This window comes from Neolamprologus brichardi, chromosome 9, assembly GCF_056152115.1.
Source record: "Neolamprologus brichardi isolate AB-2024 chromosome 9, ASM5615211v1, whole genome shotgun sequence".
Classification (NCBI taxonomy): domain Eukaryota; kingdom Metazoa; phylum Chordata; class Actinopteri; order Cichliformes; family Cichlidae; genus Neolamprologus; species Neolamprologus brichardi.
In genome coordinates this window covers 17,514,655-17,565,400 of record NC_142112.1, presented here as the reverse complement: position 1 = coordinate 17,565,400, position 50,746 = coordinate 17,514,655, and the positions used below count along the sequence as shown (strand labels likewise).

Here is a 50,746-nt window from a genome sequence, read left to right as displayed (position 1 = left end):
CTGCTAGAGGGTGTGGGGGGCCACAGCCCCGTCCTCCAGGGCATGAAGCAGGTATGGAGGAAATCAAAACACCAGACATCCAGAGGCCCCCAGAACACAAGAGACCAAGGAAGACCAACAGAGGGGCAGCCGTGCCACTGTCCCAGAAAGAGCTGAGGAGAGTCCCAGATGAGGGGTCACCCAGCAGCCACGGAGCAGAAGCCAGGGGGGGGTTGCAGTGACGTGCCCGTGAGCCCCGCCGGCAGCCAGCTGTGCCAGAGTGACCGAGCCCCAGGCCGAAAGGCCGGGGGCACCCCACCTCCGAAGTGGCCCAAGCGAGCCCCAGGCTCCAGGCCCCGATAAGCGGCCGCCAAGGAGTGAGCCGGTGTGTACCCGGACGCCCACCCCCGGACACAAAGAACCACCAACGCACCGATGTCTGAGGGAGTCCGCCCCCGGCAGGGGAAGTGGTGGGGGGAGATAGGCCTCCAAACCTTGGAAGGCCTGAGATGTCCTCAGAGAGATGGCGTCTGATACCCAACCTGACATATATACACAGACATACAGGCACACACAGATACAAACATCCATTCTCACCCTCATGCTCTCATATGCACTTACTCCACACTCAACCAACGTGGAGACAGACATAAAGAGACACTGTACACACAATCACACTCCCTAAGCGTACTCTACGAACCAGGTCTAGGTACCCTTGCCCCTGGAGGGGGGAACTGCACCCAGACCCAGGTTGTGTTACCCTTTTCCCTGCAGTGGGGAGAAGCAGACCGCCCCGACTCCGCAGCAGCAGGGAGGCCCCACATTCCGGACCCCAGTCGGACGGCCAACTCCACCTCCTAGCCCCCCTGCTCCAGCAGGCCGCAGAGAACGAGGGTGAGAGAAGACTCCTAACCTCCCTCCACCCGCTCATTGTAGTGTTGATGAATGTGTGTTCTAAGGTGCCTTTAAAACCCAGGAGGGCATGGAGCTACCTGCCAGAGGGCAGCAGGTAAGCGCATAGTCCCTCCTGCTAGCCCTCAATGTCTACGTGTATTTAAAATTGAGAGGTGGGCAACAACGCCAGGGGTGAGGTGTATACCCTGATGGTAATTGGGATTCCGTGTAACGTGCCCACCCCCAAGATCCTATATGTATGTGTAATGAGAGTGTGAGTAATGTGAATGTCTAAGTTGTGGGATAAAATTGAGGCAGAGGCAGCCAGAAGGGGACAGAGGGGGGGGGGGTTACCTCCTCTGCACCCTGGTGACACACCCCTACTCCAAGGCCCTGCATGTGTGGGTGGTTGTGGTGGAGCGGGAAGAGGGAGGCAGCTGGAGATGGGGAGGGAAGGAAGGGAGGGGCAAGTGACCCCTCCCTGGGGCCAGCTCCCCCGCTGACCCCAGTAGGCACCCCCATACCCCGCGGTCCGCCAGGGAAGGGGGGCCCAGGCCCATCCGAACCGGGGCCCAGTGCAGCGGCGCCGCCCGGCCCCACAGAGCCCAGGGCAGTCCACCCAACCCCACCACAGAGAAAACTGCGCCCACCCCATCATCCACTCATCTTCCAGACTACATAAGACAATAGACGCCCAGGCTGAGATCTTCCTCCACCTCTCCTGTATCTCCCCCTCTTGCAGAGAGAGTTCCTGAGAGAGGAAAGCTCCTGCAAGATGTGACAACCCCCCCCCCCCCCCCCCCCCCCCCCACCAGTTGAAGAGCCCTCCAGGTGGCTCGATGCACCGGTGGCACCCCGCGCCAGGGCCGGGCCCCCATACACCCACCCGCCCGCAACCCCGGCAACACACCAACCAGGACCCAGGCCCCCGAGGCCCGGCCAGGGCCCCAGGCCAGAGCCGGAGCGCCCCCAGAACCTCACGCCCGTCCCGGACCCACCCAGGGGCAGCCAGGCTACCAGGTCAGTAACCCCCGTCCGTCAGCACAGACCCTTCCCTAGCCCCGCTGCACGTAGCCACGAGGAAACCGCCACCTAAGAGCCAACAGAGCCCCTAATTGGCCATGGCCGCTACCCCGGGTTGAGCCCCCCAAGGAAGATGCTCCCGGGGAACCCCCTGACGCCCCAAGCCTGACCCTACCCCCACACCAATCACAACAGTGAAGGCGAGACCAAAATATGACCCCCCACCCCCACTAGGTGATGGAGCTGATCAGAGGAGCCCAGAGCGATTGATCTGATGTGGTGGCAGAGGCTGTATCAAGACTAATGTAATCTAATAGATAATTTCTATATTGGTTAGAATTAAGATTGTTTTTATTTTTCCAGTTCATGAGGACTGTTTTCTTGGCTATGCATAGGGCAGTGAAAACCATATGGGCTATATTCTTTTCTGAAGTGACATTATCTAAGCTGCCCAACAAACACACCAAGGGGGAAGTTGGAATGTTACATTTCAGACACTTTGATAAGTCTTCACATATCTCACGCCAAAACTTCTGAACTGGTGGACAGAACCAAAGAGCGTGGATATAATTGTCCGGTGAATTGGTTTGGCAGTGTGAGCAGTTGTTGGTAGATGCAAAGCCCATCTTGAACATCCGATGACCTGTATAGTGCACTCTATGTAGTATTTTGTATTGAATTAATTGAAGACTGGGATTTCTGATTAGATGAAAGGTTTTTAAGCAAATCTGAGACCAGAAGTTTTGGTCTAAGTTAACTGATAAATCCGCTTCCCATTTTGCAATAGGAAGTGATATTGATTCATCTGTTTTAGAAAGCATTCTGTATATTTTGGATAGTAATTTGGGGGTTTTAAGAGTAAGAAATTGAACCACACTTGGTGGTGTTTGTAGTTCAACTTGACCCGGTTTAAATTTCTTTTTTATTATGGATTTAATTTGTTGATATTCTAAAAAATTTTTTCTTGTTGATCCCATATTGTGTAACTAGTCTGTCAAATGAAATAAATTCTGTTCCTTCTAGTATATGTTCTACATATTTGATTCCTTTACCATTCCAATCTGAAAAGTTTATCATATTATTGTTTTGTAATATGTCAGGGTTGTTCCAGATAGGTGTACGTTTGCATGGGATTAATGAAGACTCTGTCAATTTCAGAAACTCCCACCATGCTGTCAGAGAAGAGCTGATGTTGATGCTTTTGAAGCATTCATGTCGTTGGATGTTTGAGCTGATAAATGGTAGATCTGAAATCTCTAGATTATTGCAAAGTGCTTGTTCTGCATCTAGCCAAGGTTCATCTAAGAGGGTATGTTTTAGCCATCCTGAGATAAACTGAAGCCTGTTGGCTAAGAAGCAGTGCTGAAAGTTAGGTAGTTCTAATCCTCCTTTATCCTTGGTCTTTTGTAGTGTTTTTAAGCTTATACGTGGGGGCTTATTTTTCCAAAGGAATTTGGACATATATGAATCTAGAGATCTGAACCAATCTTGCGGCGGTTTAGTTGGGATCATTGAGAATAAATAATTTATTTTTTTTAGGTAATACCATCATTTTTATAGCAGCAACCCTTCCCATGAGTGATATGGGTAGACATTTCCATCTAGCCAGATCACCTTCTACTTTCTTTAAAAGTGGGGTATGGTTTAATTTAGTTAGATCTGCAAGCTTGGGAGAAATATTAATACCTAAATATTTTATATTTCCCGATTGCAGTGGAGTAGAAGAGGAATTATGGAAGCAGCAATTAATAGGAAGGACTGTAGATTTTGACCAGTTAATTGAGTAATCTGATATTCTTGCAAAAGAGTTTATCAATTCAATCACCCCAGAGATATTGGTTTGTGAATTTTGGAGAAAGAGTAACACATCATCAGCATAAAGGCTGATTTTATGTTCCACGTTCTTGCATTTTATGCCCTTAATTGCTGAATTCTGTCTAATTGCTGCTGCTAGTGGTTCGATAAAAATTGCAAACAGTGAAGGGGAGAGTGGGCATCCCTGCCTGGTGCCCCTCAGGAGACATAAGCTGGAGGATATCTGGTCATTTGTTCTGACACAAGCTGTTGGGGAATTATATAATATTTTTAACCAGTTGATGAAAGAAGATCCAAAACCAAATTTGTGTAAAGTCGCAAATAGAAATTTCCAGTTAACTCTGTCAAACGCTTTTTCTGCATCTAAGGAAAATATTGTAGTTTCAAGGTTTTTACTGTATGAGTAATCTATCAAATTAAGTAATCCACGTGTATTTGTTGATGAGTGCCTACCTTTTATGAAACCAGTTTGGTCAGGATGAATTAAGAGGGGGGTTATTTTCTCTAGTCTCTTCGAGAGAGCTTTGCAGATTATTTTGAGGTCTACATTAATAAGGGATATTGGACGATAGCTTGAGGGATATACAGGGTCTTTGCCTGGTTTTAGCAGGAGATTAATGTTTGCAGAATTCATATTTGATGGAAGTCTGCCCTTTTCTTTGATTTCTAACAACGTTCTGTAAAAAACTGGTGCTAGAATCGTCCAGAATTCTTTGTAGAATTCTGCAGGAAAGCCGTCTGGACCTGGAGCCTTATTATTGGACATACTTATCAGGGCTTCCTGGAGTTCACCTGATGTCAGTGGCGAATCCAGTGCCATTGCTTGAGAGTCTAATAATTTTGGGAGAGTTATGTTGTCTAAAAATTGATCAATTTCCTTTTTAGATGGGTTTATTTGTGGTGAATACAACGTTTTATAGAAATCCCTGAAAATGTTGTTTATTTGTTTCTGTTCATATATTGTGTTCCCAGATGAATCTTGAACAGCACATATAGTTGTTTTTTCTTTATTTATTTTTAGCTGGTTTGCTAGAAATTGACCGGATTTATTACTATGTTCATAATTTTGTAAGCGTAGTCTTTGTACTAAGAATTTTGTTTTTTTATCAATTATCTCATTTAATTCTAGTTTTGTTTTGCGTATTTTGTTCAATGTTTCCTGATCTTGGTGGGACGCGTAGGCTTCTTCTAGTGATTTGATGGTTTTTTCTAATTCCTGAATATTTTTGTTTCCTTTTTTCTTTTTATGTGATGAGAAAGAAATTATTTTACCTCTCATCACAGCTTTCCCTGCTTCCCATAAAACAGAAGCTGATGTTCCGGGAGTGTCATTAAAGTCTAAATATGAAGTCCACTCTTTTTTAAAATATTTAATAAAGTCTTCATCTTTAAGCAGTGATGTATTAAATCTCCAGTTTTTACTTGGCATAGTATTATTCTTGTGCATTAGTGTTAAAGATACAGGAGCATGATCGCTGACAGCTATAGGGTGAATCTCAGTGTCTGAAACGTCACTCAGCAGTGAGCTGCTGACCAAAAAATAATCCAGACGAGAGTAGGAGTGATAAACATGTGAAAAAAAAGTATATTCCTTACTGGTGGGGTGAAGGGAGCGCCATGCATCGCAAAGACCAAAGTCGCTCATATACTGTTTGATTATATTTGTGGACTGCCAATTACGCCGAGTTCCTGCTGTATTGAGCATATCCATTTCTTCATTCAGTCCAAGGTTGAGGTCACCTCCAAGCACAAGTGTGCCATCTAAGTGTTCAGAGAGTGCACTGAAAAAACCGTGAAAGAATGAGGGATCATCAACATTTGGACCATATACACTTACAATACATAGCTTTTTATCAAGTATAGATAGTTTAATGATTAAGAATCTGCCCTCTGGATCTATAACTGTATCGAGTACTGTGAAATTAATTTTTTTATGGATTAAAATTGCTACTCCCCTTTGTCTAGAATTATAACAAGCTGAGAACACATTAGGAAACTCAGGTGTTTTAAGTTCATTCGAACCTCTAAGAGGTCTGTGGGTCTCTTGTAAAAGGACAACATCTGCCTGTAGTTTTTTGAGTTGGTTAAATATTTTTAACCTCTTTTCTCTGGAGCCAGCTCCATTTACATTCCATGTAACGAATCTTAGTGCACCCATAGATGTCTGTACATAACTAGGGGTGTACTCTGTGTGTGTCGCTTAGACAGGTGGAGAGAATACATCACTTGTTCATAAATAAGGAGAGGGAGAGAGAGAAAAAATGTGTGGCGAGATGCTCCCTGAGTCTGACTATGTGTTTGCATATTTACTAATATGAGTATGCTTGGCTTAAGTGTGTGTATCCTGTAGGTCTGTGTGCACTGTCTGACTGATGTAAATGTGCTGCCGTTGAGCGCATGACTGTGCGTGATCGTGCGGTGAGTAAGTGTCGAAATAAATGATGTTGTTTGTGGATGAGTGTGGAAGCAGGTGATCGAAGCAGTGAAAGAAATAAAGAAAGAAACCAAGGACGAGGGTGAGCAGCATAAAAACAAGAGGGGGAAAAGAGAGAAAAAAAAACGAGAAGAGAGAAAAGAAAACGTAAACATTCCAATTAAATCACTGACGGAGAGTGACGGTGTTAATACTGCTATGAAATCACACTTAAGATGCGATTTGATACCGGTAAGTTAAACAGATGTTAATGCAAGTTGGTGTGAGTGGGGAAAGGGTGTAGCGGATTCTTATCTGGTCTGAAGTTAATACAGCCACGGAGTGATGTTGGGGTCGCGGTGGAGCTGTCCGTCCACGTACAGCCGGTCCACAGCGATGACAGCGCGGGAGCCTTTCTGGATGAAGCCGCGTCGAATTGGGAAGAGGACCCTGCGTCGTTCCAAGATCTCTTTGGGGAACTGATCGTTCACGCTGAAGTCCGTTCCTTTTAATTCCCTGCCGCGGCTTTTCACATGTTGCTTTTGTTTGAAGTGGCCGACTTTGGCCACGATAGGACGTGGTCTCCCGGCCGCAGCCCGCATGGGGCCGAGGCGATGTACCCTATCGAAGACGATGTTCTTCACCGTGTCCTCCGGCAGCTTCAGGTGGGTTTTGATGAAGCTTTTTACCGTGGTCTCCGCGTCCTCTCCAGCGGCTTCTGGAATACCAGAAAATACTAGATTATCACGCATGCTACGAGCTTGTAGATCAATAACCGTTTCTTTTATTTTTTTTATTTTCTCTATTGAGCTGGGTAACATTTTCTGTGAGAGATTTCACCGACTCCCTTAGCGTGGCATTTTCAGCAGCGAGCGTTTCCACTTGCTGCTGGCTGAACTCCAGGGATTCTCGCAAGCATTTAAATTCCCGGTGAAGAATCTCCACCAGGGACAGCCTTGCGTCGAAACTGGACAATCGCTTGTCGATTGACTCCAGTATGTCGGCAATATCTTTGCCGGCTGGCGATGTTGTGCCGGGGGAATCTGCCGGGCGTTGTCTTTTCGATGACGGCGTCTCAGATTTGGCCGGGGAAGCTGCACTCTGGGCCTTCTTCATCACGAGATCCTGAAAGCACTGATCAATATAATCTTGGAGAGCCTCTAAACTCTCCCCGTTGTTCTCCAGGGTGTTGGAGATTATTTAGATAAATATTGTTAGTTATGAGACAATTGATAAGTGTATTTGGTAATACTGAAGCTTAAAGAAATTTGTTCAAATCTAAACTACCATTTGCTTTAATTTTCCGCCAAAATCTCCGGCGTCTGACGTCAGTTACAACATGAGTCGCTTACCTTCTCTGATTCTGATTCCGACTGTGCTGCATTCACTTACCCTCGGATCTCCCTCACTCACCTGAGACATCCCCTCACTCACCTGAGACATACCATCTTGATTTCTTCCGTCATTTTCGCCAGTTGCCCATAGCCTCATGATTATCACCACCTACCATGGCTAACTAGCTGCATCAGAGCCACTTCCGTCAACAACCTCCATTTTAGACACAGCTACAGACACGTAACTGGATAGATGCCACATGCAGTAAATTTGGGCCCTGTGGGGTTTGGCCTTGCAACTTCTAATTGGTTAAAGTGATGTGAACCTGGCATTATTACTGTGATCCTATTGGCTCAAACGATTAAAAGGAGGTGTCAATCATGCAAATTGGCCAAAAGAAACCAAAGTTACAGCCCCTCAGAGTTTAAAGGGCCAGAGGCCAGTTAATTGCTCTATGTGCACGGCACAAAAGGCCCATTGCCAAGTGAATGTGTAGTTGTTGGAGTGATTTCGTTAAAAGTTGTGATTGTTGTGTTTACAATTTGTAAACCTTGTCTTGAACTGCACTATTAGATATTTTTCGGTTAATCCCTACATGTAGGATGTTGGGGGAAGCTATTATCTTTAGTGTTTAACTGCAGGAACATTGCATGAAATATTCTGGTTTCCTTATTTAGTAAGAAATGTTTACTTCCTGCCATTTATGGGCTCACCTGTGCTTGTATATGGTGGACTGTTAAATGGGTTAAGCCATATATTGGGTGAGGGCAGATGACCCTTTTATGACTAGAAATGTTGTTAAAATGGTTGTAACCAGGAAGTCACGCACATAGACACACATGCACACACGCATGCACTCACATGCTCGCACATGCATGCACACACACACAGTGGCTTAGCTTTTACAACACACTATATTTGTTTTACAATGGGGTGTTTGTGTAACTGTTGTCACTGAATAAAAGTTGGAGGGGAGTGGGCTGATTTTTGAAGTTGGCTTGGATCAGGTGGGGAGCTTGTAGCTCCAAGATCTTGAAAATAAACTTAAATAATTTCTGTTCTTTAATACCTGAAAAATTCAACTGACATGTTGTCCATTGTGTGCCGTAATTGGACTTTTTTGTACAAATTTTGGGTATTTATGTATTGACAGTGCTGTCATTTTTCACTGTTTCACTTCAGAAACATAAATTCTTGAACAGATGATGTTTATATGTCAGTTACTGAATTTCTGGACTATGTAATGTAAAGTGAAGAATATTTTTAAAAGGGTTATGCTAAAATAAATAAATAAATAAATTGGGCGAGGAAAAACTTGATTTACTTTTTCTGTGTTCCAGTGTTAGTAACTTTGACACACTAACATCTGCTGCAATATTTACACCTCTGGTGGAATTTCACAAGTGTTAGCTTTTTTTTTGATACCAAGATTATAGACACAGGGATTTTAATTGCAGAGAAATAATCAATTAATTTTGGGTGTTTCATTTTTGAGCAGGAAGCTCAGAAAAACCCTTGAGGGCTTAAGAGGTTAAGACAAAGACCATTACATTCACTGAGATCTGATTTTGAGGAATAAACCAATTCTGTTTTAGATTCTATTAAATAAGTCTACTAGATGAACTAATTACAGGTTTATAATCGTTTTGCATTTAGACCAGTTAAATTAGAAATGATTTCTCATTGAGTGTATCTAGAAAAACTTTGTTATATTAGATGGTGGGGTTTAATAGCTTAAATTTCTTATGTCATATTCATTATTATTTTAGCATCTATATTTGAATTCATGACTTAATTAAAAATGGCTGAACATTTATTGAGCTCAGATCAAAAATTCTTTTTGTCCACAACTAAACTCATGTGTCAAAAGACAAATGCCTGGTGTTGCTGCTCAACAACCAAATTGTAGTGTTACTGTGCCATTTCTCACACTTTGTGATTTATTTTAGTTCTGATGCAGTCGCTGCAGATGTGCTACAAGATAAATGTAAATGTAAGTGCTTGTGGCAGAGGGACTTCACTGTGACCGGATTTTGAGGAAGTTGGTCAACAAAGTCTTTTGTGTCAATTGATGAGAGTAAATATCAGCTAAAAATTTCCACCAAATGAATATAGGAAATGTATTTAATAACATAAACATGTATTTTTAATGAAACAAGGAAAGTGAATAAAAAAAATCACTTTTCAGGAAATTGGTATCTTACTTATTCTTTCAGCATCATTTGTGTTTTCTCCATACATGTGTATATAATTCCTGGTAATCATGAATTATTTCATGTTGATTAATATATTCCGTAAAAGTTTGCAAGCTTGAAAAAAACTAAAGTGAATAAAGAGGTCTTTTAGGGTGTGTAGGTAATGTCTGCCTTCCTCTATCACAGTATGCAACAGAACTGAAGACTTTTTTTTTTCACAGATGCATCAGGTGACGCCTACAACAGCTTTGTGACTTTAATGCACTTAAACAGCATGTTCTCTTTCTGTACTTCCTTCTTTCTAACATTGGTTGGGCAACACAGTTCACTGTAATTCTTCTAAAACTGTAAAGTGATAAGACTACACTTGGGCTTGTTTGGTAAGGAAACATTTTATTGCTTTTATTCAGTAACTTTTTATATTTCTTTTACTACACTGACAGGTACATGTAAAGTAATTTTATTTACTGATGTTTTAGTTTTACTGATTTGTGTTACATTTTTCTTTATTTCAACATAGCACTAAAAGAAAAGAAAACAAGAGATGTACAAATCAAAAACACTTAAAAAAAATATTAAGTACAGTGTTAGAGCTTCATACGTGAAATTGTCTTTTTTTTTTTAATCCAGGCAGAGTAGTCTGTGTGTGAACATGGAGACAGTCAACATGTTACTGACTGTCCTCTTTGTTTCAGGTGAGTATTTTAGTTATTTTAAAGGCATTATTAGAGTAATTTTACATCATAAACTTCATGTAGTAACACAGAAAACATGGAGCTACGGTTTGTGCTGACTTTAAATTAAAATGTTTTAAGTGGAAAATATTAACAAAGGGCTGGCACTTTCAAGCATTACAATAGACAAGTGTTGAAACTCTGATTATGAATATTTTCATCTTACATCCAAACAGCAGATGGTGGCTGAAATGTTCCTGTTATCGCTGGATTATCAGTTAAATGTTTAATTTTACAAGAAAATATTCACATACAAAAATATTAACTCACTAAATAAATTGTTTGTAAAGTTGTGTTTGGGCATAAAGAAATGTGTAGTCAACTAAGATTAATTTGTGAATTGATTAATAATTAAATTGTATTTACAGGTGCTTTGGCTGATTGTCCTGGTGGAGCAGACCTCTCCATAAATGCTTCAAAGAAGCTGGAGGCACTGAGTGGATCTTGTTTGCAAATCCCATGTAGCTTCAGACCCAAAGAAGAACAGAAATTTATCAGCACAGAAAAAATCTTTGGAGTGTGGATTAAAAATCAATCCCAATTTAACAAATATCCAAACAATGTGATCTTCAACAGTAGTGGAGCAGTTAGCATCTATCCAATCAGTATTACTGGGAACCTGAGTCAGAGAGACTGCACCACTCTGTTTTCTAATTTAAACACCACATACCCAGACACATACTTCTTCAGAGTAGAGAGTGAACCATTCAAGGCAACAGCTGCTTGTGATCCACTTCAAATAACAGTCAGAGGTAATGGTGTTTTGTTTTTGTTTTTCCAGTATTTTGTTTTGCCTATTAATAAACCTTCATTCAGGACTTTGATGTATTGTTTGATTGTAATCAACATCTGTTGAGCAAATTTTGTGTTACAGTCGTAATGATTGTCCCAGCATGACACTCAGAAGATTGCTTGTTTTTTATAAATTCTGCTCTGCCTTTATTTTAAGGACTTGATAACATTTATAAATCAAAGTATGAATTTAGAACAAGTTTGCAGATTTGAATCAGTGGTACAAATGTCAGTGTGATTTTATAATGAATATGTATGTGAAACCACAGATTCTCCTTGGAGGCCCAATATTACAATCCAAGGTGATCTGAAGGAGAAGGAGTCTGTCACTATAACCTGCTCAGCTCTCACTCCCTGTCCACACTCCCCTCCTCAACTCACCTGGAATCTCCAACAAGACTCTCACAACAAAACAGAGGAAAACACAGATGGAAGCTTTACAACTAAAATCCAGCAGAACATCACTCTGTCAGACACACATGATGGAAAGAAGATCAGCTGCTCTGCCAGATATCCTGTGAACCAAGGAAACGACCCCAAGAAAGCAGAGACAGAAGAGACTCTCAGTGTTTCATGTAAGACAATCAGAGTTTGTTGTTGTTGAACTGAATTCCATCGGACAACATGATTTATGGGATATTCTTTTTTCTCCAGATGCTCCTAAAAACACCTCAGCATCCATCAGTACATCAGGTTTGGTGTCAGCAGGCAGCTGGGTGAACCTGACCTGCTCCAGCAGAGCCAAACCTCCAGTCAGCAACTTCACCTGGTTCAAGAAGAGCAGAGATGGAGCTGTGAAAGTATCTGAAGGAGAGGTTTACAGCTTCAATGTAACAAATGGAGGAGTTTATTACTGTGTGGCCACTAATGATCTGGGTAATCAGACATCAGCAGAGATTCGTGTGAATACTGAAGGTAATGTTAACCAGTATTCATTCTGTTGGAGGTAAAATTATTCACCAGTTATTTTAAAAAATAATTTCATTTATTTATTTAGGATAGTGCATGTTAATGAAGATACATGTAAAAAAAAAATACATGAATGTAAACATACCAGATTATAGCCAAGGGTTAATTTCCATCTGTTGTCCATAAAACATAAAAAAATAGACATAATAATTCATAAAAAATTCATAATTCATTTATAATAAAAACTCCATCACCAAACTCACACATACACACCCTTCTATTCCCAAATAAAACATTAAACATATACATATACAACTTGTACATGATCACACACCTGATTTGTCCATAACCAGTTTTAAACCTGTGTCTTAAACAAGTTGAATGTCGAGCATTCTCTAATGGGTTGAGGAAGACTGTTCCACAGATGGCCACCCTGGACAGAAAGGACGTTCTGCCCAAATAATATCCGTCTGTGGGGTATAAACAAGTCTCCTCAGGTTGTAGCTCAAGTGGTCCTGTCTGAGCTTTCTTTATGCCTAATGAACTGCTTTAGTGGTGGTGGAGCAAGGGAGTGTAAGACTTTATATATTAAACACACTCTTTTAAGTTTCACTAAGTTATTGAAGTTCAGTAATTTATGTTTTTTTAACACATGACAGTGGTGGTGGGAAGTCGTTTTTTTGTCAAGTAGTTTCAAACTCCTTTTTATAAATGTTTTCAATAGTTTTAAGTGTTGTTGGACAAACAAGTGACCAGGATGTCAAACAATAGTCCATATGAGAGATGATCATTGAGTAAAAATAAGTTTTTGCAACATTCATATTTAAATTATTACGTATATGATTAAAATTTCGATTATTAAATGTAAGTACCTGGGACACTTTATTTATGTGAATCTTGAAGGATAATGTTGGGTCTATAATGACCCCAAGATATTTAAATTTTGGAGCTAATTCAAGCTCTACTCCATCCAGGAATATGTTTGACTGCTTCAAGTTTAAGGGGCGTTTTGAAAAATACACGCAGACAGTTTTTGAGGTGTTCAACATTAGGCATGAGTCCTCCAGCCAGCTATGCATTAATGCTAAAGCAGCTGTAAGATCTTTTGCCACCTGCTGGACACTATTTGCTGTATCTGTGGAGTGATGTGCCCGAAAGCCAAACTGCAATGGATGTAATGAGGGTTGGGTGTTTTCTAGGTGAGCAGTGAGGAATTTAACCACCCACTTCTCAGCTATTTTAGATATAACCAGTAGTATGTTTATGGGGCGATAATGAGCCATGTCAGTCTTCACACCTGCTTTGAAAATTGGTGTAACTGCAGCAATTTTCCAATCTGTTGGAACAATGGAGTGTTCAAAAGACATATTCAAAACATGCGTACATTGTTGGACGTACAAGCAAATTCATATGTTCCTTTAGGAAATTTGTGTTAATACCATATACATCAAGTGCTTTAGATTGTTTTAAACCTGTAATTAGTTTAGCAACTTCAGTGTCTGAAATATGAGTAATGGTGAACAAATTTTGACCAGCATCATTCACATTATCAGAGCACACGACTGAGTCAAAGCTCTGACTGATCTCCTTAACAGATGAAATAAAGAAAGTGTTTAAGTTACTGGCAATAGATAGAGGCTCTCTAACAATAGAGTTATTTACATAAAGTTCAATTGTATTTTTGCTTTTGTTTGAATGATGGCCAAGTAATTTATTTAGGTGTTGCCAGATAATTTCACCATTACCTTTGGCTCTTTCAATTATATTTATAAAAAAATTTGCTTTGGCTTGTCTCAAACTTCTTGTTACTTTGTTCCGCATTGAAGTAAATCTCTGTCTATCCAGAGTTAGACCTGTTTTCAGGAACTGTTTTAGTAATTGATCTCTTGTTTTCATTAGATTCTTGCACTCTTTGTTTAATCAGGGCAGATTAGATGTTGTCTTTATTTTTTGTCGACCTCTAATGGAATATTTTGATATAATATCCTTGACAATGTCAGTGAAGTGACTGCTGCAGAATTGTGGATCATCACTACACAATAAACGCTCCCAGTTAGCTGATGCTAATGCTTCTGCTACTTTTGTTGCTGACTTCTTGGTATAAATTCATAAAAGGATCTCCTATTAGATGAACTATGAAAGTGATTCTTAACCCGTGATTTTAAAAGTTTTCTAGAAAATAATATACAATTGTGGTCTAAAATAGCAGTGAGTAAATTATAAGATTTAATAATTCGCTTGGGCGTATTACTGAAAACCAGATCTATTTTAGTTCTAGAGTGTCTCGTTATTCTTGTGGGTTGTTCAATGTGTAAAGTTTAAAGTCTCCATCATGTCCTTGAGTGTTTTTCTGTTCTTTTCACAGTCCCAGTTGACATTAAAATCTCCCATTACAATTATTTCATTAGACTTATTATTTATAGTATGATATTTAAGTAATATCTGTAGTTGTTCATAAAAAATATTCTTTGCGGAAGGAGGGCGATATAAACAGATCAACGTAAAAGACATTTCTGGGGAAAGAGTGATTTTAACAGAAATATGTTCTATTTCAACATCTATTGGTGAACTAAGTAAAGAGCAGTCCAGGTGTTTTTTTACATACATAAGTATTCCTCCTCCTCCAATTCTATCCTTTCTGAATACTGTGTACTCTGGAAAGACAACCGCAGACTCAGGAGAAGAACTTGTGAGCCAAGATTCAGAGATACCCAAAATAGAAATATTGGAATTGCTTAGAATATGTTCCAGTTGCTCATGCTTTGGTAACATACTGCGAATGTTCATGTATCCACATAGAAGCCCCTTTGGTTTATTTTTAGTGTCCCAGATTACTTTAGCCTGATTAAATGTCTTGTAGATCTTTGTTCCTCTCTAACTAATAGCAGGATTTCTTGTCCTTTTGTTGACAAGAAAGGTAAAGATAAAGGCTGAAGCCACTAATGCCATGCTTTTCTCCCATTTATCTTTTAGGTTTTCCTTGTTGATCTATTAATAACATTGGTACACTAAAACTTGACGATAATGTAACCAAAACAACTTTAGCAAGGGTATCTTTAACTCCACATTATTATATATTGTTTGACTCACACAGAGTTTATTTTTCATGTACCAGGAAAGCAGAACAATCACTCCACACTGGTCCTACTTCTTGGAGGAATCTCTGGGATCATCTTACTCATTTGTTTGATAATCTTTCTTTGGCAAGTATCAGACATCACATTAGAAGACATGAAATTTAACTGTGATATTTTAGCTGCACTTTAAAATGTTTTTTTTTTTTCATCAAGCTGAAATCTACTCACACATATATTCAACATAAACAGATACATTTTTATTGCCTCTCATGTCGTCCAGGTGGTTAAAGTCAATGCGTCAAACTCAACAACAGACTTGGGTAAGACAATACTGAACTTCTCTGTAGCTGTTTACATGATTGTAAACAACCACTAGTCACATGCTTTCAAATGTCTAAAAACATGATTAAGAATGGACTCTATAGGTCTAAATCACAGATTTTACTTTGCTTATTTTATAGATTCAACCTCACGAAGAGCAGGTTGTTGAAGGGCCAGCAAATAACACTGAAAAAGATGAAGAAAACATCCATTATGGAGAGATGAGCTTCTGTAAGCTGGGATTTGACGCATCCTCTGACTCAGTGCAGGACAGAGGACAGCAGCAGGATACGGTGTACGCACAGGTGAAAGTCAACAAGCCAGAAAACAGCTTAACACTGAGAGCTCATGGCCAAGAGGAACTCTACGCTGAGGTGAAGAAAAAATGAGAAGTATGCGTTTACAAACAGTAAAGAATGAAATATGAATGTGGAGCCTTTACATGAAAATGTGTCATAGTCACTGCCGAACAGTTCAGTGAAGTAAAAAAAAGCTTTTTTTATGTTCAACCTCCTGTAGTAATTTCATACGGCTGGTTTCAGATTTTGATCTCTTATGATATTAAATATGCGTAAATAGAAGTTGCAGCAGTTCAGCAGGGAACGGTAAAGTGACTGGTACTTATATACAGTGTTGGTCAAGTTACTTGAAAAAGTAATTAGTAACTAATTACTGATGACTTCTCCAAAAAGTAATCCCATTACTTTACTGATTACTAATTTTCAAAAGTATTTAGTTACTTAGTTACTTTAAAAAAATATACTCAACCTGAATAAAGCAACAGACCTTTCAGACCAATTATGTTTTTTATGCATAATCTATCATATAAAATTGAGTCAAATGGAAAGCCTCTTTTTAAAAATAGTTTTATGAGTTATAATCTTATGCACATTGCATTAAGCAAAAAATTAATTATATTCAACTGTCTTTGACTTGAAGGCATTTAAACCCATTTTCTGCATATTCTATGTCATGATCCTGGGCCACGTTGGCCCAGCATTCTTAGTTTCATGTATTTTTGTATTTTGTTCCTTATTTGACTTCCCCTTGTGACTTTTACTCCCTGTGTGCCCCTCTGTGTATCTGTGAGCCCTCGTTTCCCCTCGTGTTTTATTCCATGCGTTCCCCAGCCCGTTATGTCTGTGCTCTCCCCGTGCTCCCTCTCTCCTCCTGTCTGCACCTCTGTGTACTTCCTGTTTTACTTTGACAGTCTCCCGTCAGTATGCGTCATGTTGTGTTGCTCCTGCCCTGTCTCGTTATGATTATCTGTGTCAGCTGTGTTCCCCGTGTGCTCCCACCTCCCTCGTTAAACCTCTGTGTACTTATGTCCGCGTCTCCCTCTGTTCAGTGTTGCATTCTCCCTCATTCATGGCCGTATGTTTCTCTGTGTGCTAGTGTATTGCTTCCCAGTGTAGTTTCTTATCAGTTTGTTTCGCCGTTTCCCTCCAGCAATAAAGCTGTGTTTTGAGTTCATTACTGCCTCTGTGAGATTGCGTTTGGCTCCACTTCCTGTCTGCCACACAGCCGAATCATGACATTCTAGCATATAAAATAAAATAATGTTTTGTGTCTACACGCTCTCTTTCTAGTAGATGCAAGTAAAACACAGCAAAAAATAAATGAAATCAAAGATTGAGTGGCACTAAGTCCTGTCGCTCTTAAGTCTGTTTTCACGTGTTTAGCAGGAGTGGAGGTTTGCCCAGTGCTGCAGTGGGGATGTCAGCAGGAGGGGTTTCTCTGTGAATTTCACATTCCGTGGCAGCGTGCTCAGTGCTTGCTCAGAATTTAAGTTTAATTTTTGCTGTAGAAAGAAGTTTTTTTCCCACACGTGTACAGTGGATGCTAATGTTTTTGTCACTTTTTATGGACTAAAACTAAAAAGTTATGTCAGTACTTCCACGCTTTAAATCCTGCACGGTCATACTCTCTCCCGCACTCCATATTATCCATTGTTGATACACACTTCTGTTGCTACCACAGACGTCACATAATAGTTTCAACTCTTTAGTGAAGGCTTTCCACAGCTTTAGGAGTGTCTTCTTCCAGACACACATTTGTGAGGTCAGACACTGATGTTGGATAAGAAGGCCTGACTCGCAGTCTCCACACGAATCCATCCTAAAGGTGTTCGATAAGGACTCTGTGCAGGCCAGTCAAGTTCTTCCACACAAAACTCGCTCATCCATGTCTTTAATCCACGATTCTCCACCAACCACCAAACCCAGATTTGTCTATCAGACTACCAAACAGAGAAGCGTGAATTGTCTCTTCAGAGAACACATCTCCACTGCTGTGGTGTGCAGAGGCAGCATGCTTTACACCACTAAAGCCAGCACTTTGCATTGTACAAATGTTTGGAGACACAGTCTGCTTGCCTAGGTGCTTGATTTTTTACACCTATCACCATGAAAGTGATTGAAACACCTGAATTCAATAATCTGGATGGGTGAGTGAATAATTTTGGCAATATAGTGTACATATATAGGATTTCTCTATGCACGCAGTTACATATATTCAGGCTCTGATGGATGAATAAGGAACAACTTGGAGTCGAGCATCTTGGTCAGGATACTTTATCATGTGGAGAAAGCAATCAATCCACTGTCCTTCCAATTGGTTGATGACCCACTCCTCAACCTGAGCAAAGCAATCTTTTTCATTACTATTATTTTACTTGTTGCCAAATTAATGCAGTATTTACACATTGACATGCTCTTGTTTGATTTGTTATTTATTTAGCAGGCTTGTTAAAATTAATGTCCCATGTAAACACATCTGAAAACATTTTCAGTTTATAAATTATTTATTTAAATATAAATATTTTATCTTAATTGATAAATGTGTCAGATTTTCCGATTATTTGTGACGCAAATTATTTTGCTCTACATTATGTCTGATATGAAACAAAGAAATTGTAACGATACAGTAGGAAGTAAAAAAGATCATGTTTTTGAGTTTGAAGTTTAAAGTGTGTGAAATTATCACTGTTTGTTCAGCTTTGTACATATAAATGCATTTGTAAAATAATTTTATGTGTGATTGAATCAATTTGAATTTGTGTGTGGCTTCAAACATGCATTTGTAAAATTACTCACAAACATTTGTATATCTCAGTTTAGGCTTATGGGTTATGTATCATAATATATTGTATGCATTTATCAACCTTTTAAGAAGAATTTATCTCCATATTCATTCATAAATTTGTTTCTTGATTTATTTATTAACATTTGATAATTCTTGGTGAGCTTGGTGATCATGGGCTTCCTGTCAAGAGGCCTTTAAACTCTCTCCTACAGTGTCTTCAGCTCAGTCTTCACCTTCTCTGACAGGTCAACTCCAACTTCCTGACTGTAGTATTTCTCAGCTCTATGGTCACGTTGAACATCTACCTTTAGTGTTGATGGCGCCATCTCGTGGCAGCCAGCCAACAATGCCATTTTGTTGCCATTTTGCAGGAAATGTTCCCAATCAGTATTAAATTGATTTTGGGTTTTTTTGTATTTTTTTTTTTTTGCATTTTTTTAAATGTATTTTAAGTATTCATCTTTAGGCATTAAAAGATTAATAAAAACACTTAAGAAAAAAAATCCAGATTGAGGTGCTATAAGTGCTGGCTGAGCATGCACCTGTTGCTCGTTCCATTAGACCAGACATGGTAAGAGCTGCTGTCCTTTCTCCATCAGAGTTCTGAAGTTCAGTGTTCAAGAGACTGAGCAGGTTACTGTGAGAGGGGAGAGGTAGTTTATCCCAGGTGTACCCATAAACAAAAGTTCCATGGAGATGATCAGATGGACCACTTGGACAGTGAGTGAGACTGCCTAATTTGACCATTTAGAGGTAAGGGGATGGAAACAAGACAAAAGACATGCTGTGGAAGACAGTATGAACTAGTTTTTCGGCTTTGGTCTGAGACAGGATGTTTCTAATTTTGAACATATCGCACAAATAGAAGAAAGAAGTCTTACAAGTAGCCTACATTTAATATATGTGTAGAAAGACATAATCTGGTCAAAAAAAACTCCAAGATTCCTCACTGTATTACTGGATGCTAAGGTCATGTAATCCCGAGTGAGCGTCTGGTTAGATACCTGGCTTCATGGATAGACAAATAAATAAAAACTAGTTCACAAGCAACCCCAGGTCAAAAATATACATAAGAAATAAACTATGCATATAAGTTATTGTATATTTTATATAAATGGTCCACTGGTTAATTACATGAGCACATAGAGGCATGGACCTCACACCACAAGCTTGCTCCCAACCTATAATGAAATTCTTTATTATTCAAATAGACATAATGTTCAAAGCACCAAAGTTTTAGCCTGCTATTACAACTGTCACGTGATGTTAAACAGAAGCTTTAGCTCAGCTCTGCAGAGCAGGTCATCATCATGAAGCAGTTCAAGTTTTAGGATTAAGCTGCTCTTCATACTTTTTACCACCAGATGTCACCAAAGAGGACACCGTTAGACTCTCTATGGTGTGAAAACGTGTTGCTTCCTGAATTCCTGTTTGGGTTTTTTTTTTTTTTGTATTTTTGTCACACTTACATGTTTCAGATCTTTTTTTTTTTCAGAATTCTGAAAAAAAAAGACGTGCCCACTTTTTCTTGTTTTCTCTTCCAGGGATCCTAACCCTCTTCCATACTAAATGTAGGTGTTTATGATTAAGGGGAAAAAAATCCAAACCTACATGGCTGTATGTGAATAGGTGATTGCCCCCTAAACCTAATAACTGGTCGGGGCACTCTTTGCAGCAACAACTGCAATCAGGCATTTGCGATGACTGGCAATGAGCTTTTTACACCTCTAGTGAGGAATTTTGGCCCACACATCTTTGGCGAATTGCTGTAATTCAGCAACATTGGAGGGTTTTCAATATGAACTGTTTTTGAAGTCATGCCACAGCATCTGATTCAGGTACAGGTTAAGACTTTGACTAGGCTGATCCGAAGTCAGCATTTTGTTTTACTTAAGCCATTCGGAGGTGGACGTACTGATGTGTTTTGGATCTTGTTCCTGCTGCTGAACCCAAGTGCGCTTTAGCTTGAGGTCTCTAACAAATGGCTGAACATTGTCATTCAGCATTTTTTAGTAGACGGCACAGTTCCGATACCATCGGACTACCACCAACATATTTTACTGGAAGGGGACTAAGGTAAGTAAAAGCACTACCAATGTTAAGCCTTAGATTAATTGTATGTTTTACCAGTGGCTGTCAAGCAGTAAGAAAAGCATTTTGAGGAAGCCAGTGTGTTTCAGGCTGATGAAATAGCATTTTTAAAATACCCCAGTGATACACTCTCATTAACATCTTCATGTATTACTAAACCACTTCATTTTTTGTAGAGCGTGTGTCTGTGTAGCAGACAGTGAGCAAGATGATGTGACAGAGAACGAGGAATACAGAGCAGAGGAAATGAAGGTTACCCTGAGGCTGATGGTAAGGAGAAATGACTTAAATTTGAATTATTAATATTTATTCATGTGCTGTTGAATCATCACAGAGTGGGGCAGAAGAGCTGATTCTTTGTTTTGTGTTTCTACAAGTAATATGTGTCTCTACTGAACTCTTGTACAGTTGTCTGTAAGAAGCCTTTTCTCATTATGTGAATCTGTGTTTCCTAAGTCTACTTCAGGACGTCCTTCTAGTAGAACATGTCTTCCTGTTCCAGCATCACTGCACTCAACATAAATAGATCACCCAGAGTCCTGATCTCAATCATACAAAGTGATTATGGACTACATTATGTTATGTTAATATGTAAGAGATGATGGCTGAAATTTGGTTTGGTGTCAGCAACTTCACCTGGTTCAAGAAGAGCAGAGATGGAGCTGTGAAAGTATCGGAAGGAGAGATTTACAGCTTGAATGTAACATTATTGTGTGACCACTAATGATCAGGGTCATTGGTAGAGATTGATGTGACTGTTAAAGGTAAAGTTAGTAATAATTATTTTACTGAGTTCAATCTTTTCATGATTTACCTCTTTTCTTTGTAGTATTCCTTGCAAGGTAATGGAGACAGTGTTTTGTCTAAATGTTTATGTTTTAGGAAATTTTAGGCTCAAACTTCTTTGACCTTTGTTGCACTACAGGTGAACACTCTGAGATATTATTTGGTGTCCTTCATATACTCAAGACATTAGTAGTCGTAATGCTTGTGAGCATGTCTTTGAATTGTGAACAAAGGACAAATCTACAGATTAACTTGTCTGCAATAAGTCAAAAAATTTTCATTTCTGTCAGATGGTTCAGATCAAGACGCTCCAACAAACCAGAGACAGAAAACTGATAGAAGAGCAGAGTCACACCATAACACACCAAGTAAGGACAGTGTGTCTTAAAATAGCACTTTATTTACTGCAGAAAGGTTTTTTCATTTTAACACTTTTAGTACATTCTAATTAAAATAATAATTTCTTGATTTCATTCAAGAAATGTTTAACAGCAGAGGATTTCTTCCAATATTATTGGCCATAACTGAAAATTAGTTTGTCAGCTAAAATTTAATTTAATTTTGAATAAATGTATTAATGTCTCTTGTCTTTTGTTTAAATGTGTTAAGGAAACACCAAATATTCAAAAAGCAATTTGTCTTCTGGTTCTAACTGTCAAGTAACCTTTGAGTGGAAATATTTTGAGTGATATTTTGTGTTCACTCAGTATACAGCTGTGCTTTGTAATGAGGGCAGAAATGTATGTTTTGCTTGCTGCTTTTAATATAGATGAAGTTATAAATGATGGTGAAACAGAGCAGGTTGAGTTTGTCAGAAAATAATATCATGAGCAGAAGAAGAAATAAATTAAGCTCAACCTCAGTATCATTCTCAACCGAGATTCCTCCTGTAACAGTTTAGCCTATCAAATCTAACTTCCAGGTACTAACCACATCTATGTGACTGCTTAGCAGCTGAACCCTTTGTCTTTAGCCATGCATTTAGAAAAATAATCTAAACATGAGAGAAAAAGAAAACAAACCTCGCAGCTTGTTTCATGAGTCAGTGCTCAAACACTTTCGATGAACAGTTCTCAAAACAACTAGCAGCATCGTCTGTGCTGTAGAAAAAGAAGTGCTTGTACAGCAGTTGAAGAGGGGAGAGATAGGAGCTTTCTATCATGTGTTGCTGCTCCACACACATGACCAGGGACATTTACCAGAATGAACGATCTTCTATGATCTCATCTCAAAGCTGAAAGATTTTCATTACTATTTCCTACTTTGATTATCAAACATAAGCCAACTTCCAAATTTGGACTGCAGTAGCAGGTTGCCTTCCTAAATATTATTACGGGATGTATTCAGTTCAGTGCTGCATTGAAGAGTAGGCCTGCCTCTCTTTGTCCGTGTGTGAATGTGCATGTGTGTCAGCTGGGTGTCATTGTTAATGTGACTGAGCATGTTTCTGTATTTTGATCATGCTGATTGGTCAGCTGTGTGTGTGATTATGTAACCACAATGTGAGTTAATATGAAGTTCTGTTAACCTCCTAGGACCTGCTGTCCACATATGTGGACATCACATCTTTGGGTTATTTAGACCAAAATACTCAATTTTGCTCTACAATGGCCTGATATCCACTTACGAGGACATTATACTGCTACTGTTCTATCGAAATTTTAAACGAATATCCTCATTTGTGGCTCTCATTTTTCTTAGAAACAAAAATCAGGTTAAAAAAACCCCAAAAAAATCAGGTAATTCTTTGTTTTTACATTCATCGGGTCCCAATATGCCCAAATATCAAAGAGAAATTAAAAATGCATGCTGTGGAAGAGTTCGGGTCTTAGGAGGTTAATGTTATTATTAGTGCTTGTAGAATTACCCTCTGAGTATGTATAATGCTTTCATGATTAAACCATGGTGCACATAGGAAAGTAAAATAGTAATGGCCTAAAGTGTGATACTTCAGAGGAGCCACAGTGTTACAGAAAAATAATCCTGGTGGGAATGCTTCATGATCAGAGTGCCCTGGCTTGTGTTAGCCAGCAGCTTCCAATCGGGGCATGCCTCCAGTAATAGTCCCCAGCTTAAACAATCAATGCTACACAAGACTACCTAACTCAAAAATATGAGTGTCCGTGTCAGATGTTGGGGTACCAGAACACTTATGAGAAGTGGGAAGGAAGAAAATACACACACAAGGTCAAGAAAAAATAACTTAGGGTTCCAGTGGACCCTTTGAACCTTTCAGTGTTAACATGTGGACGTTAAACTTCATACTTTCTGTCTGTGTGTTGTGCACTTACTGTTAGCGTGTAGTTTCTCATGTTTAGTGTCTAATTGTGGCACTGAAAGAGCCACTCGAGACATGATGAAAGTTAAATAAATTCCAGTATCTGCATTTGGTTGAATGTCTCGACTGAAGCACAAAGTAAAGGAAGAAATGTTTACTACACTGAGGAAATTGGTCAACAGGTTTCTACAACCTGTGTGTGTACAAAGCTGTAGACACACAGCTTTCTGCAACACAATTTCTTCATTTGGCCTCTTTATTACTTCTTTGTGTGTGATGTTTGCTTTAAGATTGTTTTCTCTTAAGCATCTAAAATTGATTTATGTCAAAGTAACACACACATGGATGCAAGGACCAAGCAGCACATTGCACTGTGAGATCAGTGATCAGTGTTATTTACTTCACGCATCTATGGTTTTAATCCTGTGTCTACATGAGATATTGATAAACTCAGGTAAACTATAAATTAATCACAAACACAGTTAAAATCAGAACATCTAAGGGCAGACAGATGAGGAGTACAGCATCTGAAAAACTGGAGTGCATGATGGGAACATCAGACGTCTGTTTGCTTTGACATTACAACATCCAAACAGAGAAGTGTTTCACTTACTTTGCTTCTGCTGAAATCACACATTGACTTTTATTTTGTCGTCTCTCTGCTGAAGCAGTCTGATCATTTGGTAAGAAAACACATTTACAGTTTTGTTTGTTTATATCAGACTGTGATATTGTGTTTCTATTTTTAATAACAAATTACTTTTTAAAAGAATTTACATGTTCCTTATGCATCACTGGATTCATGTATTTTTTCATATTTTTCCAGGTGATGAGTTTTGTGACAGTCCAGTTTGTGAACATCATGACAGGCATCATGTTACTGAGTCTCCTCTTTATTCCAAGTGAGCCGTCTCATTTCAGTCATTTACATTCAGTTAACTTTATATTGAAGATGTTGAGAGGACAGGAGAAAAAAAATTGAGAGATTTCAACATTTTAATGATAAATTTGTTTTGTTTTTTTGCAGAGCCTTCAACTGCTTGTCCTGAGTATTCAAACCTGTTCATCACTGCACCAACAGAGATGGAAGCTCTGAGTGGATCATGTTTACAAATCCCATGTAACTTTAGTGAAACTGGAACAGAAAAGTTTGACAGCAGAAGAGCTGTCTTTGGAGTGTGGATTAAAAATCACTCCAATGTTAATACATTTCCAAACAATGAGATCTTCAACAGCAGTAGGACAGTTAACATCTATCCAATGAAGATTACAGGAAACCTGGAGGAGAAAAACTGCACCACTCTGTTTTCCAACTTAACTACAACTTATACAAACACATACTACTTCAGAATTATGAACTGGCCGTTCAGAGCAACAGCTGCTTGTGATCCTCTTAAAATAACAATTAAAGGTAAGATACATTTCTTTTCGACATTTCAGTCGATGCAATTTTTATTGAAACAAAAATATAAAGTTAAATGCAGCCTTGTTTTAACCAACAAAAAACAAATCCAACATAACAAAGTCCAATATAACAAAAATATGTTTCTGTAATTGTTTTGTATTTAGATGATTTTTTTGTGTTCTTTTTTGTGAACAATAAAAGTATTTAGTCAAAAATAAAAAAGGTTTTTCATTTCAGCATAAATGTTGTTTAGTAAAGTTTGTAAACACCTACAAAACACAACCTGACTGCACAATGTTAACATACGTAGACATATGGACTATAGTCTGTATTATGCGAATACCAAGACTCCATCAAAACTGCAAGAAACAGAAAGAGAAAAATAAACCCTAAAAGACATGAAACTGTGCAAAAAAGTAAATAAGTAGTTAACAATATTTAGAGGATAGATGACATAAACATATTGTAAAAAAATTAAATAAAATGTATTCCTTAAATGCAGCAAAAGTCCCACATTACTCTCTGTCTTGACTGTATTTCCTGCATTATCACAACACTAATCCAGAGCTCAAACATGTCTGCTACTTTCTGCAAATAATATAATCTGAATACATTTTACATTTGTTTTCGATTGTACAGTAGAAACATGTACGAGGACTTTCAAACACCTACACTGAGCTCTGTCTGTATTTGCTGTATTTCTCTATTATTGATTTACAAATACGTTTGTGATGTGAAACCACAGACTCTCCTTGGAGGCCCAATATTACAGTCTCAGGTGATCTGAAGGAGAAGGAGTCTGTCACTATAACCTGCTCAGCTCTCACTCCCTGTCCACACTCCCCCCCTCAACTCACCTGGAATCTCCAACAAGACTCTCACAACAAAATAGAGGAAAACACAGATGGAAGCTTTACAACTAAAATCCAGCAGAACATCACTCTGTCAGACACACATGATGGAAAGAAGATCAGCTGCTCTGCCAGATATCCTGTGAACCAAGGAAAAGACACCAAGACAGCAGAGACAGAAGAGACTCTCAGTGTTTCATGTAAGACAATCAGAGATAGTTTATTGTTGGACTTTGTCAACATATGATCATTTATGGGACTTTATCTTTTCCTCCAGATGCTCCCAAAAACACCTCAGCATCCATCAGTCCATCAGGTTTGGTGTCAGCAGGCAGCTGGGTGAACCTGACCTGCTCCAGCAGAGCCAAACCTCCAGTCAGCAACTTCACCTGGTTCAAGAAGAGCAGAGATGGAGCTGTGAAAGTATCTGAAGGAGAGATTTACAGCTTCAATGTAACAGATGGAGGAGTTTATTACTGTGTGGCCACTAATGATCTGGGTAATCAGACATCAGCAGAGATTAATTTGACTGTTGCAGGTAAAGTTAAACTACACCATGTGGCAAATTAAATAACATCTTTTTTTGGGAACATTATTATTATTATTTTTTCATATTTTTCTATCAGGACATCAGAATAATGGTGCTTTACCACTGAGTCCACTTCTTGGAGGCATCCTTGGGTTGATCTTACTGATCTGTTTGATTATCTTTGCTTTGTAAGTATCTCACATCAAAACAGAAATCATGTTCAGCTACTGTCACGGATATTTTAGCTACATATTAAAACATGTCCTTTTTTAATGTCCTTTCAGGCTTAACTTTACTCACAAAAATATTTAACAAACAAGTGACTATAGTTGATGTGTCTACCTTTTACAGCAGAGCTCTCAGGTTGTTAAAGTACCAAACTCAGCAAGAGACTCAGGTAGGAAAATACGACGTTTTAGTTTGTTCAGATGATTACTAATTTCATCAGGGCAATCTGTTCACTTTAAATTGTCTGAAAATAGCAATAAGAATGGTTTGAAATGCAGCCACAAAACCTCCTGGTTTATTTCATAGAGTCAAACAAGGGAAGAGCTGGTTGTTGAAGAGCCGACAAGTAAAACAGAAGGAGGGGAAGAAAACATCCATTATGGAGAGATCAACTTGGGATATGAAGCATCCTTTGTCTCAGTGCAGGACAGAGGACAGCAGCAGGATATGGTGTACGCACAGGTGAAAGTCAACAAGCCAGAAAACAGCTTAACACAGAGAGATCATGGCCAAGAGGAACTGTACGCTGAGGTCAGAATAAGTGAGAACAGCTGTGTTAAGACATTACATTACCAAAGTCCATTAACAAAGAAACACAGAAATCAATGAAGTAAACCCAGCAAACCACTTCCTGCACATTTTTATTTATTTATTTTTTTTTGGGGGGGGGGGGGGGGGTCTGCTTTCCCTTTAAACTTCATTTAGATGCTTTCATATCTGTCTCACTAGTGGAATAAAGTTTTTCTAAGATTTCTGGAAACATCATTGGATCAGAAACATCACCAACATGATGTTGAGAGTTCACCTGTGAAGTGATAATCTGACCAGCTCTCGTTAAAGTGGCCGGTCAGATACTTCCAGATCACCTCACTTCATTACAAATCTCCCTCTAATCAAATATGACTGTTTGACCACGCCCAACGTTTCATGGAACAGAGAAAGTTTCTGGTGGATTTTAATCCAACACATATTGCTTCAAGCTCTGTTGTAAAGCTTACAAAACAATATTGCAATTCATACAGTGTCTCCCTAATCTCTGGCTGCAACATCTAAAAGGAAGGAAAACTCCACATGAAAATCTAACTTGATTTACAAAAAACTCTTAAGAATTAGAGAGTGTAAACTTCAAATATTTGCAGATTTTGTTTTAGTCTGATGTTCAGCCCTTATTTATGAGCATATACCACTGCCCAGACCACAAAACACTGAACTCTACAAATACTCCTCCGAGTGATATGATCCAGACAGCACATAAAGTGGCCTTTCTGGCCTTGAGCACACCATAAATGTTAAAACAGGTCAATATCGACCCAGCAGTTCAGTTTCTGCTGCACAGTTACATTGATCACATTGAAGAGCAAATGCCATTACTTTTCTGTATATCAGACTACATTTGTATCTTATCTTTAAATGTATGAGCTGCATGTCTAAGCAGCATTTCCCTAAATCTGTATGGCATAATATAAAAACCACTGCGAGACACAGCATAAACTACTGTAAGCTTTCTGATTTGGATGTTCTAATAAGGCTCTTATTAGTGCCTGTTTGTTCCTCCAAGTATTGTTGTGGATGCTTTGTCTGATGATGAGCTCAATAAAATGTTTTTTCATGTTAGTGTGGAGTGATGGAACACTAAAATTCAAATGGTGATTTAGAGTTTTGTCTTTTGGTGTACTGTGATGTCGCTTTTTGGATTTGAGTGCCATTTTCAGGCTCTGCTTCTCTTCTTTCTTCATACTTTGAGGAGAAACCACGAAACTGAAATAAATTATAGTCATATTTCAGATTGATGGTGTTAAATAAATGGTATTTAAATGAGTTATTTTTGGTCAGATTCTTATGAACTCTGGACAACTTTGGGTGAATCAGTTCTATCATCTACTGACGTCAAGAATGTGGTGTGAATGAGACACGGCGAGTCCACGGGTCGAGGTTTTGAGCCATTTTATTTACTCACAAGCTACCAGCCGCAAGTACTTCACACCACAACAACAGCTCTACTCTCTCTATTTCTTGTCTTATGGTTTTACTGTTTTTTCAATATTGTTCTTATAAATAAATTGACTTGACATGACTTTGTTATAAAACGTCTTATATTTTAAAAATGGTGTTTCAGTGATTTGGTTTACTTTGAAGGACCCTGAATTTTTCAGTAGTGCCAAACATTTTATACATGCTGTTGTGCAACACATGCTGAAAAACTCCAGCCTTGATTCTTCTGCTTTGTCAAACTTTAGCCCTGTGTCAAAGCAACCTTTTTTGTTTAGCTCCTGGAAAAAATGCCTAAACCAAAATCTAAATCCTTCTTAGATGAACATGCAATCCTGAAAGTGTTACAGTCTGCGTATAAAACTCACCACAACACTGTGTTTACCACAACACTATTAAGGGAATTTAATGATATTCTTTCAGCAACTGATTTTGGGAACTGTGTGCTTTGACACGTTGGACCATGAGATCCTCATCTCTGGGTCAGCAATGATGGTTTTATCTCCACCTCTGCCCCCCCCTCCAGTGGGGACCACAAGGCTTCATTCTTGGACCTCTCATTTTCTCCTTTTACCTGCTGCCAAACATATTTCCTTTCATTGTTTGGCAGACAACAGTCAAGTTTATTTTGCACTAAAGTACTCTGGTATATACTCTGTCCAGCCTCTCCTTGACTGCTTTAGTGACATCAGGAGGTAGATGGCACATAGAAGCCATGTTGTTACCCAGTTTCAACAGCAGAACCCCTTGCATCAACCTTCTCTTTCTTTTCTTTTCTTCTCTATTGCTCACCTGCAACTTGTCCAAAACTCATTTTATCTGTTTGAACTGCTGGATCTGTATGTCTAGACCTGATGCTTTTGCTTATTCCAAAGAAATTAGACCAGACATGGTAAGAGCTGCTGTCCTTTCTCCATCAGAGTTCTGAAGTTCAGTGTTCAAGAGACTGAGCAGGTTACTGTGAGAGGGGAGAGGTAGTTTATCCCAGGTGTACCCATAAACAAAAGTTCAATGGAGATGATCAGATGGACCACTTGGACAGTGAGTGAGATTGCCTAATTTGACCATTTAGAGGTAAGGGGATGGAAACAAGACAAAAGACATGCTGTGGAAGACAGTATGAACTAGTTTTTCGGCATTGGTCTGAGACAGGATGTTTCTAATTTTGAACATATTGCACAAATAGAAGAAAGAAGTCTTACAAGTAGCCTACATTTAATATATGTATGTCCCATTTAATATGTGGCTGTAGCTCAGGTGGCAGAGCAGGTCAGCCACTAATCAGAAGGTCGGTGGTTCGATCCCAGGCTCCTGGCTGCATGCCAAATATCCTTGGGCAAGATACTAACCCCATATTTGCCTACTGGTGGTGGTCAGAGGGCCTGGTGGCGCCAGTGTCCGGCAGCCTTGCCTCTGTCAGTGCGCCCCAGGGCAGCTGTGGCTACAATGTAGCTTGCCATCGCCAATGGGTGAATGACTGAATGTAGTGTGAAGCGCTTTGGGGTCCTTAGGGACCAGAAAAGCGCTATACAAATGCAGGCCATTTACCTTATGTGTAGAAAGACATAATCTGGACAAAAACGCCTCCAAGATTCCTCACTGTATTACTGGATGCTAAGGTCATGAAATCCTGAGTGAGCGTCTGGTTAGATACCTGGCTTCATGGATAGACAAATAAATAAAAACTAGTTCACAAGCAACCTCAGGTTAAAAATATACATAAGAAATCAACTATACATATAACTTATTGTATATTTTATATAAATGGTCCACTGGTTAATTACATGAGCACATAGAGGCATGGACCCCCACCACAAGCTTGCTCCCAACCTATAATGGAATTCTTTATTATTCAAATAGACATAATGTTCAAAGCACCAAAGTTTTAGCCTGCTATTACAACTGTCATGTGATGTTAAACAGAAGCTTTAGCTCAGCTCTGCAGAGCAGGTCATCATCATGAAGCAGTTCAAGTTTTAGGATTAAGCTGCTCTTCATACTTTTGACCACCAGATGTCACCAAAGAGGACACCATTAGACTCTCTATGGTGTGAAAACGTGTTGCTTCCTGAATTCCTGTTTGGGTTTTTTTTTGTATTTTTGTCACACTTACATGTTTCAGATCTTTTCTTTTTTCAGAATTCTGAAAAAAAAAAAGACGTGCCCACTTTTTCTTGTTTTTTCTTCCAGGGACCCTAACCCTCTTCCATACTAAATGTAGGTGTTTATGATTAAGGGGAAAAAAATCCAAACCTACATGGCTGTATGTGAATAGGTGATTGCCCCCTAAACATAATAACTGGTCGGGGCACTCTTTGCAGCAACAACTGCAATCAGGCATTTGCGATGACTGGCAATGAGCTTTTTACACCTCTAGTGAGGAATTTTGGCCCACACATCTTTGGCGAATTGCTGTAATTCAGCAACATTGGAGGGTTTTCAATATGAACTGTTTTTGAAGTCATGCCACAGCATCTGATTCAGGTACAGGTTAAGACTTTGACTAGGCTGATCCGAAGTCAGCATTTTGTTTTACTTAAGCCATTCGGAGGTGGACGTACTGATGTGTTTTGGATCTTGTTCCTGATGCTGAACCCAAGTGCGCTTTAGCTTGAGGTCTCAAACAAATGGCTGAACATTGTCATTCATTGTCACCACCAACATATTTTACTGGAAGGGGACTAAGGTAAGTAAAAGCACTACCAATGTTAAGCCTTAGATTAATTGTATGTTTTACCAGTGGCTGTCAAGCAGTAAGAAAAGCATTTTGAGGAAGCCAGTGTGTTTCAGGCTGATGAAATAGCATTTTTAAAATACCCCAGTGATACACTCTCATTAACATCTTCATGTATTACTAAACCACTTCATTTTTTGTAGAGCGTGTGTCTGTGTAGCAGACAGTGAGCAAGAGTATGTGACAGAGAATGAGGAATACAGAGCAGAGGAAATGAAGGTTACCCTGAGGCTGATGGTAAGGAGAAATGACTTAAATTTGAATTATTAATATTTATTCATGTGCTGTTGAATCATCACAGAGTGGGGCAGAAGAGCTGATTCTTTGTTTTGTGTTTCTACAAGTAATATGTGTCTCTACTGAACTCTTGTACAGTTGTCTGTAAGAAGCCTTTTCTCATTATGTGAATCTGTGTTTCCTAAGTCTACTTCAGGACGTCCTTCTAGTAGAACATGTCTTCCTGTTCCAGCATCACTGCACTCAACATAAATAGATCACCCAGAGTCCTGATCTCAATCATACAAAGTGATTATGGACTACATTATGTTATATGTTAATATGTAAGAGATGATGGCTGAAATTTGGTTTGGTGTCAGCAACTTCACCTGGTTCAAGAAGAGCAGAGATGGAGCTGTGAAAGTATCGGAAGGAGAGATTTACAGCTTGAATGTAACATTATTGTGTGACCACTAATGATCTGGGTCATTGGTAGAGATTGATGTGACTGTTAAAGGTAAAGTTAGTAATAATTATTTTACTGAGTTCAATCTTTTCATGATTTACCTCTTTTCTTTGTAGTATTCCTTGCAAGGTAATGGAGACAGTGTTTTGTCTAAATGTTTATGTTTTAGGAAGTTTTAGGCTCAAACTTCTTTGACCTTTGTTGCACTACAGGTGAACACTCTGAGATATTATTTGGTGTTCTTCATATACTCAAGACATTAGTAGTCTTAATGCTTGTGAGCATGTCTTTGAATTGTGAACAAAGGACAAATCTACAGATTAACTTGTCTGCAATAAGTCAAAAAAGGAAGGGTTTTTTTTTTTCATTTCTGTCAGATGGTTCAGATCAAGACGCTCCAACAAACCAGAGACAGAAAACTGATAGAAGAGCAGAGTCACAGCATAACACACCAAGTAAGGACAATGTGTCTTAAAATAGCACTTTATTTACTGCAGAAAGGTTTTTTTCATTTTAACACTTTTAGTACATTCTAATTAAAATAATAATTTCTTGATTTCATTCAAGGAATATTTAACAGCAGAGGATTTCTTCCAATATTATTGGCCATAACTGAAAATTAGTTTGTCAGCTAAAATTTAATTTAATTTTGAATAAATGTATTAATGTCTCTTGTCTTTTGTTTAAATGTGTTAAGGAAACACCAAATATTCAAAAAGCAATTTGTCTTCTGGTTCTAACTGTCAAGTAACCTTTGAGTGGAAATATTTTGAGTGATATTTTGTGTTCACTCAGTATACAGCTGTGCTTTGTAATGAGGGCAGAAATGTATGTTTTGCTTGCTGCTTTTAATATAGATGAAGTTAAAAATGATGGTGAAACAGAGCAGGTTGAGTTTGTCAGAAAATAATATCATGAGCAGAAGAAGAAATACATTAAGCTCAACCTCAGTATCATTCTCAACCGAGATTCCTCCTGTAACAGTTTAGCCCTTCAAATCTAACTGTCAGGTACTAACCACATCTATGTGACTGCTTAGCAGCTGAACCCTTTGTCTTTAGCCATGCATTTAGAAAAATAATCTAAACATGAGAGAAAAAGAAAACAAACCTCGCAGCTTGTTTCATGAGTCAGTGCTCAAACACTTTCGATGAACAGTTCTCAAAACAACCAGCAGCATCGTCTGTGCTGTAGAAAAAGAAGTGTTTGTACAGCAGTTGAAGACAGGAAAGATAGGAGCTTTCTATCATGTGTTGCTGCTCCACACACATGACCAGGGACATTTACCAGAATGAACGATCTTCTATGATCTCATCTCAAAGCTGAAAGATTTTCATTACTATTTCCTACTTTGATTATCAAACATAAGCCAACTTCCAAATTTGGACTGCAGTAGCAGGTTGCCTTCCTAAATATTATTACGGGATGTATTCAGTTCAGTGCTGCATTGAAGAGTAGACCTGCCTCTCTTTGTCCGTGTGTGAATGTGCATGTGTGTCAGCTGGGTGTCATTGTTAATGTGACTGAGCATGTTTCTGTATTTTGATCATGCTGATTGGTCAGCTGTGTGTGTGATTATGTAACCACGATGTGAGTTAATATGAAGTTCTGTTAACCTCCTAGGACCTGCTGTCCACATATGTGGACATCACATCTTTGGGTTATTTAGACCAAAATACTCAATTTTGCTCTACAATGGCCTGATATCCACTTACGAGGACATTATACTGCTACTGTTCTATCGAAATTTTAAACGAATATCCTCATTTGTGGCTCTCATTTTTCTTAGAAACAAAAATCAGGTTAAAAAAACCCCAAAAAAATCAGGTAATTCTTTGTTTTTACATTCATCGGGTCCCAATATGCCCAAATATCAAAGAGAAATTAAAAATGCATGCTGTGGAAAAGTTCGGGTCTTAGGAGGTTAATGTTATTATTAGTGCTTGTAGAATTACCCTCTGAGTATGTATAATGCTTTCATGATTAAACCATGGTGCACATAGGAAAGTAAAATAGTAATGGCCTAAAGTGTGATACTTCAGAGGAGCCACAGTGTTACAGAAAAATAATCCTGGTGGGGATGCTTCATGATCAGAGTGCCCTGGCTTGTGTTAGCCAGCAGCTTCCAATCGGGGCATGCCTCCAGTAACAGTCCCCAGCTTAAACAATCAATGCTACACAAGACTACCTAACTCAAAAATATGAGTGTCCGTCTCAGATGTTGGGGTACCAGAACACTTATGAGAAGTGGGAAGGAAGAAAATACACACACAAGGTCAAGAAAAAATAACTTAGGGTTCCAGTGGACCCTTTGAACCTTTCAGTGTTAACATGTGGACGTTAAACTTCATACTTTCTGTCTGTGTGTTGTGCACTTACTGTTAGCGTGTAGTTTCTCATGTTTAGTGTCTAATTGTGGCACTGAAAGAGCCACTCGAGACATGATGAAAGTTAAATAAATTCCAGTATCTGCATTTGGTTGAATGTCTCGACTGAAGCACAAAGTAAAGGAAGAAATGTTTACTACACTGAGGAAATTGGTCAACAGGTTTCTACAACCTGTGTGTGTACAAAGCTGTAGACACACAGCTTTCTGCAACACAATTTCTTCATTTGGCCTCTTTATTACTTCTTTGTGTGTGATGTTTGCTTTAAGATTGTTTTCTCTTAAGCATCTAAAATTGATTTATGTCAAAGTAACACACACATGGATGCAAGGACCCAGCAGCACATTGCACTGTGAGATCAGTGATCAGTGTTATTTACTTCACGCATCTATGGTTTTAATCTTGTGTCTACATGAGATATTGATAAACTCAGGTAAACTATAAATTAATCACAAACACAGTTAAAATCAGAACATCTAAGGGCAGACAGATGAGGAGTACAGCATCTGAAAAACTGGAGTGCATGATGGGAACATCAGACGTCTGTTTGCTTTGACATTACAACATCCAAACAGAGAAGTGTTTCACTTACTTTGCTTCTGCTGAAATCACACGTTGACTTTTATTTTGTCGTCTCTCTGCTGAAGCAGTCTGATCATTTGGTAAGAAAACACATTTGCAGTTTTGTTTATATCAGACTGTGATATTGTGTTTCTATTTTTAATAACAAATTACTTTTTAAAAGAATTTACATGTTCCTTATGCATCACTGGATTCATGTATTTTTTCATATTTTTCCAGGTGATGAGTTTTGTGACAGTCCAGTTTGTGAACATCATGACAGGCATCATGTTACTGAGTCTCCTCTTTATTCCAAGTGAGCCGTCTCATTTCAGTCATTTACATTCAGTTAACTTTATATTGAAGATGTTGAGAGGACAGGAGAAAAAAAATTGAGAGATTTCAACATTTTAATGATAAATTTGTTTGTTTTTTTTGCAGAGCCTTCAACTGCTTGTCCTGAGTATTCAAACCTGTTCATCACTGCACCAACAGAGATGGAAGCTCTGAGTGGATCATGTTTACAAATCCCATGTAACTTTAGTGAAACTGGAACAGAAAAGTTTGACAGCAGAAGAGCTGTCTTTGGAGTGTGGATTAAAAATCACTCCAATGTTAATACATTTCCAAACAATGAGATCTTCAACAGCAGTAGGACAGTTAACATCTATCCAATGAAGATTACAGGAAACCTGGAGGAGAAAAACTGCACCACTCTGTTTTCCAACTTAACCACAACTTATACAAACACATACTACTTCAGAATTATGAACTGGCCGTTCAGAGCAACAGCTGCTTGTGATCCTCTTAAAATAACAATTAAAGGTAAGATACATTTCTTTTCATCAGTCGATGCAATTTTTATTGAAACAAAAATATAAAGTTAAATGCAGCCTTGTTTTAACCAACAAAAAACAAATCCAACATAACAAAGTCCAATATAACAAAAATATGTTTCTGTAATTGTTTTGTATTTAGATGATTTTTTTGTGTTCTTTTTTGTGAACAATAAAAGGATTTAGTCAAAAATAAAAAAGGTTTTTCATTTCAGCATAAATGTTGTTTAGTAAAGTTTGTAAACACCTACAAAACACAACCTGACTGCACAATGTTAACATACGTAGACATATGGACTATAGTCTGTATTATGCGAATACCAAGACTCCATCAAAACTGCAAGAAACAGAAAGAGAAAAATAAACCCTAAAAGACATGAAACTGTGCAAAAAAGTAAATAGGTAGTTAACAATATTTAGAAGATAGATGACATAAATATATTGTAAAAAAATAAATTAAAATATATTCCTTGAATGCAGCAAAAGTCCCACATTACTCTCTGTGTCTTGACTGTATTTCCTGCATTATCACAACACTAATCCAGAGCTCAAACATGTCTGCTACTTTCTGCAAATAATATAATCTGAATACATTTTACATTTGTTTTCAATTGTACAGTAGAAACATGTATGAGGACTTTCAAACACCTACACTGAGCTCTGTCTGTATTTGCTGTATTTCTCTATTATTGATTTACAAATACGTTTGTGATGTGAAACCACAGATTCTCCTTGGAGGCCCAATATTACAATCTCAGGTGATCTGAAGGAGAAGGAGTCTGTCACTATAACCTGCTCAGCTCTCACTCCCTGTCCACACTCCCCCCCTCAACTCACCTGGAATCTCCAACAAGACTCTCACAACAAAACAGACAAAAACACAGATGGAAGCTTTACAACTAAAATCCAGCAGAACATCACTCTGTCAGACACACATGATGGAAATAAGATCAGCTGCTCTGCCAGATATCCTGTGAACCAAGGAAAAGACACCAAGACAGCAGAGACAGAAGAAACTCTCAGTGTTTCATGTAAGACAATCAGAGTTTATTGTTGGACTTTGTCAACATATGATCATTTATGGGACTTTTTCTTTTCCTCCAGATGCTCCTAAAGACACCTCAGCATCCATCAGTCCATCAGGTTTGGTGTCAGCAGGCAGCTGGGTGAACCTGACCTGCTCCAGCAGAGCCAAACCTCCAGTCAGCAGCTTCACCTGGTTCAAGAAGAGCAGAGATGGAGCTGTAAAAGTATCTGAAGGAGAGATTTACAGCTTCAATGTAACAGATGGAGGAGTTTATTACTGTGTGGCCACTAATGATCTGGGTAATCAGACATCAGCAGAGATTAACTTGACTGTTGCAGGTAAAGTTAAACTACACCATGTGGCAAATTAAATAACATCTTTTTTTGGGAACATTATTTTTTTTTCATATTTTTCTATCAGGACATCAGAATAATGGTGCTTTACCACTGAGTCCACTTCTTGGAGGCATCCTTGGGTTGATCTTACTGATCTGTTTGATTATCTTTGCTTTGTAAGTATCTCACATCAAAACAGAAATCATGTTCAGCTACTGTCACGGATATTTTAGCTACATATTAAAAATGTCCTTTTTTAATGTCCTTTCAGGCTTAACTTTACTCACAAAAATATTTAACAAACAAGTGACTATAGTTGATGTGTCTACCTTTTACAGCAGAGCTGTCAGGTTGTTAAAGTACCAAACTCAGCAAGAGACTCAGGTAGGAAAATACGACGTTTTAGTTTGTTCAGATGATTACTAATTTCATCAGGGCAATCTGTTCACTTTAAATTGTCTGAAAATAGCAATAAGAATGGTTTGAAATGCAGCCACAAAACCTCCTGGTTTATTTCACAGAGTCAAACAAGGGAAGAGCTGGTTGTTGAAGAGCCGACAAGTAAAACAGAAGGAGGGGAAGAAAACATCCATTATGGAGAGATAAACTTGGGATATGAAGCATCCTTTGTCTCAGTGCAGGACAGAGGACAGCAGCAGGATACGGTGTACGCACAGGTGAAAGTCAACAAGCCAGAAAACAGCTTAACACAGAGAGATCATGGCCAAGAGGAACTGTACGCTGAGGTCAGAATAAGTGAGAACAGCTGTGTTAAGACATTACATTACCAAAGTCCATTAACAAAGAAACACAGAAATCAATGAAGTAAACCCAGCAAACCACTTCCTGCACATTTTTTTTTTTTTCTTTTTTTTTTGGGGGGGGGGGGGGGGGGGGGGGGGGGTTCTGCTTTCCCTTTAAACTTTATTTAGATGCTTTCATATCTGTCTCACTAGTGGAATAAAGTTTTTCTAAGATTTCTGGAAACATCACTGGATCAGAAACATCACCAACATGATGTTGAGAGTTCACCTGTGAAGTGATAGTCTGACCAGCTCTCGTTAAAGTGGCCGGTCAGATACTTCCAGATCACCTCACTTCATTACGAATCTCCCTCTAATCAAATATGACTGTTTGACCACGCCCAACGTTTCATGGAACAGAGAAAGTTTCTGGTGGATTTTAATCCAACACATATTGCTTCAAGCTCTGTTGTAAAGCTTACAAAACAATATTGCAATTCATACAGTGTCTCCCTAATCTCTGGCTGCAACATCTAAAAGGAAGGAAAACTCCACATGAAAATCTAACTTGATTTACAAAAAACTTTTGAGAATTAGAGAGTGTAAACTTCAAATATTTGCAGATTTTGTTTTAGTCTGATGTTCAGCCCTTATTTATGAGCATATACCACTGCCCAGACCACAAAACACTGAACCCTACAAATACTCCTCCGAGTGATATGATCCAGACAGCACATAAAGTGGCCTTTCTGGCCTTGAGCACACCATAAATGTTAAAACAGGTCAATATCGACCCAGCAGTTCAGTTTCTGCTGCACAGTTACATTGATCACATTGAAGAGCAAATGCCATTACTTTTCTGTATATCAGACTACATTCGTATCTTATCTTTAAATGTATGAGCTGCATGTCTAAGCAGCATTTCCCTAAATCTGTATGGCATAATATAAAAACCACTGCGAGACACAGCATAAACTACTGTAAGCTTTCTGATTTGGATGTTCTAATAAGGCTCTTATTAGTGCCTGTTTGTTCCTCCAAGTATTGTTGTGGATGCTTTGTCTGATGATGAGCTCAGTGAAATGTTTTTTCATGTTAGTGTGGAATGATGGAACACTAAAATTCAAATGGTGATTTAGAGTTTTGTCTTTTGGTGTTGAGTGAAATTTAACCAATAATGTGTCTGTTGTTAAGATCTACTGTGATGTCACTTTTTGGATTTGAGTGCCGTTTTCAGGCTCTGCTTCACTTCTTTCTTCATCCTTTGAGGAGAAACCAAGAAAATGAAATAAATTATAGTCATATTTCAGATTGATGATGTTAAATAAATGGTATTTAAATGAGTTATTTTTGGTCAGATTCTTATGAACTCTGGACAACTTTGGGTGAATCAGTTCTATCATCTACTGACGTCAAGAATGTGGTGTGAATGAGACACGGCAAGTCCACGGGTTGAGGTTTTGAGCCATTTTATTTACTCGCAAGCTACCAGCCGCAAGTACTTCACACCACAACAACAGCTCTACTCTCTCTATTTCTTGTCTTATGGTTTTACTGTTTTTTCAATATTGTTCTTATAAATAAATTGACTTGACATGACTTTGTTATAAAACGTCTTATATTTTAAAAATGGTGTTTCAATGATTTGGTTTACTTTGAAGGACCCTGAATTTTTCAGTTGTGCCAAACATTTTATACATGCTGTTGTGCAACATATGCTGAAAAACTCCAGCCTTGATTCTTCTGCTTTGTCAAACTTTAGCCCTGTGTCAAAGCAACCTTTTTTGTTTAGCTCCTGGAAAAAATGCCTAAACCAAAATCTAAATCCTTCTTAGATGAACATGCAATCCTGAAAGTGTTACAGTCTGCATATAAAACTCACCACAACACTGTGTTTACCACAACACTATTAAGGGAATTTAATGATATTCTTTCAGCAACTGATTTTGGGAACTGTGTCTTTGACACGTTGGACCATGAGATCCTCATCTCTGTGTCAGCAATGATGGTTTTATCTCCACCTCTGCTGCCCCCCCCCTCCAGTGGGGACCACAAGGCTTCATTCTTGGACCTCTCATTTTCTCCTTTTACTTGCTGCCAAACATATTTCCTTTCATTGTTTGGCAGACAACAGTCAAGTTTATTTTGCACTAAAGTACACTGGTATATGTACCAGTGTCAAGTTTATTTTGCACTAAAGTACACTATTTTGCACTAAAGTACACTGGTATATGCTCCGTCCAGCCTCTCCTTGACTGCTTTAGTGACATCAGGAGGTAGATGGCACATAGAAGCCATGTTGTTACCCAGTTTCAACAGCAGAACCCCTTGCACCAACCTTCTCTTTCTTTTCTTTTCTTCTCTATTGCTCCAATCCAATCCAATCCAATTTTATTTATAGAGCACTTTAAAATACCCAGCACAGGAACAAAGTGCTGTACAGAAAATAAGTTAAAACAATAGAATAACAGAAAACAGCAAAATAAATAAGTAAAACACATAAAACATAAAATTAAAACAGCCCTATATTGAAACAAAAACAATATAAAACAGCATTGAATCACCTAAAAACAACTAAAAATAAAAAATAAAAATAAAAATATAAAAAACCAACATCTCACGTGGTGTCAAAGGCCAGGGTAAAAAGGTGGGTTTTCAAGAGGGACTTAAAAACAGATAAAGAACTGGCCTGTCTAATCTCTAAAGGAAGCTCGTTCCACAGTTTTGGAGCTGCTACAGCAAAAGCACGATCTCCTCTAAGTTTACGCCCAGTCCTGGGTATCTTCAGGAGCAGCTGATCAGCTGACCTGAGAGAGCGGGTGGGTGTATAAGGCTGTAGCAGCTCAGAGAGATAAGATGGGGCTAGGCCATGGAGAGCTTTAAAAGTAAATAAAAGAATTTTAAAATGAATCCTAAAAGAAATGGGCAGCCAGTGAAGTGAAGCTAAAACAGGGGAAATGTGCTCAAACTTTCGAGTGCCAGTTAAAAGACGAGCTGCGGCATTTTGCACCCTCTGTAGATGACTAATATATAATGTGCTGACCCCAATATAAAGTGCATTACAGTAATCCAGCCGAGTGCTAACAAAGGCGTGGATCACTGTCTCAAAGTGCTGCCGTGAAAGAATTGACTTTATTTTTGCCAGCTGCCTGAGGTGAAAGAAGCTTGATTTTACCACTGCTTTTATCTGATTATCAAACTTCAGATCACAGTCCACTTTGACCCCCAGGTTTGTGACAGTTGGCTTAACATACTGTGCCAGGGAATCTACACACACATTGGGGGTCTCAGTGGGGCTACCAAAAACCATCACCTCTGTCTTTTTATCATTGAATTTTAAAAAGTTAACAGACATCCAAGCCTTAATGTCATCGAGACACTGAAGTAATGGCTGTGTAAGGTATCTGCCTTTTTTCTTTAGAGGGACATAGATCTGACAGTCATCAGCATAAAAGTGGAAAGGAATGCCGTGCTTTCTCAGTACAGAACCAAGAGGAAGCAGATATAAAGAGAAGAGGAGGGGGCCTAGAACTGAGCCCTGTGGGACACCACACAAGAGGGGAGCGGAGGACGACACATAGTCACCAAGGCTGACACAAAAAGTTCGCCCCGCCAAGTAGGACCTGAGCCACTCCAGTGCTGTGCCCCTAATGCCCACCCAGTGCTCCAAACGAGAGAATAAAATGGCATAATCCACTGTATCAAACGCAGCTGTCAAATCTAAAAGCACAAGAACAACACAGTCCCCAGCATCAGTCGCTAGAAATATGTCATTAAAAACTTTTAAAAGGGCTGATTCAGTGCTATGAAAGGGTTTAAAACCAGATTGGAAAACCTCTAAAACATTTTGCTTTTCCAGGAAGGCCATTATTTGGCTGTAAACTACCTTTTCCAGAATTTTGGAAAGAAAAGGTAGTTTGGAGATAGGCCTATAGTTTGCAAGAACCGTAGGATCAAGAGCAGGTTTTTTAATCAGGGGTTTGACTACTGCATGTTTAAAATCTTTAGGGACAACACCTGACATCAGACTATGGTTTACCAGCTCAAGAACCAAAGGACCAACTGTAGGTAACACCTCTTTTAAAAGTCGAGGAGGGACAGCATCATTTGGAGACCCTGCAGGCTTAAGATGACCAACAGTCTCCTTTAAAAAGGACAGAGTCACAGGCTCAAACCTGTCAAAGACAGCAGAGCAGGAAACAGAGACTGAGAGGTCATAAGCACAAGGAGAGATTTGAGCCCTTGTGGAGGAGACCTTCTCAATAAAAAAGTGTAAAAACTTTTCACAGGCATCTGATGAGGGCTCGATACAGTCAGTATAAGGTGCATTAAGAACAGAGTCAATAGTTTTAAATAAAACACGCGGGTTGTGACAGTTTGACAAAATAATGTCAGATAAGTGTTTTCTTTTGGCATCTTTTACAGTTCTTTGATATTGGCGCCAACAGTCCTTCAGCATCTGGAACGACACTTCTAGTTTGTCCTTTTTCCACTTGCGCTCAGCTCGACGGCAGTCGCGCCTGACAGCTCGGGTCATGTCGTTCAGCCAGGGCTCAGATTTAGTTTTAGGCCGTCTGGTTTTTAATGGAGCCACAGTGTCCAAAGCAGTCCGACAGGTAGAATAAAACCATGAGCTCAGTTCCTCAGTCTGGCTACATAAAAAATCCGGGATCTTACAGATCTGGTCAAAGACTGTTGAAAAGTGTTCAGCAGTGGAGGAGTTAAAAACACGACGGCGCAGAGCAGCAGCGCGAGGTTTAACTGAGGCACAGGCAAGAGGAACTTCAAACATCACAGGACTGTGGTCAGAAAACACAGCATCACAAATATCTATGTTAAAAACAGAAAAACCATGAGATAAAACAAGATCAAGTGTGTGTCCACGTTCATGTGTGGGACCTGTCACACATTGCACCAGATTAAACGAATCAATAAGGTTTAAAAAGCCCTTCGCCATGGGCATATCAGGATAACACACGTGAATATTAAATTGAATTGAATTGAATTGCTCACCTACAACTTGTCCAAAACTCATTTTATCTGTTTGAACTGCTGGATCTGTATGTCTAGACCTGATGCTTTTGATTATTCCAAAGAAAACCCAAACTCAGATGTGCAAAAGTCTCGTTGGTCCACAGAGTTTTTTCCCAAAAGTGTTGAGCATCAAAATTATGTTTTCTGGCAAAACAGAGCTGAGCCTTCATGTTCTTTTAGCTCAGCAGTGTTTTTTATCCTGGAGCTCTGCCATACAGGCCATCTTTGCCCAGTCTCCTTCTTATAGTGGAGTCATGAACTCGGCCCTTAATAAACGCAAGTGAGGCCTGCAGTTCTTTGGATGTTTTTCTGGGGGTTTTTGTGACCTCTTGGATGAGTCATTGCTGCGCTCTTGGGGTAATATTAATCAGCTTCACATTCATCACTTCTCCATGTTTTCACCATTTGTGGATAATGGCTCACTGTGATTCGCTGGATTCCCACAGCTTTAGAAATGTCTATGGCTCTCTACATCCTCTTGCAGACCATTACATGGGGAAACCATTTGAATACAAGCGCGCCGATCCACACAGGTGTGCACACAGGTGTTCACTGTTTGTAGACTTAAATCACACCTTTCTTGGCTGCTACTTCAAAGCACATTGTGCACTGTCTGTCCTGCGTGCTGCACAACAACATTCAATATTTAGTATTTACTGCTGTTTACACTTAGCTAGATTAATGCGATGGTGTTGTGTATAGTATGTTGCTTTGTTTTGTTTTTTTTGCTTGTTTTCTATTCTTTTTCTCTCAACAGGTGATCCCGGAGATATTTTTTTCCCCCCCTTTCTCACTGTCCCTCTCCCCTTCTGTTTTTCTTTTCCTTCCTCTTTCTTTCTCCCTTTCCTATCCCTCACTCATGTCTGTCCCGTCTGTAACAACTGAAAATAAAATAAAATAAATAATAAAAACAAAGGTCGATCAAATGGACCAATACGGCAATGCCATGATGATCCATTTGGCAAAATAAATCCATTGGGTATCCTTGTTGGTCTTCAGACAACAATTCTGACGGCTAAAGAACCAAATGGGACAGGCAAAAAAAAAAAAAAAAAAAAAGAAATGTCTTTATACCAAACTTTATTTTCCAGATTCAAAGATCTCAATTACTTTGTTTCTTATCATTTCCTGAATTTCCTTGGATGGTGGCTGATCTGTGGCTCTTTTGGTCTACTTCACTTTGTCAGGCAGGTCCTATTTAAGTGATTTTTTCATTGAGAACAGGTGTGGCAGTAATCATGCCTGGGTGTGGCAACATAATGACACACAATAACTTTTATAGAGCAGTCAAAAGGAAAAAAAAGATTAAAATGAATAAATGCATTTAATTAAATAATGATCTTAGGTACGGAGCACACAGCAAAAACATCATGATAGTTTGTTTTTAAAGAATTGATTATTGAATTTTCTTTGTAAATCGATCATTTAGTTCTTATAACAAAGGAAACAAGTTCTTTTATCCAGTAAAACTAGAGTCTGCTGCTATGTAAGCAGCTCTGTGAAGCTGAGTATTTAAAGCTGCAAAATATGCTCACATGTATAATTCCCAAACACTTATGTTAACACAAAGCGTAGACATAAAACATTCATAATATTTACTTCTTAAGTTAGCTAACAAAGAAACAGAAGAATATGTGACATTTACTTATAGCAGGCTTAAAATAATTGCTATCCTTAACTAATAAATTCAAGTGTGAAGAATCAGCCACCTGCTTTTGCTGCATCACAGCCAAACTGTACTTACTGTGGTGTAACCGAGACGTTTCTCACAATATGTGATTATGATTTTGGTGCTGGTGATGAAAGAAAATACATTTAAATGGATGCTTTTGGCCATGTGGTTCAACTGATAAATGACTCATTAAATTAAAGCAGAAACATTTAAACACATTGAGGAAGTTTGTCAACAGGAAGCTGAAGGCACAGTCTGTGCAAAGTGACTGCAGGCACACAAGTTTATGCAAGAAGATTGCTTAATCATTTGGTCTGCCATTATTTCTATTAGTGACTCTTACAATACCTGCATCAGAACCCAACAGAACACTGGACTGTAACAAGATGATGAGTGTTATTCACTTATTAAACATAACTGTGTATATCTAGAACTCTGACTTAAATACTACAGCTATGGATGTTGAGACCCACTTGAACTCTGAAAAGTACCAAAAGTAATGAACTAAGCTCAGAAAATATGTGACAGATTTATGTCTTTTTAAAAAATGAATCATATTTAAGGTAAATGTTTACTTTAACTCTTGTGTTGTTTCATATTGATCTTGTTTATCTACCAAAAGAGCAGAATAGTTGCTCCTTCCCATTGTGGTCACTTCTTGGGGGAATCCTCAGGATGATGTCACTCTTCTTGATCATCTTTGTTTGGTAAATATTACATCACAGTAGAAAACATGATCAGTTACTGTCACTGACATGTTACCTGCATGTTAAATTATCCGTTTACTTACACATATATTTAACCTCAAACACAGGATAGTTGAGTCATGTTTAACGGCCTCTTATGTCTTACAAGTGCTTAAAATTAAAGCATCAAACTCAACAACAGACTCTAAGGAAATACTAAACTTCCCTGTAATTTACTGAACTGTTCAGAAGGTTATTTACTGTAGTACCTCCACCAGCTGCTTAATAGATTTAAATGAAACTTTCTATTTGTTTCATTTTATAGATTCAAATAAGTGAAGAGCCGGTTGTTGAAGAGCCAGGAACTAAATCAGAAGGAGAAAAAGAAAAACATCCATTATGGAGATATAAACGTGTTTTTGCTAGGTTATGAAGCAGCCTCTGACTCAATGCAGGACAGAGGACAACAGCAGGATTTAGTGTATGCAGAGGTGAAAGTCAACAAGCCAGAAAACAGTTCAACACAGAGGAACTCAGAGGAACACAGAGGCGAAGAAAATATGAATGTCTAAAAGGAGATAACATTACAGAAACGTGTTAACAAAGAAAAACACACATGCTAACACAGCCCAGCAGCCAGACCCAGAACTTCATCAGGTAACAAAGTGATGAGCAGCCTTTGTTTCTACATGTTCAAGTTTCTAAAGTAGCATCCCTGTGGAGATCACTTTGAAGTCTCTTTGGGCTGATGTTCATTTTTGCTGTTGTCGACTTTGTGTTCATACATACAAACTAAAAGAAAGACTGTATGTGTGTCTTCATTAGGGCGACACACATTGCGTGGGTGTGTGGGCCTGTAATCTTTAAGTTTTTATTGTTAACTGCTAATTATGTGACAGTGTCAGTTTTTAGAGTGACAGTGATGTAATGTAATGAGTAGTGTAACAATTTACTTTCTCCAGTGAGTAAGTAAGTAACATAAAGCATTAATGTTAAGAAAAGTAACTGGTAATGTGTAATACATTATTTTTCTTTAGTACCAAGCCCAATACTGTTCTCTCTCAACAGTTTAGTAAACTTGAAAGTGGATCCAACTGTTTCACAGGAAATCTAATTCACCCCTAGAGGGAGACAAAAACACAAAAATAAACTGTGCTGTTATTTTTTGCGTCTATTCTGAGCACATCTAAGAAAATTGGCAAGTCTAATGTTACATTTTGAGGAGAAAATAATTTTTGAGCAAAGAATAGTTTAATTTGAGCAAGAAATGTATTTCACACACACAATAACAGCCCCTCTTGCTCAGTTGTTGGCATTGGCTCATGCTCAGATCTCTGATCTGTGTGCTGACAGACCATAATAGACATCTGTGGACCTGCTCTCAGTTTCACTCTTGCTCTCCACATCTCTGCTCCCTGCACCCTTAACTCTTTCTATACACTTGTTGCGTTTGACTTTTTCCCTCTGGCTAGTTCTGGGAGAATCAGGTGTCTTCAGTTTAACTTTGTCAAAGGTTCATCCAAGAGGCGATAAGGCGTTATCATACTTTTTTTTAAACAGCTTGTTGGAATTGATATTGATTATCAATATTAATTGATAATCATTTGTATGCTGATAAGAATCATGTCCTTATTAGGTCTGATAAGATTCTGTGTGCACTTGTGTACCATGAGATGACAGGAAGCAGCCTCGACGTTATACAGTGGGGCAAAAAAGTATTTAGTCAGCCACCGATTGTGCAAGTTCCCCCACTTAAAATGATGACAGAGGTCAGTAATTTGCACCAGAGGTACACTTCAACTGTGAGAGACAGAATGTGAAAAAAAAAAAAATCCATGAATTCACATGGTAGGATTTGTAAAGAATTTATTCGTAAATCAGGGTGGAAAATAAGTATTTGGTCAATAACAAAAATACAACTCAATACTTTGTAACATAACCTTTGTTGGCAATAACAGAGGTCAAACGTTTACTATAGGTCTTTACCAGGTTTGCACACACAGTAGCTGGTATTTTGGCCCATTCCTCCATGCAGATCTTCTCAAGAGCAGTGATGTTTTGGGGCTGTCGCCGAGCAACACGGACTTTCAACTCCCGCCACAGATTTTCTATGGGGTTGAGGTCTGGAGACTGGCTAGGCCACTCCAGGACTTTCAAATGCTTCTTACGGAGCCACTCCTTTGTTGCCCGGGCGGTGTGTTTTGGATCATTGTCATGTTGGAAGACCCAGCCTCGTTTCATCTTCAAAGTTCTCACTGATGGAAGGAGGTTTTGGCTCAAAATCTCACGATACTTGGCCCCATTCATTCTGTCCTTAACACGGATCAGTCGTCCTGTCCCCTTGGCAGAAAAACAGCCCCATAGCATGACGTTTCCACCCCCATGCTTCACAGTAGGTATGGTGTTCTTGGGATGCAACTCAGTATTCTTCTTCCTCCAAACACGACGAGTTGAGTTTATACCAAAAAGTTCTACTTTGGTTTCATCTGACCACATGACATTCTCCCAATCCTCTGCTGTATCATCCATGTGCTCTCTGGCAAACTTCAGACGGGCCTGGACATGCACTGGCTTCAGCAGCGGAACACGTCTGGCACTGCGGGATTTGATTCCCTGCCGTTGTAGTGTGTTACTGATGGTGACCTTTGTTACTTTGGTCCCAGCTCTCTGCAGGTCATTCACCAGGTCCCCCCGTGTGGTTCTGGGATCTTTGCTCACCGTTCTCATGATCATTTTGACCCCACGGGATGAGATCTTGCGTGGAGCCCCAGATCGAGGGAGATTATCAGTGGTCTTGTATGTCTTCCATTTTCTGATGATTGCTCCCACAGTTGATTTTTTCACACCAATCTGCTTGCCTATTGTAGATTCACTCTTCCCAGTCTGGTGCAGGTCTACAATTCTTTTCCTGGTGTCCTTCGAAAGCTCTTTGGTCTTGGCCATGGCGGAGTTTGGAGTCTGACTGGTTGAGGCTGTGGACAGGTGTCTTTTATACAGATGATGAGGTCAAACAGGTGCCATTCATACAGGTAACGAGTGGGGGACAGAAAAGCTTCTTACAGAAGACGTTACAGGTCTGTGAGAGCCAGGGATGTTCCTTGTTTGACGTGACCAAATACTTATTTTCCACCCTGATTTACGAATAAATTCTTTACAAATCCTACCATATGAATTCATGGATTTTTTTTTCACATTCTGTCTCTCACAGTTGAAGTGTACCTCTGGTGCAAATTACTGACCTCTGTCATCATTTTAAGTGGGGGAACTTGCACAATCGGTGGCTGACTAAATACTTTTTTGCCCCACTGTATGTATGGAAATAATTGTACGGAGATATGCATAAAATGTACAGGGTTATGTATTCTGGGATGTGAGGCGTCTGCAGAGATGTTTTCCACCTGTTTCTTAACCCTGGACTTGCACAGGTCCTGGATGGAGGGAAGATCCTCTCTGCAGACCTGACTGTCGTTAAAGTCTGGCACCCAAATAGCTTTTCCACTGATAACTACTGCCCCCTTGTGGAACTTTGCCAAAACAATGACAAATATTTGAATGCCCCGAGGTGCTCAGGCTGAGGTGGGGGAATATCAGTGATTTACAAGTGCAACTTGTAAAGTTGTCATCCATTTACTCTGAGCTCATATCATCCATTCAAATTTAAGTATGTAAATCCGATTTGGTGTATTATTATCCACCGACCTCCTGAATCCTGTGATGACTTCCTAAATTAATTCTCTCATCTGTTTTCATATATTTTCAAATTTGACCAATTCCCTTTGTTCGGTAATATTGATTTAAACATTGATGATAGTGCAGCATGTTAATGGTCCTACACATAACAGTGAGCACCCCTGGATCAGGTTTTTAATCCCATCTTATCTATCTATCTGCATATCTTCGATCTACTGACTGACCACACATTTGTATTTTTTGACACAGTGTTTTTAGTTAGTGTTGTTTTCCCAGAAACAAACTATTTAGTCTTGTTCCTTTAATGAGAATTAGGGCGCTATATCAACACATCATTTTTCAGATGTCAGTGATTCACTTCATGGGTTTAGTAGCCTATGTTAATCATCTATATTAAGTTTTAATGGAAATTTTTAAGATTCTTCTTCTTGTCTGTGTCAAGCTGACTTTACAGAGTAAAAGTCTCTAAATTATCCTATTGTGTCTCTATGTAATCTTTAAAGCAAATGTTGATGGGTTTTCTGTCGTATACAATGTTCTAAATGTACTCTGTGATCATAGCAAGTAGATACATTCTCTCTGTAAATATTCTGGGCTTACAATCCTAACGTGTGTCAGAAGACAATCAGACTGTGGTCGCTGTGTGTACTGTTGTTGACTTCTTTGCAAAGGTAAATAAACTGATAAAGAAAACCTGTTTTTTTTGTTTGGTTTTTTTTGGCACCACAGTTTTATTCAGAGTTTATTGCTAACCAGTTTTTGTGTATTAATTGGTATTTGAATATTGATTTTTATGGCAACCCTAACAACTTGTAATAGATAACTGCTGGTAATAACGATGCTTTTATTTAATGAAAACTGAAGCTTTTATTTTGTGATTCTTCTTTTAGTGCACTGACAGATGCATTTATGTCATTTTCTTTCCTGGTGATTTTGTTTTACTCACAAAAACAAACTGTTGTGTTATTACTGTTTTTCTATTTCATATGTCAGATTTCATTAATAATGGTTCCTTATGAAAGAATGGCAGCTCATATTGCACAGAGGAAGCTTGCATTATGAATTTACAAAGCTGCGAAGAGCAGAACACCTCAGACAACAATATAAGAAGAAAGAACGGACAAGGACCCTTTCCTACAGCAACCCATACAACTTTGTTAAGGGTCTTTTTGTCGAAGAGAAGAGCGGGTGCCTCAAAATGCCCATAAAAGACCTGGAAGATCATCTAAGGAAAACTTACTCTGAGCATCGGAGGCACAAGCCAGTTACTATTCCAAGTGATATGCCATCTATCCAGGCACCTGAACACCAAATTGACATAAGACCACCTACATGGATTTAAGTGGAGAAGATAGTTGTTGAAAGATTTAGAATTATATTACTTTATTATCTTTATTCAACTGTGATAATTGTTTATGTTTAGCTTTATTTGAATTGCACAGTAATGCCTGTACATAGCGTGTCAGCAAATTCTTTAGCTGGAACAAAGTGTCTGCTCAAGTTTAGACAACACCCACATGTATTGTTTTAACCCACTACAAGATCGTTAATCAACTTGTCCATCTTTGTCTTGCAAGGCTGCATCCTGTGCAGCCTTGTATGCAATCACCAGATAAGAAGTTGTTTTTTCC

General features: G+C 38.9%; 3 protein-coding genes across 3 annotated transcripts; all 3 read left to right on the top strand.

Moving 5' to 3' along the window:
• The first annotated feature begins 10,294 nt into the window (after positions 1 to 10,294).
• Positions 10,295 to 15,876, top strand: LOC148101399 (myelin-associated glycoprotein-like). Its single transcript, XM_087846047.1, has 7 exons — positions 10,295 to 10,349; positions 10,757 to 11,140; positions 11,450 to 11,755; positions 11,835 to 12,100; positions 15,213 to 15,292; positions 15,447 to 15,486; positions 15,628 to 15,876. Exons 1-7 carry the CDS (start codon positions 10,307 to 10,309, stop codon positions 15,874 to 15,876), a joined length of 1,368 nt encoding a protein of 455 aa, XP_087702173.1. The 5' UTR covers positions 10,295 to 10,306.
• Positions 15,877 to 24,393: 8,517 nt separating this feature from the next.
• On the top strand, positions 24,394 to 27,348 carry LOC148101398 (sialic acid-binding Ig-like lectin 13). Its single transcript, XM_087846046.1, has 8 exons — positions 24,394 to 24,409; positions 24,553 to 24,628; positions 24,754 to 25,137; positions 25,877 to 26,182; positions 26,260 to 26,520; positions 26,609 to 26,699; positions 26,863 to 26,908; positions 27,046 to 27,348. Exons 2-8 carry the CDS (start codon positions 24,556 to 24,558, stop codon positions 27,346 to 27,348), a joined length of 1,464 nt encoding a protein of 487 aa, XP_087702172.1. The 5' UTR covers positions 24,394 to 24,409; positions 24,553 to 24,555.
• Positions 27,349 to 32,521: 5,173 nt separating this feature from the next.
• On the top strand, positions 32,522 to 38,114 carry LOC148101397 (myelin-associated glycoprotein-like). The gene is made up of 8 exons (XM_087846045.1): positions 32,522 to 32,599; positions 35,333 to 35,408; positions 35,534 to 35,917; positions 36,654 to 36,959; positions 37,033 to 37,293; positions 37,376 to 37,466; positions 37,629 to 37,674; positions 37,812 to 38,114. Exons 1-8 carry the CDS (start codon positions 32,522 to 32,524, stop codon positions 38,112 to 38,114), a joined length of 1,545 nt encoding a protein of 514 aa, XP_087702171.1.
• Positions 38,115 to 50,746: the final 12,632 nt, after the last annotated feature.

What these genes read in the sequence shown, in the direction of transcription:
- LOC148101399 (XM_087846047.1), top strand. Translation starts at nt 10,307, where the DNA reads ATGGAGACAGTCAACATGTTACTGACTGTCCTCTTTGTTTCAG. An exon ending in GACTGTCCTCTTTGTTTCAG is followed by an intron (nt 10,350 to 10,756) that starts GTGAGTATTTTA and finishes TTGTATTTACAG; the next exon opens with GTGCTTTGGCTGATTGTCCT. An exon ending in AGAGACTCTCAGTGTTTCAT is followed by an intron (nt 11,756 to 11,834) that starts GTAAGACAATCA and finishes TTTTTTCTCCAG; the next exon opens with ATGCTCCTAAAAACACCTCA.
- LOC148101398 (XM_087846046.1), top strand. Translation starts at nt 24,556, where the DNA reads ATGAGTTTTGTGACAGTCCAGTTTGTGAACATCATGACAGGCATCATG. An exon ending in GAGTCTCCTCTTTATTCCAA is followed by an intron (nt 24,629 to 24,753) that starts GTGAGCCGTCTC and finishes GTTTTTTTGCAG; the next exon opens with AGCCTTCAACTGCTTGTCCT. An exon ending in AGAGACTCTCAGTGTTTCAT is followed by an intron (nt 26,183 to 26,259) that starts GTAAGACAATCA and finishes CTTTTCCTCCAG; the next exon opens with ATGCTCCCAAAAACACCTCA.
- LOC148101397 (XM_087846045.1), top strand. Translation starts at nt 32,522, where the DNA reads ATGGTTCAGATCAAGACGCTCCAACAAACCAGAGACAGAAAACTGATA. An exon ending in GTCACAGCATAACACACCAA is followed by an intron (nt 32,600 to 35,332) that starts GTAAGGACAATG and finishes ATATTTTTCCAG; the next exon opens with GTGATGAGTTTTGTGACAGT. An exon ending in GAGTCTCCTCTTTATTCCAA is followed by an intron (nt 35,409 to 35,533) that starts GTGAGCCGTCTC and finishes TTTTTTTTGCAG; the next exon opens with AGCCTTCAACTGCTTGTCCT.